The sequence below is a fragment of the Zea mays genome, unplaced genomic scaffold (assembly GCF_902167145.1).
Source record: "Zea mays cultivar B73 unplaced genomic scaffold, Zm-B73-REFERENCE-NAM-5.0 scaffold_155, whole genome shotgun sequence".
NCBI lineage: Eukaryota > Viridiplantae > Streptophyta > Magnoliopsida > Poales > Poaceae > Zea > Zea mays.
The window spans coordinates 1-55,000 of NW_023366772.1; the positions used below are offsets into that span (position 1 = coordinate 1).

The 55,000-nt window shown below is 43.5% G+C and overlaps 4 protein-coding genes and 1 non-coding gene across 5 annotated transcripts in view; all 5 read right to left on the reverse strand.

Moving 5' to 3' along the window:
• Positions 1–14,948: 14,948 nt before the first annotated feature.
• On the reverse strand, positions 14,949–22,866 carry LOC118473869 (putative ATP synthase protein YMF19). The gene has a single exon (XM_035963644.1). It carries the CDS (start codon positions 22,844–22,846, stop codon positions 22,385–22,387), a length of 462 nt encoding a protein of 153 aa, XP_035819537.1. The 5' UTR covers positions 22,847–22,866; the 3' UTR covers positions 14,949–22,384.
• On the reverse strand, positions 14,950–33,240 carry LOC118473870 (NADH dehydrogenase [ubiquinone] iron-sulfur protein 2). Its single transcript, XM_035963645.1, has 5 exons — positions 33,078–33,240; positions 32,172–32,240; positions 30,409–30,874; positions 29,177–29,420; positions 14,950–27,485 (listed from the first exon to the last, which is right to left on the reverse strand). Exons 1-5 carry the CDS (start codon positions 33,218–33,220, stop codon positions 27,223–27,225), a joined length of 1,185 nt encoding a protein of 394 aa, XP_035819538.1. The 5' UTR covers positions 33,221–33,240; the 3' UTR covers positions 14,950–27,222.
• Positions 33,241–48,929: 15,689 nt separating this feature from the next.
• TRNAC-GCA (transfer RNA cysteine (anticodon GCA)) lies at positions 48,930–49,000 on the reverse strand. The gene has a single exon. It is a non-coding gene; the product is annotated as a tRNA-Cys (tRNA).
• Positions 49,001–50,588: 1,588 nt separating this feature from the next.
• The window catches only part of LOC118473867 (uncharacterized), an 8,818-nt gene continuing 4,406 nt past the window's right edge, over positions 50,589–55,000 (reverse strand). Inside the window, exon 1 of the mRNA XM_035963642.1 lies at positions 50,589–55,000. This exon is cut by the window's right edge and continues 4,406 nt beyond it. The gene's annotated coding sequence lies outside the window, so the exon portion shown is untranslated.
• Positions 52,010–55,000, reverse strand: part of LOC118473868 (probable cytochrome c biosynthesis protein) — a 23,682-nt gene continuing 20,691 nt past the window's right edge. Inside the window, exon 1 of the mRNA XM_035963643.1 lies at positions 52,010–55,000. This exon is cut by the window's right edge and continues 20,691 nt beyond it. The gene's annotated coding sequence lies outside the window, so the exon portion shown is untranslated.

Genomic DNA, 55,000 nt, shown 5'->3' on the forward strand with positions numbered 1-55,000 from the left:
GTTGAAATAGAAGCAGAGTTTTCTTTTCTTTGGACTTTGTGCTTTTGCCTTTGAAAGGAAGATGTGGTGCCTGCAGAGATAAGCTGTTGGATGCATCATGAAAAACCAGAAATGCCTTTGTTGAGAAGCTTGTTCATTATCCTTTTCAGGGTTTGTTCAGTGTACGCGTCCTGAGATGTGAATCCTTTAATGGAGGAGAAGTATCATCTTCTAAGGTAATGAGAAATTCTCTGGTCTTCAATTGAGGGCAAATGGCTATGTTTATAGAGCCAATCATGACATCGTATTCTTTCAAGTCCAGGACTCTAAGGTTGTTGTTGAAGGCATGTTTCTGAATAGAGAATGCAGTGTCTGCTATGATTGCCCCAGATGTAAGTTGGCCCCCCCACCACAGCTATTTTAGCCGAATTTTTTGGATATGGCAGTGTTTTAACTGCGAAAGACAAATCAATGAATGTACTTGAACTGCCGGTATCAATAAGGGCAATGCCCTGTTTGTCCCCAACAGTGACCTTGACTTAAAATGTGCCAGCAGTGACCAGGCCCTGAAACTGCATGAGCCGAATATGCATAGATACTCATTTGGAGGGGGTCCTGATCCTGTGGGATTTCATTTCTTCTTCTTCTTGTACTGCAATCTCTTCTGTGGCATCATTTGTGTGTAAGTTTCCTGCATGACATTTGCATTGATAGTAGGGATTAACTTGCATTTGTGACCGGGGACCCATTTCTCACCACATCTCCACAGCATTCACCATCTTTTCTAGCTCTCTGTTGTTGCACTTGGGGAGCCGCACCGCGCGCATGTTGTTCTTTAGTTTTGTCTGGTGTGGTGGTACAGGTTCTGCACAAAAGGAAAGGAGAGTTTCGTATGGAGCAATAGCAGTGATTTGTCTCTGATATGAAGAAAACTGTTTCTTAGGTTGAGTGCAACTGCGTTTCCATGTCTTTTGGCCTCCAGTAACGCATCAGTCAGGGACTCTGGATGGAGAGGCCTGAGTTGGTGTTTTGATGTCATGACGAAGGCCGTTGGACAAAGCATTTTACAAACCACTCTTCGGTTAAGCTCTGGTGTATCCTTGTTTCAAACATAGTCATAAATCTTCAACTTATCAATATAAGCATTGACTGCATGTTGTCTTGTTTCAGTGCATTGAAAGTTTCAGCACTTCATATGGAACTGTATCAGAGAACGATGAGTAATCATGCGACGAAATCTGAACCAAGAGGAATCTTGCCCATGGTCTAATATGAATAAAGAAATGTCAGACTATAAACAAAGATTTTTCTCAATCGCTCGCTTGAAGGTAGGTCCTTGTCACTAGAACGAAATGCAAGGGTTGGTGGATCGTTGATTTCTGATAATACAAGCAGAGGACAACACCTCTGGGCTGTAATCTTGTGAGCCAGCCCTTACCGAAGGCATGATGGAGTGAAGATCGGCTCTTTGGCTATCAAAAGAGCGAGCAGCCGAAGTAAATTCGACAAGAAAGCTATCCGATGTATATTCGTTTGGATATGATATGAGCGAAAATGGTGGAAGGTTTCACTCCAGCAGGGGCCAGCCGTTCCGGACCCAACCCAACAGAGGCAGGGGTAATTCTTTGCAGTCTAATGAGGCTGGGACAAGCTTTGGCTTTTGTGTACTGGTTTTTGTTGAACTGAGGATTTTGGTATAGCAAGAACCGTCACCATCCCAATCAGAGGGCTCCAGGAACACTCTAAAGGGGATGCATGTGGTCACCACCAAGAATCTAGCAGTGGGCCTAGCTTCGTACCATGATCAATTCACTCTCTTGCGAATCTTCAGCATCCTTGCGCTTCTTTCCTTGTGTTTGACCGAAAAAAGCTCGGTATGATTCAATACATTCTAGGAACCTTGGGGCAGTGAATCGATGAATTGGAGGACAGACCGCTTTCTAGTTATTCACTTGCAGGGGTCTTGGAGCAATCAGACACAGCCAGTGACTCAATGAGGAGGAGGAGTGGGATAGCTACAAGCGATCCAGGGAGTCTTCCCCGTAAGACAAGATCGACTTCCTTTTGCACCTGTTCCATTTGTTGAATGAAATACCCCCTTCCTACGGTGAGTGTTGGGGTGAGGGAAGGGATATTTTGATGAAGAGCTCGCTTTGTCGAAATCCCTATAATGAATAGCATTTGCTGCTCTGCCGAATAAACCAACTTTAAGATGGGATAAGATGCTCAATAAGGCATGAGGGTCAGTATCATAACGGTTTCCCCCTCCTAGTAAGGCCACTCATCAAGAACTCTTTTTTTTCTATCCAACCAGTCAAGACAGCTCACATTGAGCGTAGGTCCTCACCCCTTACCTTTCGCCATGCGCTGAATTCCAATTCCAATCAGTTGACACTTTGCACAAGAACTAGCAAGAAATGAAATGATAAGAAAAACCATATCACCTTGCGACGTCTACTTTCATTTGAATAGGAACATAGGCATCCCGCGTGGGGGAAAACCCTATCCCCCATCTTTCACTTCCCCTTTAGATGAGAAGCCGAAGGTGGCTATCAATATGGCACCTCGAAGAGCATAAAAAGCAATGAGTCCCGAAGCCTGAAACCTGAAACCCATAGATTGAACACTCAAAGAGGGATCAACCCTAGTCAATAGATTGAGACACAACCTGCTTACTCACCTAGGGTCGGTCCGGCTCCGCCTACTACTCCTATCCTACGTTATCCTTTTTTTTAAGCTAGAAACAGAGCAATAGCCATCAATGGAGAGCATAACCTAAAGGAAAGGGGTGGGTCGAGGGATAACTAAAGGTGACAAGTCGATCTATTTTTGAGAGAAGAGCTAGAGCAGTTGACAGCTCACTAAGGAGTCTGTCTCGTCTAGTAGAGCTAGTATCCAATGGGTCACCAACAGAGTAAGATGACCTTTTAACCATAGCATGCTGACTGTATAAAATGGCAAGGTGTTTGTTAGTGCTTCCCTTCTTTATCTAGCAAGATATCAATAAGGCTGATGGCTAACCAGAGAATCATTGCCATAGGGTTCTCGAGAGTCCACCCTGTCTGGCCTACAAGCTTTTGGAGTTAGAGAATGTACACTCTATGAGGTGTAAACTGATGTAGAGGATCCAGACAAACAATACCCTTGAAGAGTTTTATGAGCATAGTCATCGAACTTCACTATACTATTAGGTTTGTCATGACATCTTCCCTCTTCAAAGACTATTTTTAAGAATGAATCAGGGTTTTTGCGCTCCTTGGAATCAGGCCTATACGTAGTGTATGTAAGCCGCCTGCTGCTGCTAAAGCAAGGTATGAGGGTTAAAGTAAGCGATGCACATCTTGATATACTCAATTAAGTAAGACTATCTTATCTAGTTCTGTTTATGCGTCTAGTGAGCATTGAACTCCTTTGACAAAGCGCAATGCTTCTTTATCGATCAGTTAGACGCTTTATACCAGGTTAAAGCTGAAGTGACGATACCAGTGCCTGCCGAACTTCCAAGCCCTCAAATATCGAGGATATGGTGTGCCCCGTTACCTTATTTCTAGGTGTAATAAAGGCTCTCCCCCGACTAGAAGGATCCAGGGACAACGGCTATTTCCTCCTAAAATATTGGCAGTAGCCGAAACGACTGGAAACCCAGGTAGCGGTCCGGAAAGGGCAAAAGGGCAAGGTGAGTAGTGAAAGCAAGAACGTTCTTTCGCATATAGAGCGACTGCCCAAGCCCTGATTCAGGGTTACTGGTCCACACCAACTGATCAGGTATCGGATAATAGGGAATATTTGTTTCAGCCGTGGTCCAGTCCAGCAGCCTCTTTTCGATCCAAGAGTCGCATGAGAAGAAAGCTTCCGGTTAGCTTCAGTTAGTGTTAGTTAAATAGAAACGGGAACCTCGTAACTATGCCAAGCCAAGCCCGATCTTGGTTCCAATGCTGCAGAGAAAAGGTTATGGGTAAAAAGAAGGTCTTTATCCTGGTGCTGCGGAGACCGGTGTTGCTGATCGAACTCATTTTCTTTCGAGGAGATCGAAAATCTCTGAATTTCTGCGAAACGAATTGACATATTTATTGCGAGTTGAAAAGCGAAAGGATGAAGACAGATTTAGATCCTCTGAAAGCGCAGGAAGTATGCCTTTTGAGCTTTTTCTCCACCCACCTCTGAGCATCCTGTTGGAATGGTCCTAGGAAAGACTACGTACGAGAAATCATTCTCACAGCCAACTTTCCTTCTTCTGAGCAAATAAATGTAGTATTTAGTCCAAACCAATCATTGGTGAATCTCTTGTATGTCTTTCGTGAAAAGTGGAGTATTTGTGCCCAAGATCTTTCTATCCCCTTTAGTAGGTGCACACATCTCGTATGGTAAATATACCATTGTGCCCTATAAGGTAAGATTGATTGACGGAGTCAAGAGATGGGGATCTTGGTTTAGCAGCGGCTGCCTGTCCTTTTCTTTCGTGAAAGGTATGATCTAGAGTGTGATTCTGATCCCGTGATTGGGTGCTTGGCGTAGAATGAGTGGAGCATACTAGGAATGCACGAATGCTCGCTCAGTGAGGGAGCTCTGTTGGAGAAGAGTGGGACTAGAAAGATGGAATACCCATGTAAGGCCAATAGTTGAGGTACCTGGATCCAGACAAAACTCCCTTTCATTGAAACGAGTACTCCACATCTTAGGGTCCCAGCCAGCCTATGAGCAAAGCTAGGAAAGCATTCTTCTTCTTTCCTCAGGATGAAATAATTCGGTGAAACTATTATTCTAATAAGGCCAGCCCTATCTAGATCCCGTAGCTTTCTTTTCTAGAGAACTTCATCTTTAAGCTTGGCTCCTGGAGTGTTCGACGTCAAACTAGCTACTCTGCTGTTCGGAACTCACTATTCGTTTGGGCTATGGCTCTCAGCTTGAAAAGAAGAATGAAATTAGGGCAGGCGGGGCTCTCTATTAATTGGGAACACTTCATTCTGCTGGCTACCTTGCATCAAAGAAAACTTCCTTGCTGGCTGCACTCCGCGCACTTCAAGGAGTAAGTAATATAACGCTGCCTTCGGTCGAAGCGAATAAGGTCTGTTTCACTGTTGGACTCGAAGTATCATGGGCTCTTTCCCATCTAACATATTGTGCTCCGGACAAACACTTGTTTTCATCGTTGATCTCCTAATCCTACTGGGAACTCTTAGTAGGTGGTAGCTCATCTAATCCTTTAGCTTCGCAGGCTTTCGTTTCTCTCTTTCGGTAAAACCTATTCCAATTCTCGTAAATAGTATGTATTCGCTGATATCGAAATCAGGGTTTTTCCGCGTTGGATCGCTGCGCTGGGTGGAGAAGAGGAATCAACGATAAATCCAGGAAAGAGCTGCGAAAGAAAAGCGTGACGAGCAAAAGTCAAGTCTGCCTTTCTATTTCTTCTTTATCCGCTTTGAGATATAGTTGCACTTCCTTGGCAAGGGATTTTTCACCCAGTCACTGTAGTTAGGAAAAAGAAGCTAGTGAACGTGGAACTCCATCCTCTTTTCCAGGCGGGACAGAGAAGAGTGGATTGGCTTTTCTCTCCCATCCCAAATAAAGAAGACTTTGAGGAAGGTTCACCTTGTATCAAAAGCAAGTCAGAATAGTTTCTATTCCTAGTCAAGATTCACTCTTTCTTTGCATGAAGGCTTTGAATATAAACAGCACCTCTGTCACGATTCGTGGGATTTGAACTATTAGAAAAGTCCGTCCGTGTGCCAAACCCAGATCAAGTACTGTACATCAGGATCCCCCCAGCATAAACACTAGAGAACGACTGTGGTTATCCTCACAAGGGGAACAAGCAACGGGTCGATTGCACATCTAATGAAAATCTATGATATTCCTATCTTTTGTCATTTGAAATGAAATTCAATGATTTCGATCAACTTATCTGGGAATCTGTCATTCCATTTGTTCCACTTTCGTTTTACTGAAATAACTCACTTGAGTTGAAGTAGTCAACACCTTTCAGTTGAGCACTGTCTTTAGAGAGGGAATAACCAGCGTTTTAGCGATAATCTAACAAAATCATCAGTGAAAAGAGAATCAAGCCGACTTCGAACAGCTAAAATCCAATCCCCACGGATCGTAATCGCTTTCCCATGCTTTTTTACTTGTTGCCCAAGCTAGCTTAGCTTACTACAGCTACTGATACGGCAACTCAAGCTACTAATCTAATATATGTACTTTGATTCTTGTCTTTCATGCTTCGCCGCTGGGATTCATACCACGGAAGCGACTACTACTTATAGCTAGAAAAGGGAATTCAAGGTGGTAATTAATACTCCTAAAAAAGGCTACTCACTACTACTGGGCCCACTAGCTTTATTCACTTACCTGACTAGGCTAATCTGAGGGATACGGCATGGCAAGCAAGCAAACTTATAGGCAAGCCGGTAAACTACTAGGAAATCGGAAAATCTTTCTTTTACTACTTTTCTGATAACACTATCTCGAAAGCGAGCAAGCACTACTTGCAACCTGATATCTATCTTTCAATCTTATTACCTGCCTGAAAGTCTTATAGCAAGCAACTTATCTTATTACTGTCTTTCCTAATACTCTAGGTATATAGCAACTCAGATTCGCTTCCTCTATTCTTCTATCTCTAATCTGTATAAGAGAGAACCCCTTGGTAAAAGTATAGAAACTGCATATCAGCTTACGACTAGAATTCTTATTTGTTACCGCGCTCCAAGCTACTGAACATAAAAGCTATAAGCATGAAATCAATCTGCTAAGCAAGCTTACTACTTATTAACTTGAAACCGGATAGCTGACCTTTATTCCCTATCAATCGAGTGGAGTTCTTCTATCTGACTCCAAACCGGGTACGCCAAGCTCCATACAGTAGATACGAGCGGTAAACTACAATCTGGTATTCTTAACTCCGACTTTGAAACTGCTAGCTGGTAAAAAGAATGAAGGACCATAATTAATGCTATCGAGGCCCCAAGTCAAGCAACAAAGCTTCTAGCCGATAGAAAGAATGGGTACGAGCCTATCTTGCTAAGACAAGGGAAACTCTAGCTGCACTTACTCCTTGGTCAGTATAAACTACATGGCTTACGAGAAGCTGCTCTTCAAACTCACAGCCAACTTGGAGTCAGATTTCCAGCCGCTTATAAACGGCATAGAGAAGTAGGAGCCTCGCATACAACCTGAACTCTGGTATCAAGCCTGCCAACTCAATTCTATCTGGGTAAAAGGGCAATATACGAAAGGAAGGATCGATAACTGATTTATGGCTTTCAACCTGCTAAACTTAGCATCTTATTTCTCTTTCTCCCAATCTGGTATCGACTAATAAAGCGCGCCTTCTAACTCATATCTGTCTTGCTATCTTCCATCTAATACCAGTGAAAACGACAACTCCTGATAGACCTTCTGATACGACAACTGCGACTTGCAGTTTGATATCCGGCTTGAACTGTTCTATCTGGCTTTTCTATCTCATATCCGCAATTAAGAATTCAAAGCAGTAATTAAAGTATGGATACGATGGCTTTGCCTTGCGTTCTTCAATCATGGCTTTCAAGTCTGATAACCGCAATTAGGAATTCAAAGCACTCTCGAGGCGAGCACAAGCAATCTGATAGAGGAGCTACTAATACTATAGATAGGTAAACGCCTAAGCAAGTATGATACGAGAAAGCAATTCTATCTTTGACTGGTTTTTCAAACTGATAACTGCAATTCAACTCCCGGCAACTACAAACCACTAATCTTATTCCTTACTTCAATTCTTGTACCAAGCCTACTTAATTTCCAATCTCACTACTTCCTTTTCAACTTCTAACTTATATGATTGATACGAAAAGCGGACTTGAAAACTTAAATTAACAAGGCACGACAACTACAGCTTACAAACTCGAATGCAAAAGCCGATACTACTACTCAATTCACTCAGCTTACGACTCTTATTCATGGCTTTAAATCGTATAAGCAACTAAGTCAAACTAGGGAAAACTTGCAAGCTTAACTTGAACTGCTAAAACTGAATAGGCCCGATACGAGAACTCAATACACTATCGAAACTAACACTGCTGGGTAAAACAATAGAAACTACTGCTCGGGCTACTCCCTAATACCAGAGAAATGGCATCACGGCTTGCAGCTCTTCTTGCTAAAACAGATGAAACTACTACTCCGGAAACGAATACTCAATCTTCAACCAAAGCTTCAAATCTGATAACTGCATTCAACTATCTGACTCGCATTCGTACTCTCACGGATAAAAGTATGTAGACGACAAGAAGGAACTAGCCTTATTTGCCACTTTCAACCAGCCTCGCGTTCTTCAATTAATACCACGTAACCGAGCAATCAAGCCTACAATTCAAACTAGAAAACAACAGCTCGAATACGAAGATTTATAAGCGAAAGCGAGAGTTAACATCTTCCTTGAGCTATGGAAACAACTGCCTAACGAAAAACCTTATTCACTGACTTTATATCTGCTAAACAGCGATTACTACTACCGCTCTCGAAGCGAATACTCAACTGCCAATCTCATTTATGCCTCTTAATAAACTAGCTGGTATTCTGATAATCGACTTTCAGTCTTCCTTGCAGGCAGGCTTTGTAAAGCACTACGGATACGCCCTTATTAATACAATTGATAGGACTTATTTACTTGTTTTGTATGGTTATTTGTCCCTTCTTTCTATTGCTAAAGGTTAGTTTTGATTCCTCTCTCTATCGTACTCTTATTCCTCTAATCCACTTACAATCTGATAGTTGCTATGGAGCCTGAGCTCAGACGTAGATAGGGCATCACGGCTAGAATTCTTCTTTATGAGTCCAATTCTTACTTCTTCCTTTCGAGTCTTATATCGTACTGCAATTATGATAGCTGCTCTACTAATACGAGAGGTAGGCATTTATAATAGTATTTATACGAAAAAGAGGCTTTGCAGAAAGAACTATAACTAGAGAAGGTCAAACTGCAAACTAAAAATAAAACTGTAGAAACGACAGAGCGGCTGTCAAACCTTATTTGCTTACTCGTCTGCTTACTACAAGCAAACTGATTTATGAGTTGCAACCTTACTTATGACTTGTATTCTTCTTGCTGAGAAAGAGAGTTCAAAGCTTGCAAGATTGCTCATGCCTCTAAGCCCATCCTTTTTTAGGCTTCTTTGGGAATCCCCTTTCCAATCAAGATAGATTTCGAGATAGATTCACTCCAGTGTGGTGTCCCGGCTCTGATACGCTTCCTTTATACGATCTCAGAGTAGCTTTAACCTTTAATAGAGGAGTGAACCCACATGGGAGAAGAGAGGAGTAGTATGGGAGAGAGTCGTTAGTCAGAATAATCCCTGTATCATAACAATATTTCTGTATCGAGTGAGTAGCTTGGATTGAATTCCTCTAGTAGAGTTTCCATTCCTATAGGTGGGCCTAAGGTTGGGTAGTTTGTATCCTCTCCCGCATTGAGAGAGATTCCAACTCCTATAGAGAAATACTCAATAAAGTACTTGGCAAATAGTAAAGTCCTTCGGAGGATGCGTGTCAATAGAATTCGGAAATGCAGCAATAATAGGACCAACCTGGACCAGAAAGTCAGATATACTGTTGCAAACTACTGATCTAGTCAGGATTTAGAAAGGGTCGATGAATGGAACCTTGTAGAACTATACTCCCCAGAAAAAAGGAAACTATTTACGGGTTTCAACCCTCATGACAAAACAAAAAATTGAAACATCAACACCACCAACCCCATCTAACGCTTGATCGAAGTAGGCATTGGCTGACTGACCTGACTTCGATTCTGTAATGAACTTACTCAAACAGGAATCGCTGCTTACGATCTTCATTCGGCACTTCCTTTCTATGTTGCTAATACTACTTAAACTACAAGCAGATTCGCTGACTTGCATTCTGATGTCCGACTGGAAAGCTTATACCTGATAAATAGAATGATACGTATTCAGCGGCAACTCCACTTTCAATCTGGTATCCGGCTTGAATTCTGGTATTCTCCTTGGATTCCTCTAAAGGGCATACAAACTTCTAAGTAGAACGGAACCTGATAGCTGACCTACATTCTTCACTTCGTACTTGAAAGCTTGCCACAGCTATTAATACTATCGAGACGCCAAGTCAAGCTTAAATACTACTTTCAGTTCTGTATAACTTAGTGGCTAAAACAAGGGAAACTACTGCTTAATACAAGAGTTAATACCCCTACTACTAATGGCTTGTCTTGAAACCTTATTTGCTTACTCGTCTGCTTACTAAAAGACAGAGAGCCGAGGAAGCTTAATCACAGCTTTTATTCTTCTTACTGGACTTGAGTTCTTCTATTCTATCTTGATAAAACTATGTAAACGATAAGTAAGCTTACGGCATAACTTCTTGTATTCCGATAGCTGGCTTACTTACTTATATGGGAGCAGCTAATACAATATAAACAACAAGAAATATCACGGCTACAAATCGAAATTCCTACTTTCAATCTGCTTGCAAGAATTGTAGCTGCTTCGGATACGACTAATGCTTGCTAATACTCTTGAAAACTAGAATCACGACTAGAATTCCTATTTGTTACTCTAAATCTGTAATTCACTGCTAAGACTGCTGATACGACAGCTCCATACTCAGTGGACAGACGCCTAATCTAATACTGATAAGTGAGTTTCAATCTTATATCCGGTAAGCGAGTAGCAAGCTGAACTCTTCCTGCTAAAACTACTGCAACTACTTAGCAATGATGGAATTCAGAGAAACTAGCTGTAATTCTGCTTTCTTCCTGTCAGTCTTATAGCAAGAAAGCAATCTGCTAACTTCAATTAACACTGTTTAAAACGACAAGTCAGCTCTATCTTGTAAGCCTCTGTATACGAGAAGCAAGCAACTAAATTCTGCTAACAACTGCGGAAACTCATTTTCGAAAGGGGAATTTCCTTATTTACTTTATTTCATTTATTTCATTTAATAGAAGAGCTGCTTCTTGAAGTGAATGATCGGAATTCAGAGACCATAGAGAATAATCAAATAGCGAAGGCCAAATAGAGAGTAAGGAAAACAATGTGCTAACAGAAGCACAGGGAAAAGCATTCACAGATAGCCCAGAACATAGGCATTGAGTCTAGTAAATAAAGTAGTGGAAACGGGCTAGCCAAAAGAAGGTACTAGTAAAGATCAGTCACACGGGATTCGTTTTTCATAGACGAATAGGCTTTCGAGAGCAAAGGCCTTCCTTGGGCAAACTAGTTTCTCAATCAATGCTTATTCGCTTATTTGTCACAATAACATACAACACGTTAACCGAGTACTAATAACGTAATTCCGTATCCTTGTTGTTCAAGGAATAAAAGGAAGAAGATCTTAAACAAAATCCACAACTAAAGATAGTACTACTAGGCAGACAGGGACCCGCCTGACTATTTCGTTTTCTTCACAGAAAAGATGGGATAAGCTTTTGAATTCAAGCGCAGGGAGAACTACCAACAAGCACTTCAGAAACTCCAACTTACTCGGCATCTACTGAACATCACTTCTATATCTACTGAACATCACTTCTATGCTGATCTTTCCTCTCTACCTATACAACTGAAGTTTCCAGCTTTCCAGCAAGGTATTGGGATAGTTCACTCAGATTTTGAGATGGTTTTTGGGCAAGTGTTTAAAGACGGAACCTGGCCCAGTGTGACTTCAGGTAAAGTATGGCTGCCTTGTAGGACAGGAGTTTACTTAGCTGCATGCATTCATTGCAGACCTGGCTGCAAGCATCCATAGATAGCTGCCGAAAGGTACTTGTCTTATCACTCTTTGGCAATCGAATTGACAGTGCATGTGTGGAAAAGAGAGCTAGTGGATTCCTTCTCGTTGTTTAGTCTGGAAATACACCAATAGCAACACAGAATGCTATTACGATACCTAAACTAACCCCTACTCTCCATTTTCTGTCTATATTATCCATAGGTATTTGTATTGCTGGTTCCTCTGGTGGTATGACCTCTTTCAACATAGCCATATTGTTAAAACTATTCCTCATCAAAGGTTAAAAGGAGTATCTCCCCGGATTGACATCACTATATCTGATATATCTTGAGTTTCCTGCAGTGTTATCTTAGTATACCCTTGTACAATAGCACTCTCATTGAGAAAGTAATCCCACGACATATAAAGCAGTTGATCTGGTTGAATATCTATATTACAAGGTATAACTTGTACCAAACTGTAGTGTAAAAAACCAACTCTGACAAGTGCGAAAATACTACCATATACAGTATTGATTCCTCCATCCATAGATGATTGATATAGTTGTCATTTTATCAAACAATTGGTTAAATTATTGGATATGAAAAAATATTTCTTTGATAATGCACTTTTATAGGCTGGCCATAACACTGTTTCTAACCACTTATTACCATCATCTATCCCGGGTGTAAATTGTTTTAAAGATAGCAAATCTTTCCAAGAATCAAACTTCCATTTATTTAATGTTGCGTTAAACTGACAATAGGAGATGTCCAAAGATAATTTGCACCCAGGAATCATAAACTTCATATGATATTTGATGAATGAAATCTTATTAGTTAATGAATCCATATATAACTTACTATGATATGCTAGTTGATCATTTAACGATTTGAATATATACGGGCCATTAGAGAAAATCTCATTAGAGATAATATCATTTGATCTATTAGAAATACTATTATTAGATAATAACTTCTTATATAAACCCACTACTTTCCACAATAATGTTCTATTACAGATTCCACTGATGTACTACATTCAATATCCGGTACTTGGAATATATTAGATACACCTCTCTTGTCAAATACAAACTTTTCGAACTTACAATACAAATCCCTCATACGGTTGAAATCGTTGTCATGATTGCTATACTTTATTAAATTAATATTTGAAGGTTGGTGGGGATTTCCATTTTTAGAGTTGAAAACTCCTACCCTAGTGCTCAATACTGTAGTGGTAGAGAGCTATTTTATCCCTAGTATACTTTGTACGTACGGCTAGAGATTGAAGGGAATCAACTTAGTAAGCATATGCCTACTTTCTATGTGAGTTAATCACGTGAACAGATAGTATCAACAGAGAAGTCACATAAGCACCTTCCAATCGAACTTCTTTTGCTAATTAACAAGAGACCAGACAATACAATAGCTCTTTTCATTTCCTATAATATAATACTGTACTTTATACGCTCCTATAATACTTATATGCAGAGAAACCCTATACGCAGAGAAACCCTTTCTTACTTATGCAGAGAAACCCTATACGCAGAGAAACCTTCTCTTACTCGAAACCCTCTCTTCCCGAAGACAGTCTTCCTCGCCAACCCATAGATAGGCGCTTTCCTATATTATATATATGGATTCGTTCCCGGAGCCAGAGCGGATTCCATGAATTGACGTATATGCTATGAGCGTAGTTATCAATCAGGTACGCCGGTAGCAAGATTCCATCCCATCCCTGAGGATAGTGATTTCTGGTATAGAGTATTTATAGAAAACTCGTATCAAAAATATCATACCAAAAAGAAAGAAGAGATAAATGAGCCTTGTTTCCCGAGAGAGACCGCCATCTCTCAGGACTGCAGTCTTATAGTCGACAGCTCTATGTGGAGTTTTACAAGCCACCACTCTGGACCGTGGTCTTAGCTCTCACACCGAGAAAGCCTGCCTTCCCCCCAGAAGAAAGTCTTTCTCTCCCTCGTTTCGTTGTTAAAGAGAAAACAATTGGATGCTAGTTTGAGGTGAGACTAGTATCTCAAGTAACTCAAAATATCTCTGCTCAGTAACGTAACGATCTTCCTCATCTAATAAACATCCTTAAGGTGTGCTCTACCAGCTGATTGGCTAAGGCAAATCTTCCCCTCGAATATATTACCATCAACGTATAAATGGGATGAAAGGATTATCCCGATATTTATCAATATCATTCCGGAAATATAGATCACCTTCTAAAAATTTAGCGCACACATGATGCATATATGTGACGCTAAGTGCAAATAGTACTTTCTTTCCCAAGTCAGCATTATCCATCACTGACTGATTTTTATATGGTTGACGAAACCGTCAAAGATGGGAAATTCAAAACGTATTGAAGCCTGACGTCCTTGCTAATTATATTATACATTACATCTACTATATTGGTATGAAATAGGTTGGCATGAAAGAACTCCAGAATAAAAGGCCAATCAGAATTATTTTTATTTCTCGCTCGAACGAACTCTCTGAATTCTTGTGTATAAACACAAGGATCATTCATTTCACAAAATGTTTTATAGTTCTCTATAACTGTCCAAATACTATCATTCTCTTTGCTCCCATTAAGCCACCATAGTTCACACATTTTTCCATCAATGATTTTGAAGATAGCTCTTACTTTTCTATTATCTTCATGAAAATCGACACCATCAGCGATAATATCAATATAGGTTCGATTGGTTGGGTGAGAATCAATCAAAGGGGTTTTCATTCCATCACCGTATAAACCTGCCCAAACTAAATTCTCCCACATGAGAGAACAATCATCTTCGTCTCCGAAGTAGGGATCAGCACTGATTGTGTTACCGCAGCCTATTAAAACATGAGGGATTTCGCTGTATTGTTCGATATCTTCTATACCCCCGACGGAGTTTACATGATAAACGTTTACCGCATAATGGAAGGCTACTTGTTTATTTATCATTTCCCTCCGTCGATCTATATTTTCAGTTACTATTTTCATTTGTTTGGCTAGCTCAACAAAATCAACATTAGGTGATACCGTGCTAAACCTTCTATCCCCTGGATCCATCCCTCCAGGGGGTCAGCGCATCTGTTTTGGGTACAGAGGGCCATAGGTTCGAATCCTGTCACCTTGATGTGGTATTCACAGGGGCCGAAGTGCAAAGCCCCGTAGCCTATCCGTGGTCGGGAAGGCAGGCGAAAAGCACGCACCAAAAAAAAAGAAAGCTATAATTTTCTTTTTTTCTTTTCTTCTTTGTAGTACACGAGTGAAATTGGTTACGGTGGTACACCTGTGAAATATATAAATGTTATGGTTGTACACGAGTTCCTTATATTATAGGTGTTTAAGACCGATTACGTCGGTTACACGAGCGGTAGTACAGCGAAAATGTTTTTCAATTTCACTTAGCTTGGTTACAAGCCTGGTAGGTACTACAGCGGAAATACAGTTGGTTTCACGTTAATTAGGTTATCTTGGTGGCAAACAAGTGCCTGGTAGGTTAGGTACTACGACTGAAATGGTTTATGATGGCACATACAGTACATTTAAGCTGTAGTACGTGGGCCTACTGTGGTATTGGATGTATTGGTTGTTGCCGAGTCTATGCTCGACCGCGCTCCCTCTCAGAATAGAGATCACGTTTCCCTTTACCCACCCAGAATCTGAAGTGAGTGTGGAATCTATTCTGCCTATTGGCAGATGGCTCTCTATTATCTTTCTCTGGGTCCCCATTATATTAATAAATATGAGTGTCAGGCTTGCTGTACTGAATCTCTTTATAGTCTACCTGTCAAGCCCAAGATAAGGGCAAGGGCAAAGCTCCAATAGAGCACTCGGGTCCTGCCCCCTGAAATAGTTCTTGACGGCTCAGACTATTTTCTAGATCCGCCACTTAGCCCTGAGGAGGGTGCCTACTCGACCCAGTCAGGTACTACTCCACCGCCGGCCCCGAGTCACTCCGCAGGGGGCGGGGCTGCACCTTCTTCAATTTCTCCTGCAGATGAGGGGGAACCAGGGAGTCCACCACGTCCTTTCGGGTCTCTGACTCTGAGTAGCAGGGATCTCATATTTCATAATTTGAGTTTGCAGTATCTGGAAAGGACCAGGAGCCCAGAGGAACTTCTCAAATTAACTAATAAAATCTATGAAGGGAAGCAATCCGTACTTTCAGAGCTTAGGCGTTTAGCTGGCCCTTTCCATGGCCAAATCAATCCTGTTCCAGGATATGGATAGTGCGGGCAATGCAATACGAAACCCCCAAACCAATTGTGAGTATAATCCTAAAATGTTTCAAAGGATCCTTCTTGACTTGCAGCTGGAAGGGATCCAGAGTAAATATTATAGCCAATTCGTAAATCAAAGGGTGGATAGCATCCCAAAAGAATCCTGGAATAATTTAAGGATTGATGAATTACCTTTAAACCAATTCAATCAAGAAAAGTTCCTGCTTTTGGGCTGCTTTGTGAGTTGGTTCCACTGGCGTAACTACCCCCGGAGGGCGATGCGGGGCGAGGCTGGGGGCAGCCGACTCAATCCTTCCAAATCACTAGAAGGCAAGTTCATTCCTCTTGTGTGCGCATGCATTATCTAATGCTAAGGACTCTACAAGAATCGGTTAAGCTTTTCGTTTTAGTTTGATCGGAGTTCGGTACCGGTAGCTAAGGCAATCCCCTCTCCTGTCCTGTCCTGTGCAAGAATGAGGAATATCTTAGCTTAGTATAGACACGTGAGTAGCTAACAGAACTGAGTAACCGACTGACAGACAGAGTAGGATGAGGGATTGATGTCTGTCTTTGATTAGCAAAAGCAGAACTCTTATAGGAAGTTGACTGAGCACTCTCATAAAACTGGTAGGGAGATTTTTTGTGGTGTTCTAGGAAAATGAGCCATGATCATGAAGTGAAAAGCACGTGGTAACAAAATCGAATGAAAAGTACAGCCTATCTCGATTAACTGATCGAAACCTAGCGCATCATGTTTTCGAGTCGCCAGGTGTTTATTCTCTTGGAAGCAAGCCAACTCTGCCCACCCAATTCTATATATCTATCTTTCTTCTTACTAGTTAGATCGGAGCCGACACAAGGAATTGAATTGGTCGACGAAGCCAACAAGCAAGGTCCACAGCGCATTAGAAACAGGGCAAGCTAATAAGTAGGTAGGGTGGGACTTGAAAACGGAGCTAACTATGCATTCCACGGATGCAATAGCCAGAATGAACTGGGGGCTGGCTTTTCTGTAACTAGTCTTTCCTGCTGCCCAACATTCTACTATTCGTTCCAACTCTTCGTTCCACGGAGCTAGGAAGAAGTCCTGCAAAAAGAAGAGATGCACTTCCGCTGCCTGATAGAGTGAACGATTTGGTACGTGGTAACGCTGTAAAGTCGATATCTCACCCATGAATAGAGGGCTGGCTAGCATCTCACCTCAAAAAAGAGAAAGTTGTCTCACCATATCATATGCTCGTTTTCTAAATCCAGTGTTATGCTCTCTTCTTTGCTTACACCTGTTACGCACCTCTTGTGCAGTGACAACACTACCCGGGAGTTTATCTTAGCTGTCTGGGACTTACTCTCCTATCCACCACTGGTACTAGTCTGTTGGCCAACACTTTAGTAATGATCTTGGACAATAAGGAAGGCTGATTGGTCTATACTTTTATTCTGTTAATGGAGTACTGTAGAAGAGTTCTCCCAACCCAAGTATCTTCGGTTTCAGTTCTCTCTCTCTTTTTGACCTGCTACTCTGCTGTTGTTTTGGCCCTTCAAGGGAGGGTTGTTGAATTTCTGAATTAAGAATTAAGTAAGTAGAGCAGTTAGGTTATGAGCCTTGCGAGCTGTATGGGGGAGAACATAGCCTTTTGGCTTGGAATAATAAGTACAAAAAAGGAAAAAATCTCAATATGACAATCTGAATTACTTGATGCAGTAACATCAGGTTGTTCTGTCGTTCGACTTATCGTTCATCTCGCTGTACTTCTCTATCGAAAGATAAGGGTTCATCGAAGAAAGGGAAGGGAACTATCCGCTCTTGTCCTTCAATGAAAGCAAGCCGGATCCGATGAAATCTTCACTCGGTAATAGTATAGAGTAGAGTGCTCCATTGATAGTGGTGGATTGGACTTCTTGAAATAGATATATATATGTGAAAGAAAGAGATGGTTTCTTGCTCGGTGAAAGGAATATCACTATCCCTCGTCCTAGGGTTTTCCTGCTTGATTCTCTTTTCAGTGAGGGATGCCCACTTAATCTTAATAAAGTAAGTAAAGAATGATCGATTCGATAGGAAGCACTGGTTCAAGGAATAACCCTTGGATGCTGATCTCTGGTTAAAGGATTAACCGTCGGATAGCGAGCTGGAATCGAACCAGCAATTGAATCTTGTCGCTACTTTGGCGGAGTAGACCGAGGGGGAATGTAGAGTATAGTTTACGACAAAAGGTGTTCTAGGACCAAAGGATCGAAGAGTGCGGCCTACTGTACTTGAGGATTAGGAATATGGAAGATAGGGTTCTCCTAAGACCTAAGAATAGTAGAGAAGCAAGGGTTAATAGAAGCACCGCTGATGTTGGTCCAATCTAGCTGGGCTGGATAAGAATCGGGAAGACTCGGGCAAACTGGCAAACATCGGATGAGATTGCACCTTACAACATAGAAGGAAGAACTAACATAACAATCATCTCAAAAATCCAGATGAAGGAGAGAAGGCAGCATACAAATAATAAATAGAATATCTAGGGTGGTAACACCTGCAACTCGGCAAGGAGAAGGAATCCCTGTAGTAGCGAGCAGTGTGATTAGATAAACCGTACCCCCTGAGGGGCCTGGCGATACGAACCGGTTGAATAGAAGAGCTTCCTTGGTTGGAACAGAAGATAGAAGCTGATTAGAAAACAGATGAGAGGCGGGCAGCATTGAGAAAAGTACTATACTTAACTTAGTTTTAGTTAGGGTCGGTTTGACTAAAATAAGTGAGTGGGACTCGCGAACTGGACAGTAAAGTGACAATAGGGTGGTCACTCGGAATACTTTTGTTAGGGAAAGCCTAGTAAAGTGGTCAACTAATAAATATTGTCAATAAAGAAAGGACTGGATCAGAGAAGTATGATGTAGTCCCCTTCCCTGGGTATCACGAACGGGGCATCACAACCATCATATCATTCGAGGAATGTTTCCATTCCGATACTGGCATCCGGAGTCCTCCCTACTGATCCTTCGGAGCCGGGGTGCAAAGGAAGCAAGAGCACTGGGAGTACGAATATCCTTAGTCCGAGGAAGGGTGCTATATCGGTGGTGCAGTTCTTACACATCATTATATCCATATTGGAAATCAAATAATCACCTGGCCCACCCCGATTCTCGAGAATCGAAGAGCTGACTTGCATTCGAGGGTAGTGTTAAGCAACTTCCGGATATGATCGATAGGTTTCACCGTCAAGCAAAGCAAATAGGAGAAAGAAGAGAAGTAGCACCCGCTGGGCAGGATAAGTATCTATCAGTTGGCCATCTCCGCCTAGGCCGGCGGAGACTATCCATAGGTTAAGTTGGTTCTGGTTGGAGGATTAACCCTCTGATTGTGATGCTTGGCTTTTGGGCCTCGGAAAGGAATAAAACTAGGCAAGCAAGGAGGGGATAAAGGACCACGGAACGAGGTAAAGGGCAACCCCTTGACCGAGTGAAGGCGAGCCCGGATTCAAAGTAAGATGGATTGAAAAAAGACTCCTAAAACTGCCCCCGCTGGGGTAGATAAAAAACCTTTGTCCATGGCCTTACCTTGTAGGAAAGGATCGCTCGCTACTGGTAACCGTTAATTCGTAAAACGTATGTTTCGTAGGAAGCGGAATCCCGTGGAAGAATCAGTTTTCTCGCTGCGCTGGCTTATGTGATGTGGTTGGTCAAGCCTGCCTTTAAACGCAAGAAATCAAGCTAGGATTCTGGAAACCGGAAGGGTATTCCCAAGCTCACATTCCACTTCTGCAGCAGAGCTAATAGAGATTTGCAGAAAGGGATATGCAGACTAGATGCACGCTAAAAGTGCCAGGTTCCAGTCAAGAAGCAAGGCAAGAGATCCGCGGAAGAGATCCTGATTGTAGGTCCCGTTCCCTCAGATAGACTGGCCTATTTTGCCCCAGCTTCCGAGACCGGACTCGAGGAAGCTGCCCCTCCTGACAGGGATTGGACGCGAAGGATGGAGCATCCGAACATTGAATTCGAGCTAAGATTCTAACGAACAGCTGGAATAAAGAACCTATCCTTTCAGGAATAAGGAATGAGAAATGGAACAGAGAGTGGTTGGATGGAGTATAAAATCTAAAGGTTATATTATATATAGTAGTGGGAAGAAAAAAAGACAAGAAAACGATTGAATGTCAGGCAAAACAGTTCTGTAAGTCGCGGATCAAAGCCTGAAGTGAAGTGCCTGGTTGTCTTAGTATTATAAGTAAAGCATTTCATTCTCCGGTTTTGATTTCATTCTCTTTTGTGACGGTCTACTTGCTTGTGCTAAGGCTGCTGGAATGAGCCTTCTAAGAGTAGGTTTTGAGACAAGATCTTGATTGATCACTTAGTCTACCTTTTACTCATTTCTTCGAACCTCTATAAGTGTAAGAAAAGAGTGCATGTACTTTTAGTGGACTTTACTTTTTTCTATAGTGTGAGAGTACTTTCTGTTCAATCCAGTCGCTCCAGATCTGCCTGAGACAAAGCCTATAAGATCGTTATTAAGTAATGAATTTGCAAATAGAGAACTAAACTATAGGAATCAATCCAATTCTCGTTCTACAACAAGAAGAAGATCCATGAACTGGAACGGATGGAAGATAGCACTAGAAGTAAAAGAAATATTGAAAGGTGCGAAGCAATCACATCGCAACAAATAGGTATGTATTACTTTGAGTTTCTCGCTGAACTCCACTGGACACCGACCTCCTAAAACTGACCTCTCTGCTAATTCGAATCGAGGCTTACTGCCGCTTGGTACTATACTTCTTCCTGCCAGACTCTTTCAATACCCAGCCCTCTTAAGTGTTTTCAAACTTGGCTAGTTTCTTCGAGAATGGAAGCTTTGTCCTACGGCCTGCAAATTCTTCTGCTCCTAAAGGAAGTTTCTGACCCAGCTTTAGATGATAGAGGATTTGACAAAGAGACCTCTTCCTGCCATACTGATCGACTATTCTCTTGAAATGCCATCTCATCCTTCGGCCTAGCTTTTTCATTTCTTCCTTATTGGATTCAAACTGTTTCAAAAGTTTGGTACTTGGTACAAAGTATATACCAACTTTCCTGGCTTCCCTAGAGGTTGTATTAAAGCCGGCTTGCCTAACAGCCTGCTCTTCTTTCCCAGACGAGCGAGACGGATTGTGGATTGAGTTTGAGTTCTTTTGCCGCTTGCGATTGATTAAGTTACATTACCTGCTGCACCGAGCATTGATTTGAACGAATTAATTACCAGACTTATTGGGGAGTGTGTACGACTTAGTGGAGTGTTTCCTTTTTAATAGAATCAGAGCAGAGGATTGAATCGCATGAATGGGTTGAGCATTTTAATAGATATACCCTTTTTCTTAGGCATCGATTCTAGGATTGAAGAAAGGGGAGATTTCCCACACTTTGAAAGATTCACCTATTGGGTGGGGCGTGTTTGAATTACCTACCCGGGATTTTTCATATTAACTGTAGCTAGGGAATTGACTGACTCTGATTAATATCTTTGTCTAGCATTTCCAAATTGCCTCAAGACTGATACAGATTTTACGGAGTTAATTACCACAGGGCGGCTTGCCCTAAGAGTATAGTTAAGTGGGTCAATTCCCAGAACAGACAGGGTTTAGTCAGTTCATTGACTAGTAAATGACTTGATCCACTCATTAGCATTGAGTGTTGTCTGTAATTTACTATATTATATTATATTATATATAGTAGTAATGATGAGCACTTTTACCAGAAAGAGTTGACTGAGTTAATGGAATGGATTCGCTTGTTGGCTAATCTGAATCGACTTACTTAAGTGTGGTGTTACCAGGCTTGGAAAGAAAACTTCTTTATGTGTTTGATTTCCCTAATTTACTGGTACTCAAATACCTGCCAAGCATTCCCAATCTCAGTTTTTGTCACACAATAAGATCCAATTTGTTTAGACTCGTTAGGTTTGGTCACCCATTACCTTGAGTGAGGCCAAAGGTGTACACCTATTGTCATGAAGATGTGATCATATCCACCGAAAGGTCTTGTTCTAAGCCCAATCCTCTCGTCTTAGGTCCATAAACCAACAATAACGGGAGCTTCTCCTTTTTGGTTGACAACCTATGTTGGTCTGACTAAGCCCACTATCCTAATGGGAGGGTCCCACCTTGTGTCGGGGTAAGGCTCCACCTCATCTTGGGTTAAGGGCGAAGCTTGAAGCCAATTTCTTCACTTTCCGTCTAGGGCTTTGCTTGGCATTGGGCTTCGATATAGCTGGTGCTTTCCTGGTCTTGGATTAAACCTCAGCTCTCCTAATTCCGTCTATAGGTGGTTCAATCTTATAAGTTTAGCTTAGGTACATCGATTCAATCCTGCCCCAGGCGTACCTGAGACAACCCTTTCCTCACCCGAGAATTGCATTTCCGCTTCAGCTTCCGGCGCATCCAACTTTTTCTGGATCTAGGCAAGGATCCTCAGTCCTATAGAAAGAAAAGAATCTAAGTTCATTAGATTATGCTTCCTTGCCCGTGTGGAACATGTGTGAGCATTATGTTTTTCCAACAAGTGATCCGACTGGAAGAAGTGTTATATGAGGACTTCGAGATCAAATAGAGAATCTGTCTCTCCATTCCTCGTGAGCCACTTATTTCTCCGAAATCTGAGATCAGAGTGATTTTCCTCCTTTTTCCCAAATAGTCGACGGTCCATTGGGATACTTCGGATAAACTGGAGTACATATATGAGAGACCGGTGCTAAAACCTTTTCTCGAGATATCTTCCAAATTATTAGGGTCCTTGCTCCGGATCTTGTTCCCCCGGTGCGAAAGCAGTTGGTTCCGTAGTTTGAGAATTCTGCTAATTCCAAGTATTCCATTATTATTATTATAAAAGAGAATATAAAAAGTAAAGAGGAGAAGGCATAACCAGAAGAATTGTGAGAAATAAGTCAATTTATCAAGTTGAGGCATTTCGATTTCCAATCAAACCAACCCTCAAGACAGAAAAAGACTCCCTCCCAAAATAACCAAAAATACTAGTTGCCTTCTAACGCATAGACTAGAGCGTTTGTCCCATCCTTATCTAGTGGGCCAATGACATTACTATTCTACGCGTTTTCTGAGGAGCAACATGAGAGATAGACTTGACACCGACCCACGAAAACGAAACTTTTTAGTCTAGAAAGATTCCCAACCCGATATTGAGATCTGATGACTGAACACTCGTTTGAATAGCTCGAGGTGTCGACGGAGCTAACTTGTGAGACGGAGCTCACTTCTGAGATAGAGCTGTCTTCTTTCTCTTGGTTTCCATCCTTCCGTTACGAGATATCGTTTCGTACAATACTACTCTATGCAATATGCAATTTCGAGAAGAGAGCAGAGCTAGCCCACCGCATCCATCCAGCCTGAAAGGATTCACTCAACTGGACTCGCGGCTCTAGGTGATCCCAATGGATCCGTACAGGGTGATTTGAACTGCTCCTCTCGAGAAGATCGACGGATCGGGCGAGCAAGCAGGGAGAGTGCAGTATTGTGCTTGCGCCCTTAAATCAGAGAAATCGACAGGACAGATTTCGAGCCCGAAAAGAGAAAGTATCTCCTCTCCAATGAGAAAGTATCTCTCCAGCGAAAGAATCTCCATCTCCTTCCTTCGGGAAACAAACCTTCCTTCCAGGTAGATAGCATTTCCACAGGAAAGAGAATCCGTATTGATTGACGTATTGAAACAATCAAGTCCGTCAAGATTGACAGGCAAGTGCAAGTCCGTTGACATGACAGGATCAAGTCCGTAGACAGGATCTAGTCCCGATAGGGTTGGTTCAGATCATATAGCTTAGGCTCAAGTAGCAAAGCAAGTCCAGTAGGTTGTTTAGGTTCCGGTCATATACATATAGGTTGAGGTTCCGTTCCGGTCATATAGATGTTTAGGTGGTTCCGGTCATATAGGTCATTCCAGCTATAAGCTATAGAAGCTATAGATAGGAGATGGGGGGGAAAGCCACATTCATTATAGGCTATGCTATGGGAACGAGATCCTTCCTTCTGGGAGCACATGGATCAGTGAGTTCTGGCATGATTGCTAGAACGAACGGAATCTACTCTACTGGCGTGGCGCTGCTGTAATTGTAATCACTGAGATTCCTTCTACCTATGATTTATTTGCTAGTAATAGTTCGAGATGAGATTGGCACTGTCTCAAATCCCAGCACGAATGCTTGGCACTGTAATCCCAAATGCATGGCACTACAGTAATCACTTACTTTCATTCTACCTACGATTTATTTGGTGGGGTGGCATCTATATCAGCTGCTTTCTACTCTCAAGACTCTATGGAATTCCCTATCTTCTTCTCTGGCCAAGGGTGAATCAATCGATTCAATCAAAGCAACCCAAGCATTCAAAAGTATCCGTTTTTAGTTCTTACTTTTGCCTGATCCGGAACCCTAACCCGCCCCAAAGATCACCCATACCCATCAAGAAAAAAGGCGCAACGAAGTGGGTTGTTATCGCGAGAGAGCCCAGCACTGGTTATTATGGTAAGTAGTCGACTTGGGTTGTACCATCGAAAGCAGAAAGCCCCCTAAGCAACGCACCAATCACCATTTCTTTTGCAATTGCATTTCTTTGAGTGCCAGCGAGTAAACGAGTTGGTATGACAAGAGATTCTTCATCATAGATGAGATGGCAGCCCGGCACCGGCACAAATAGACCTGATGGAGCTTGGAAAGATATATCTATGGATTGAGGGCCGGACTAAATCGGAAGGGCTCTCTGTTCTATTTATATTAGTAGTGGTAGACAGACAAATAGGCCCATTTTTGACCTCTTAAACATCCTTACATTGCTGCTTCAGTTGCTACCACTTTCCTAAACAATATTGGGAAGTTGCATGGAGTGCCAGCCACTATTGTATCTGACAGGGACAGGGTGTTCACTAGCTCCTTTTGGAGGGGCAAGCTATTGGACACTAAGTTGCAGTTGAGCTCTGCCTATCACCCTCAGACTGAGGGGCAGACTGAAAGAGTGAATGAATCAGTGTCTTGAGATGTATCTCAGGTGCTCAGTAAGTTCTACTCCAAAACAGTGGGTTAAGTGGTTGCCATTGGCTTGGTACAATTCGGCTCATCACTTCTGCAATCCTCTCCAGTTAAAGCACTCTATGGTATGGCCATGAACCCTCCACTGGAGCAGTGCCTCTCTTGGTTCACTCCACTCATTCAGATGTTCCGGATTTCCAAGTGCCAGGAAAGCACATGCTATTGAGCTGGAGCGGGAAGAGAACTGATTTCTTTCACTACCGACGGACGAGATCTGAAGTACTGAAGTAGTGATGGAATAGAATGGACGGATCGAAGTCGCGAAGGAGCCTGCCCATCTCAGCACCAAGGAAGAGATTGTTCGTTTTTGAATTTGAGCATGCATTTCTTTCAGTCTGTATCAAATCAAATCAAAAGTAGTGCAGATTCACTTTGAGACGGAATAGTCTCGGTAAAGGAAAGAGGCTATTGCTGAGCATCTCTATATTGATCTTCGCTTTTACGGACAACCTTTCTTTCTGTAGGTTTAGCCACCGATCCCGGAACTTTGAAATGTAGCAGCGGTGTTATGATTGCCCATGCAGTTTCGTTTGAGCTGCCGCAAGCAAGTAATTTTGGACGATAGGTTAGGACTTCTCTTATCAAGTTTTGAAGTTTGGACTTCTGTACGAGCTAAACCTGACTCGCTTTCAATCGTAATTTTTCTTACACATCTAAATACCGATGATAGTTCACAGAGAGTGTGGTGAACAATGAATTTACAACGTTGCTACTCTCTTCTTACAGAAAGGAAGCGCACCTTGCCTAGCCTAGCTTGATGGGAAAGAGAAGATATGTTTTAAGCTTTCACTATCTTAAACATGGGAAAAATGTTGACTCATAATCAATGCTATGTTGTCTTCCTAAGCCACCGAAGAGTACAAAGTATAACTCACCAAGTAGCTACCCTGGTTGTTTGTCCAGGAAATGGGGAATCGAATCAATAAATAGGGAACTTAAATTGTCAGGTTAAGGGCGCTAAGCCTTCCAAGCCGTACCCGAGTATAACTGCCCGGAAGGTCGTTGAATTCGACTCTCAAACAGAAGACGATTTTTATGTACGTCTTACTCTTTAGAGTCTTTTTGATTATTGATAATACTTGATGTATGTAATAGTCTTGTTCTGATAGAAAACTCCACTTCTCTTGTTGTTTTTGTTGCAGGAAGCAGGAGAGGAGGCCCCTCTTTAAACATATGCCAGTTACGACGAGGATTGTGAAGAAAGCAATCTAGATGACAACGACAATTATGGTGATGATGAGATCGAATCACTTGTCAGAATACGCGCAATAAGCTGGTAAAAGTAAGATAATTTGGCTCTGCAGGTCGAAGTTGAGGATATGTACGAACCTTGAAAGAAGCCCACTTACCCACTCTTCTTTCCCCACCAAACCAACAAGTATACGGTTGGTGGGCCTCGGTTTCCTATGCCTACACCAGGAAATATTACCGATCGGAAAATGAATCGAAGAACTGAGGACGTTTCCCATACTCAAAAAACAGCTGCATAAATAAAAACAATATTGTTTTCAATTGGAATTTTCGTAAGGTTCCTTACATCGAAAACAATATTGTTGTATGTCCCGGACATAGTCAAATTCCCCACAACCAAAACAGTATTTTATAGAATATTTTGGCTGCCAGAATAATAATGAAAACGGGCATATCGAACCCCAGGAGCCGGCAAATTGTAAGCACCCCCTGCCGTACGAAACTTCCCTTGACTGCCTCCAGAATATGGGGATCGATAGGAAGAGACCCCTGGGACCCAAACCACATTACTAGAACTAGAAAAATGGGTAAGGCGGCCACCACGAGACGCATGGAGATCAGACAAAGTCTTACCGAAATTGGATTTCCTTTTCGCGTTGTTGAACTAAAAGTTCTTGAAGACGCCTGGCTTGCTTGGTCAAGCCCAAAGTGAAAGATACGGTGATTCCACATAGCACATATTTCCATCTTTTTCAGCTCTGCTCCCAAAAGAGAAAGGGAGACTTGGATTTTGGTCGGCGTTGGTTTTTCCAAGGTCTTTTGAGAACGTAAACATGAACGGAAGTAGCGTAGGACACCCACACTCGAAGAAATGGATCGATAAGAACAAACCGAACCTACACAGACAGAGAGATATTTACTTTTTTCACATCTGTAACTAAAACTAAAGGGCTGCATTTTCACATTTCTTTAAATGTAAAAAAAGATGTAGAACTGAATAGCGCAGCTGTTTTGGCTCGCAATAAAGCAAGGGTCCTGATCGAGCAAGACTACGTCCTATCTATCTACCTCTCCAAACACAATATCTTGAGTACCTATGATGGTGACTACATCTGCTGGCATGTGATGTTTGGACATAGAATCGAGTCCTTGTGAATGGGCAAAGCCAGGTGCTCTTATTTTACAACGGTAGGGACGATTACTCCCATTACTGACAAGAAAGACACCAAATTCACCTTTAGGTGCTTCAACTGCGGTATAGGTAGAAGGAGCTGGTACGGAAAAACCTTCTGTATAAAGTTCGAAATGGTGAATTGAGGTAGAGTAGACCGATGATCCGGTAGTCATTTGGCCGGCTATGGAAAGAAAAAGCTTGCATCTGCTCCCCCTAAACTATAACAGGTCCCATCTCTCTCCAAACCTAACGTGGTAGTTTCCCATCATAAGGCTTTCCATCTATAGATTGATTGAGCCATTACCCACTAAGGATCCCATTCGTTCAGAACTCAGTTGACTGCTTCTATAGATAAGGCGGAACGTCCTTAGTTCAGCATTATAGCACATAGTCTCCGACGCTACTACAGCGCTTCGCTAACTCGAAGCGCCTCGCTATGATATGAGAATGACGCTTCGCTAACGCTCGGCTAAGTCGTCGAACCCTCGCGCTGACCATTCGCTTTCTCAGTAGCGAAAGCGCTTCTCTTTGCCCCTTAACTTAATCTTAATAAAGTAAGTATTTGGAAAAGAAAGAGATTCTTGGTTTTATTGCTCCCGCTTCCTCATCTGCGCTCGTCAAGCCAACTTTGCTTTTTGGGAGGTGAAAGAGGAAGCGGACATTTCGAAATGACAGCATCGAAGATATCTATATACACAGGAACGCTTATTCCGGACTGCGTTCCGGAAAAAGTAGCCTACTTGACAGAAAGGGCGGGCACTCTCGGCTCGGGGGTAGGCACTCTCGTCTTTCAACCCCACCGTCACTTTGAATTTAGTGGGGCACTGTTTACTTTACTTACAGCCTCTACGAGTTGCAAGTGAATGGGGCCGGTGCGTGTGAACGGAAGGGTTCATCAAGCCATTTTAACCCCTAAACAAAATAGGAAGAGGGGTACTTGACTAATAGGGGGCAATTGCATCGCACCTGACTGTGAGGGACCTCTTGATACCTTATGTTCACTTCCTAACTAGTAGCCGGTTTCCTGTCGCGGAAGCCTTTTCCCAGTGCGCGGAGCCGAAGGTGTTAGTGCTTTCTCATGGGGTCAATAATGCTAATCCCTCTTTTTGTGCCGGGAAGAAGATAAGACCTTCTCTTGGTTTCCCAACCTGTTGCTTCTAAAGGCTGCCCTCTCTCGGCTGGATTTTGGTCCAGCCTACTACGAGGATCCCGTATCCCGTACATCGTCTTTCTCCCTCCTGGGTTCCCGTGGTTCCTATGCCGCCGCGTTTCCCGGTCCTTTTCTTTTTTTAGTGCTTCGACCCGAAGCGATAGCTTGACGCGTTTTCCGTGGATAAGATGGCAGCGCTCCAGCTCACTAAAGAATGGGACGGCAGTGGTCCGCCGGCAAGCTCGTTCTGATCTTGGACGCAGTACATTGGAATCCTGAAGCACCACCACGAACGCTACCGCGCGTGCGCCTGCGGTGCGGTAAGGCACCACCCTGTTGTGCCAGCAGCCAACTCCGGCGTGTCAGCTTAGTTATCCTCATCAAGCCACAACCTTGATGTCTAGCTTCCCAACTGGTAGACGGTTCCCTTTCCCCCGGATCAATGAAGAAGGGAGAAGTCAGTTGATTCTTCCGAAGAACCGGAAGCGAAGCGCTATGCCGGGGCGAGGGGACGGGAAAAGAAACTGCTCCGAAGAAAGATATTGGGGTTCCCAATGCTTCTCCACGCCCAACGAGATGCGCCAACCTCGGGATGCTTTACTCCTAACCCCACGACGGTTCCGAGACGGAGCTTAACCTGAGTCTCGGTTAAGAACGGCGATGATCTACGTTTCACACGGCGCACGATTCCATGGATAGTTTCATTCGAGATCGTGATGGAGGACATAGCTTACGATCATCGGCTTTGATCATGCCACTAGGCATTCGATTAGGACATTGCACAATGATCCGAACACTTTGTCGCATCTCTTCGATACGAATACAGTAACGATCATAGCGATCTCCTCTGGTACCTACTGGTACGTCAAGATCCGATTGGTCATGAACATCGTAAGGTGCTGCTCTTCGCGAATCCCAGCATACCCCAGGTTGGGATGGGTAGGCCCACCACTTCACTTTTTCACTTTCACTTAGGCCCGGGCCAAGTCAGTGGGGGGACCCTGTCGGGCTCCTTCCCCCCCAAAACAAACTGTACGTGGGAGTTTCCCTTCATACGGCTCGAATCATTCTCAGATGCCCCGAGAGGCATCTTTCCTTATGATCTGGTGGTTCACACGCGCGCAAACGAGCACCGGCCGCAACAGCAAGGAACTATGACCAATAGAGTCAGACACAGAGCGTCATACTTCTTTATCTTGTGATGGTTGAGGAGTTTCTTTCTCAGAGGGTGCGGGACGCTTGCGGAGTCCGTACCACCACAGGTCGTTCTTGGGCAGATCCCGCTCCTAAACATAAGGGAGGGATAGGGGGAAAGGGGCCGGGCCTATCATATAAATAGGGTTGTAGAAAGACCACGTATTTTCATTCGACGTTCCGGGGCGCCCGATTCGATCAACGAATTTGGCGAGCTGATCTGCTTTGATCCAGGAGAAAGCCCAGTCAGCCACCTTTTCGGTGCAGGTCACGTGACCTACAGCTCGGCCTTCGCTTTTTGAGACTTCCTCTACCCACATCTCTATGTGCCCGCAGCACTTTCATATGGAGAAAGATGGGCTTACCATGTTCCATCAATAGCACCTAACCTATGCCGATTTTGGCGGACCGTGCTCCACCCCGGTGAACTCATGCGGTTCCGACGTGCCCAGAGGCCAGAGGCGAATCCGTTCACGGTCCGTAGGACCAACACCATTCGAAGGTTGATGGCCCGCCTAGAATAGGAATCTTTGACTGGGCTTACACACATTCGCTCACTTACGCTGTCCCCCCTCAGCTCACCCTAGCCCCGGGTACGTCGTCTCCAAGGCTTCACACAAAATCTTCACTGACAACATATGCATGCTTTTGTAGGGTCGGGCAGAACCGTTGTTGCCTGATGGGAACTTCCCCCATATTGCTATCAATGTCTTCATGTCGCACGACCTCTTAACATTACACCACTGAATCCCCAATCCTTTGCTTGCTGTGCAGTGACAGTACCAATATCCACTAATCGTTGTTTCCAGATACGGTTGCCGGTTGACATCTCTTCTAATTCGTCGATACGAGAAGCAAATTGTTGTGTGGAGGAATCAATATCTCGACATAAGCCAAGAGGCAGATCTTGTGCCACTCCACCAGGTCGTATGAAACTGGCATGCATCCTGGCTCCCGGGACTCTTTCATAGAATTCCAACAATTTCTCCCGCTCCTCAAAAGCCCAAAGGAACGGAGTTGATGCTCCCACATCCATAGCATGAGTAGTTGAAGCAAGTGAATGATTTGAAATTCGAGTTATTTCACAGAATAACACTCGTATATATTGAGCTCGTAATGGTACCTCACAATTCAAAAGTCTCTCTACGGCTGAAGAATGAGCGTGTTCTTGGGCCATCGTAGAAACATAGATAGGGTCAACGACGGAACGAACAACGAAACTTTACGACAGCTTTTTCGTACACGTTCACTTGCATCACATACACAAGTGCTCTCTGAACCGTGCAATAAGGTCACCCATAACACGGCTCTCCCACTGGAGTTACCTTAGCCCCGGGCCATGCTATTCCATGATATTGGAATAATGGCAGCCTAACTACTTATTATCATCGTCTTGAAAGCTGGGCGCCTTTTGAATATGAGTGGGGCTCCTAGTCTAGGCGGCGCCTTCGTGGAGCCAAACCGAAGGAAGAGCAAAAGGGCGAGGCCACACCCGGCTTCGAATAGGAGGGGGGCTTAGCTCTGGATCCCGCCTGCTTGCAGAAATGAATGGATCAGAAAGGGGGCTGGGTTCTATTTCCGGGCCGGGCAGGAGGTGAAGGCCAGAAGAAGAAGAGAAGTGCGCCTTCCCGGTAAGGAAGAGGATAAAAAGGTGCTGTCATCTATCTCGACCTGTTTCCCGAGGCGTTGGAAATGAAGACCGGCTCAGAGAATCACTGGCGTGCTTTCTCTCCCCCATCGTTTCGCCAACAAAGAAGTCATCCTTGACTTGACGATTGACCATTCCATCCCTACCGAGCCGCCTCTTCGAAGTATTTACCTCTGCCTTTCTTTTTTCTCCAAATATAAAAGAAAAAATAAAGAACCTCGTCTGTGATTTAATCGGCCCTAAGGGAGTTTACTCGACCCATTCTCCAGTCTCCCGCACTGCTCAAGTGTGCGACTCCGTATGAGGACCTCCTTCCCTTTTGCTCTGCCCACTCTCCGTTCACACGGTTATCAAAGCGGAGGAAGGGTGGGCAGCAGGTACCACGAGCCCTCTGTCCCACACATCTATCAAGAAGCAAGTGTAGTTCACCGGTTCCACCGAATGCTCCTATCTCTCGGCAAAGATCGTGTGAGTGTGCAGTTATGCTTCGGATGCTTCGCCATGGAATAGATCGACTCTGTTCCCCTTCTTTTCCGGTGCACTCGCTTTATATCTCCGACACACAAGGAAGGACGTGGTGGGAAGAAAGCAGCCCTAGCCTCTGTCCGGTCGATCATTCCGCTGGCATCTTGCATTCACGCCTCCGTTTGACTGCCGCTCGGGAATGTAGTTGTAGATACGTGAGTCTTAGTGGGTCGTTGGCTCCACCTCTTATCTCCTTCTACGACATGCTGTAGTCGTCGCCATATTCAATATGTCACTTAGTCATATCTGCCTCGCAGCGGGTCAGCACCCCCGAAAGAAAGGGAGGACTTCATTCAGTGACTCCGCGATCGCCCTCTGAACGATCAAAATAAGGTAAAGCTTGAAGATAAGTTTTGTACTCGATTAATTTCTCAGTCCCTCTAGTCGGGTGGGCGCCGGCCGGATCCCCCTGAAAACCGTACGTGCGGGTCTCCCCGCATGCGGCTCACGCCATTTGAGGTGGCCCAGCATTCATTCGCAAATCCTGTAGTGAAATTGAGACCGCTCGACCAGCAAGAGGATGCGCCTAGCGCTAGTTGCTCAATCCCTTGCTTGTTCGGAAGCTAATTCGCGTGTAGGCAGCGCTGTCTGTCTACCGTTGACTGTATCTATTCATTGATACATTGGCCCGCTCCCCCCCTCTTTTTCCAAGAATGAATGAGCTGCTCGGACCTTCCATTTCCGTCAAATGACCCGGCTTCCCCTGGCTCTTCCACCGTCCGGGCTCCCTTTCCTCCCTATGCTCCCCCGGCGCAGGCCCACCACGCTTCGCGCCTGCGGCGTTTTCGCCAGACGGTCTTTGCCAGTAGTGCCATCCTCCCCGCAGGCTGTCTGTATGGGTGGGTTGTCCCTTGCTGCTACGTTCTGTTAGGCGCTATGAATTACAGGAAATTAAGTGGTTGACTTGGACAGCAGGCGGGTTACACGTTCCACTGTGCCGAGATGTGAGGTGCAGGTGGTGATGATCACCCCGGGGTATGCGCTAGCGCCCTTGACGGGCACTCCAGGACCCGCCTACGCTCGCCCAGGTCGGTCCTCCGACCAGATGTGTGGATAACGAGGCCACCTTCACAACCTTCTCCCTTCTATCTTTATCCAAAGTCAGGTAGAGCGGTTCGCTTGAGTTGCTCAACCGTCCCTTTGCCCGGTGCTCATGACGCGCTACTCCACCGTGCTAGCGGCATAGGAGCCTACTCAGCGTCAGCGGCTTCGTGCCGCACTGGAGTGATCCAATATGTGGTTCCGCACGTTCCACCACTTCTCCGTTCATTTCCAATACTGATCGTGAAACACCATGAGCAGCAGGATGTTGAGGTCCGGAATTCGAAGTGAAATTCTTGATTTGCCCGTTCCTAGTCGTCATGGGAAAGAAATAAGAAAGAAATAAGAAAGAGATTATTCCCCTAGAGCTTGTCCCACCTGTACTAAAAATGCATCTCCGCGCGTCTACCTGGCGCTTTTATTAGCCGCCTTGCATGCAAGCGAAGCGCTATTGGCGGCAATTAATAGCTCACTGAGCGATGATTGATGCAGTCAGTCAGTGCCCTCGATTATTCCTGATAGAAGGATCATGGCGCCCCGGAAGCATTCCATCCAGCAGCAGCATCTCCTTCACAACCACGCGAGGACAAAACTGATGTTAGCTACATTCGAGCGTTCACCGCACAGAGGCGATCTCGAACACTACCTATGATAATAAATCCAAAGGAAAGGTCGATAAAATGATTCAATCTGACTTTATCGGTATTCTGGATTGAGTAAAAAAGGGATATATGAAGTTCAAGGCCTTGCCAAAACCGTCATGGCCCTATTATGTATAGGCCGTACTAAGCCAATAGCGAATAACAAACTCTTTCCTGCTCCCTCGACCTTAATTTAATTCACTCCCATCCTGCCAAGCCTCAGCTGCCAGCGCATTGTATCTAAGCACACTGTGGCAAATTGATACAAGTAGCTAAAGATCTCGCATCCGAGGCCGAACGGTTAGGCAACACTAGGGCGCCTGGGTAAAAATTCCGTTTACCAAACAAGATGTCGAGAGGCGAACTCTGTAATTCCCCTCCTGCAAAAGTGATAGCGGCTGTAGCATCCGTGTGGAAGAGGGTAAGCTTTCGGCAACACCTTTTTCAGATTGGAAAGGATGAATACTTGTGTTGGGTCCTGCAGACCAGGATAGCCTCAGATCAAAACCGAAATGTGCCAGGGGTTGATCATAGAAGCCAGGGCAATAAGTATTCTGGAATTTGAGCGCTTATGTAGCTAATAACTCTGCCACCTGAATACTTGATTCATTAAGGTCGTCACCCTATACCCATCATATGAGGAGCTTTGGACCAAATGGTGCCTAGCCTTTCGAAAGGAAGCCTGTCTGTCTGTACACACCTTATGACTCGAGTGTACCAAAAGAGATCGGATCCCGATTCAATACTTCCTAGATTTACGGGTTGTTCTTCGCTGAGAGCTTCTTCACTCAATTACCAAGATTCAATCGACTTTCTTTTCCGCTCGCTGCCCGATGCGTTCTTTATTAAAGCCCAGCTATACGTGGAAGGATAGGTGGAAGGCACATGCTTCTCTTTACGACGTAAAGGAAAGACCTCTTTTATAATTCTATACTAGTTCCTATGGCGTAAAGGAAAAGAGTTTCATTTCGGCTATTACATCTATGGGTCAACGAGTTTCTGGAGTCTCTTAAAGAGGGGATCGAAGCAAGGTCCAATCCCATTATTCTAAATTATTCTAATACGAGTATCTCACAGATGAAGAAGTGAGCAAGCCTTTCTCCAATGGATTCTAACAGCGCAGACTAGGCATCTTTATCAGATTTCCATTTCTATATTAGTTTAGTTTAGTAAAGCCCCTTTTTTAAATCCTTTCACGCTTTCCCTTTGCCGAAGGCCGGCCTCTTTAGTTCCTACGTTTTCGGAAAAGAAGGTGAGACGCTAGCTAGCAACGGGAAAAAACGAGTAGTTAAAGATGTGAATGTAAGACTACTCGAAAGTACTTCCATTTTTATTATATTATATAGTTTCTAATAGAGAGTACAGTTGTATCTATGTGCGAAACGACGAAAGAAAGATGGAAGGCCCAAAGAGCTCTACAGTAGTGCCCCGGAATGGGGTCGTAGAGCCGGTAACCCACTCTGTTTAGTATTTTGATTTCGTTCAAGGTGTTGCTCTGTCAAATAGAGATTGTGTGGGTGTTCAGTCTACCACTCATGTTCACGTTCTACAAATCTAAGGGAGTGCTCCTAGACTGGACGACTTCCCGTAAATAACCTAGTTCATGTTCCTTTGAAAGAAATAAAATGAAAGCTTTTGAAGCGAAGATGTCAACGCGGTGCTAGGTTTGCGCCGGCCACGATTATTTATAAGTATATTGGAAAGAAGAGTGACTAGGCTACGGTCTAACTTTTTCTTCCTAGCGGAGTTCAATACGAAAATAAAGGCGCTCCGCGTTGGGAATGGCGTACGTAGTACGGGTGGTATTTCCGGTATAACTGATCAGGGTTGTTCTGAAAGCAAGTCAATTGGTGCTTTGGAAAGTGAGTGCCAGAGGCTAGTCACTGCTTGGTTTACAGAAGGGAAGGAAGAAAGAGATACCGAAGCAGATTCAGTATAGAAAAGAAGAAATTGATACCATTCATTCCAGCTTATTTGATACCCACTTAAAGTTTCTATCAAACCATGTCTTTTTCTTCGAACGTCAATCTCGTAGGAATTTAGATTGGAAGTGTGGTATTGAAGGGCGAAGCCTTTACTCTTTTACTTGTTTCTTTGAATATAATATAACATAGTATTGACTACGCACTTCGAAAGATAATGGTGTATTCCGAGGATCAGTCCGTTTTTTATTGAATTCGCAAATTGATAGATCTGGATGATTAAAAGAATGATTCTTCCCTGGGTATTTCCCCGCTACCATTATGGAAATTGGAGCTTTTCAATTCCATTTTGGAGATGCTCGTAACGATTTTTTTCTTTTGGGTGGGCAAGAAAAGGATTTGACTCTTGAAGATATCAACTCATACGCCTGCTCCATACATTAAAAAACATTTTGGGTACTTTCTATTAGAATGGATAAATAGAAATGGGTACATTCCTCTTTCTCTTTCCTGGCCAAACTACCAAAAAAAAAGAAGAGAGAGAGCTGTAAGAGCGGTAAAAGCAAGCTCGGTGGCCCGGTTCACTACAGGTTGATGTATCCTTTTGAAAGAAAAGTCAATCTCTCTAAAAAATAAGCACTTCAACAAGTCAGGGCCCTTTTTTATACAACTCCTATGCGTAATTGATAGCTTTTTGGTATTCTCCATATATACTACTAGGTACGAAATAACAGGAAAGATAGAAATAGTGACTTTGGCTTCAAATAGAGAGCAGCTTAAAGGGAAGGAGGACAGCTCTGAAAAAATAACTGAACACTGGCTAGGAACTGGGCTGCACTAAGCCCGGCACTTTTTGGGCTTCTTCATGAATCTCGTTTTCAGGTAAGGTCAGACTTATTGAATATATATCTGAAAGAAAGCAAAGGAATGAATCGTTTTTCCAATTACCTTCTCTCGAAAACCATAGATCTTCTGGTTACCATTGACTATCCGGCACTTTCGTCTGTAGAGCGAAGCAAGAAATTGCATGGAAGGGCTTGCCCTGCTAATATCAGCCTTGTTTGGAACAATAGATGCAATCCATTTCAGTGTATGTCACTGAGTTCACCATTGCAGTTGAGACGTCAGGCAATTGAGCGTTCCCTAGAGTTTGGTTCAAAGGCTAAGGACTCCCCGCCGCCTTCATAAGGGCACTAAGGCGGAGCACGGAAAAGAAAATGGGGCACCCATGTTTTACCAGTCCCGGATCTCAGGGCCGTTTTGCACATGAACGAAATCGAATTTCATTGCGGGAAATTTGGATTTCATGAGGGAGGAAAAGGCAAGGCGGAGGGTGGAGAGTCGTACAATGCATTGGTGGGATGAAGGTGCTAGCTTGGCTGAGATAGGAAGTTTCGATGTGTATGTAGATTTGGTTCTAGTGCCCCCACCCTTTTCGAGATCTGTCAGGATTTAAAAGATGTTATAGTGTAAACTATAGAGAAATGGAATGAATGAAATGTATCTAAGAAGAAAGGAAGCCATGCTCCATCCTGTTTATAAAAAGAACATCACCTCCCTTCCCTTTTTGGTTAGATACCGCTCCGTTAGGTACTAATGCTTCTACCTATCACCCTCCGGGTGAGTTTGAGAGCTGTGTTTTTTCCAACGTTAATAGCATTCCGCGAGAAAAGAGAAAAGTCATCTACTGATGTTGTCAGCGGAGTCCCTCGTCCATCCATGTATGAATAGCGGTATCCCCCATTTTGGACAGTGATGAGGTAGTCGACGCAATTTGCATGTGTATTTGCGTTCGGCTTTGCTACTTTCCTTCTAGACTATAAAAGAATGTCCGCGGAAGGGAATAGTCTACGTGGCCCGGGCCCGGGGTAGTCTTTCAATTCCTTTATCGGGTGGGAGAGTTTAGAACCTGTTAAGCCAATAGCTGCAGCTTTAGTCACACTAGCTACATCAGTGGATCATGGATTTAGCATACCACCTCAGAATAGTCTACGTGGCCCCTACTTTTATTTTACTACTTTTTTTTCCAGTAATGCAGACAGCCCTTTTTAAAGCGCTAGGCCGGGCAGTTGGTACGAAAACAGAACCATTAGTGGAGTAAGATCCCGATCAAAGCAGAGCGGTCTAATCGAAATAATCATATCTAAGAGCAGGCAGGCACACGACTGGATATCAAAGGTGGGGCTCCCCTCCTCTACTCTACTCTACTCTACTAAATGAAATGAAATAGTATTTGTATTTGGGTCGTCTTTGTGTTCGATTCGAATAGAAGCGCCATTGTCATCCGCTGCAGTTCTTCATAGTCCGTCCTAGTAAGCTGGTAGGTTGGTGGATGTGAACATAAACTCCTCATATTTCCTACTGTTGCTTCCTGTATAAAGGAAGAGTTGTCAGACAATGATACTCTTTCCAAATCTGCAATCTTCGTCGTTGTAATGCCTCAGTCATCAATAGTAGATAGTTGCTCAACTATGCAATAAGGATTTTCCTCTCCTCACAGATTGGAGGACTTTCACTTGACTCACTAGTGGGTTTTGCCTCGGGAAACAAGAATATGGATTTGAGCAAGTCTGTTTTCCCATGGGCCTACTACCTGCTATTTTCAAAGCGTAGAGGACCCGCCTTTCTGATCAAAGTATGCTTCCCTTATGGGCGAAACCACTGAATCGGACGGATCCTTTTTTCTTGGATTGACCAGGCCAGCTTCTCCACCCAATTCTTTTCTTACGAGACGAGATAGGCACAGTGTCAGGGTCATGTGATGTGAATGGTTTGTTTGATCTGTTTCTTGTCCCTATGGGTTCGATTGGCAATCAGGATATCGGTCGCTTGGCACTAGTCGAATAGGCGATTCAGTCGTGATAGTGCCATCCCTTGCCCCTTGGAGTGAGTTGAAAGCACTCTTCCAGCTCTTGATTCGCGGAATTCATTACGAAGCAAGATTTCATTTCATTTCCATTTACGTCATTAGCAAAACAAGCAAGATTCACCTCAGGATACGACGAATTCTGGAACACTTCCTTGATTGATATATGCATTTTCTAGAGCAGGCACCATTGACTGCTTCTTCAACGTCTATACTATACGAGACGAGACGAGTTATTGTACGAGTCAAGCTTGCTCCAGACCAAGCTCACTTTACACGGGCTTAGAACTCAACCTGACCCAACAAGAAAACGGATAGACGCAGCGCAACGGCTTGATAGCCTGACTCAGCAAGAGGCGAGGATGCACGTGACTAACTAAAACAGCTTTCGCGCTATCAACTTCTTTGATCGAACCTGGCCTGGCGATTGAAGCATTCGAGATATAGAAGAAACTGCCCAAGTCAACCGGATATTCCAAAGCAAGGGTTATGAATCAAAAGAGAAGTGCCAGCTGGATCTCTGGTTCAAAGTTCAGGGCATGGAATTGATTCGTATGCTCGTTCTCTCGCTGAGCAGAACCATCTCTGTCTGAGAAGACCCAGTCTCCCAGTGTTTCTAGAAAAGGAAATCCCATTCGTCAACCTAAATGGAAGGGCAGGTAAGGGAAGGCCAGCAGGAAATTCAGTAAGTAAGGTATCTCAGTGCCAGTGCTCTCCGGTTTCAAGTTGATGCGGGCAGTCGTGGGGACAGGCAAAGCTGGGATGCCTTACTAGCAGGAATGAAAAGGTATGTATGAACCAACAAAGGTCAAGTAGACGAACACATATCCACTCCACTAGAGAAAGCGTCGAACCAGGGAAGAATGAATGGTTAGAACCAGTCAAGGGTGCCGTACTCATGCCTACGGGGAAAGAGACTGATCCGTATCTGATACGCCTTCACTTCTTTCGAGCTTCTTATTCGATTTCTTAAATGACTTCTTCGGGCCTTACCCTAGACTACCTTCACTTAACTTAATGCAGAAGCCAGAGTTCGAGGAAAGCGGTAGTTGGTTATTTCGGGATGAATTTCTATTTCTAAAATGTGGATGAACATAAATGGACGGAAACGAGAAAAATGCATAATTCATATAAGTTCATTCGAAAGAATGAGGATTCATGATGTCTCTTCCCAACCATTCTTCCTGAGGAAGGCACCTCCGATCGAGTCCTTAGCGCCATGGATATTCTTCGCAGTGCCTTTGGATGCTTCTCAGAAACCGCCTCTTTCCACTGGCTATATGAAATTCCAAATGAGACTTCCCTGCGTCGCCAAAGGAATGGGAAACTTCTTGGTTCGAAACCTTTGATCCTATGCCGCCTGTCTGAAAATAAATATAAGCAAGGCACCTATGACTACGAATCCGAAGGCCAAGCATGCGGATTTGACATGGTTTCCCACTTTTCTCAGAGTCACTGGGCAATAGAAAAGTATACAAGCACATTTCCAATCTACATAAAGATACCAACCAGGTATCTACTTCAAAGACAGGGCGTCGGCGATCCTCTACTATTAAGAGACAGATAACAATGGTGCCGACAGAGATGGACAGAACTGCAGAGAATACCTCTCCGGAGAAGTCCTTACATGTCTCAAACTAAATAAATCCAACCTGCAAGAAGACACACAAAAAAGAAAAATATGAACTATCCTCCACTGACAGCAAAAAAATTGGCCGAAGTGAAAAGACTCTTGAAAAAGAGTCAGATTCCTGAATTGGAATATAGAGAATACGAGTATGAGGTTAGATATGAGAAAGAAATGCGTGAATTAGAATTGCAGAAAGATAAAATTAAGAGCGATTTCTTTAACTGTAATTATAACCCGATCAGGGAGTCAGTTAGGGTATCAACGGATAGAGACCCTGATTTAGAGGATGAAAAAAGAGAGCAGCTAGGAGAGTCTATGCAGGCTGAATGGGAGAGACTAAGGCGGGGTGTAGAAGTCGGTACTTCAGAAGATATCAATGTTGACACAGTCAAACGTTGGGGTTTGCAAAATAATAAGTACAACGCTGAACACTGGATCCCTCCAGGGGGTCAGCGCACAGCTGAGGATATGGGAAAACTCTACCAATTCTGGGATGAATTCATTGAAACATATGAAAATGAGGTTATGATGAATTCGGGGTACAGGGAACCCTTAAATAAAGATAAAGTGTTTAATACACTACTAGATCATTCTAATAATAAGACCAATCAGACGGCTGAGGAATTAAAAGGCATTCAAACTAAAATAGAACGTATGACTATGTATTTTTATGAGGCCAATGTCTATGAATCATTAGGTCAGTTGAAGAATAAGTTCATCAATATAGATGAGCAAACAGCAAAGGATTACCTTCTTGATAAGTTAGAGAAACCAGACGATCTAGATATCGTTAGAGCTATGGGCACCTATACACTGGAATGTATAGTTGTATTTGTCTTAAGCAAGCAGTTTAATGTGTTTGCTTTGGAGAAGGCTAGTGTTCAAGTTGCTACATTGGTGAGTGAACTAGATTCCGCAGCTAAGATTGAGTATAATCGTATAATCGCTGAGGGTAGAAAGCGCAAAAAAGCTAAGCGGGGTGATAAGCAGATAAATGAAGATGAAAACATCTTATTGCAAGATAAAGGTGTGGATACCTTTAATGGTGATGTACATTCCGAGCTGGATAGAAAGAAAAAGAGCATATCAAAACAAACGAATCGAAAAAGAGTTCGAATCAGTAAACATAAGGAGCCCGGTATAGGGGAAGCCCTGTTTGGCTGGCTGGCTAGCAGGAAATTGATAGAAGTCAAAAAACCTGTTTTTCTCTTTGATAAGAAGAATAAGAAGCCAAAAAATGTAATATACCCGGGCTATGTAGATTGTCTATTTGACATTAAAGATCTACCCTTCTGTTCAACCTTACCTATGGTATACCCTCCAGCCGATTGGGAATTACGGCCCACCGCAACCGCGGAAGTCTCGGATCCATATATAACGAATCTGACCCCTCTATCGAGTTATAGAGGTGGTTACCTCACAACCCTACAAAGGGAGAGTGGAGATAGTCCGACTCTCTTAAGTGAAAAAGATTATGGTGTATTTGACATACATATCGATCGCGAGAGATCTCAACCAGTGTTGAGTGCTGTGAAGAAGCTTCAGCGGCAGCCCTATCGAATTAATAAATTAGTCTATGATTTTATACAAAAACATTGGAGTGTATTAGTGTCCGTGGGGCTTCTCAGGCCGAAGAATCTAGCTTTATTTAAACGAAAGGAGGCGCTCAGGCTACTATCTAGCCTTTTGTTTAAACACGAGGAGCTTTCAACGATTTATCGATATAGTGAGTTGAAATCTGTATTGTTAAAAAATATACACGCGTCAACCTTCGAACTATATACTATGAAAATAGCTGAGGCTTATCTAGATTATAAAATCTATTTTCCAATCTTTCTGGACTTCAGGGGGCGAAATTACCGCCATGGACCCTTCCATTTCCACGAACGTGATTTAGTGAGATCACTCATCATATTTGATGAAAGTGATGACTCAGCAGCACATACTATAAATAGTGATGATGAGGATAGAATCCTCCATAATTTCCTTATATCAGCGGCATACCATAAATCTAAATTTGGTGTATACCAAGACGCTATGGAGTTTATCTCTAAAATAATACCAGATATGGTAAGTAAACCTACATTCTTTGAAAAAGATATCTTTATGGATACACTGTGCTGCAGGCACCCATTTCAGTATATATCATCATGTATAAGTTTGAAGACGTACGCGGATACAGGAGACTTGTCTGTGCTGCGATACACACCAGTATCCCAAGATGCCTCAGCAAGTGCTTATCAGATGATGAGTTACTTTTTGTTGGATATTGATTATGGGATACATACAAATCTTTTAAAAACCCCAAATACGGATGGCAGATATATCAGGGATATATATGAATTCATGCGGGATTGTTTAATAAACTATCTCATCGCTGAAGAAAAGATAGAACTAGTAATTAAACTACTTACACGTAATGAAAAAGATCAAGAAAGTGTATTAGCTAAGATTGTTAGTATATTTGATCGCAATGTGGTAAAGAAAATGTTTATGCCCATGATGTATGGGAAAACCGATTATACCTTAAAAAAGGATGTTGAAGATCTATTAAAGGGTAAGTCGGATTCCGAGGGAATAAACCTAATTTCAAAACATATTTCTACATATTGGAAAGAGAATTTTGGAAAAATGAAAGATCTTATGGATCTTATCAATTATGTTAGCTGGTTTGGAGCAGGACAGGATAAACCGGTGGTATATAGTACGCCGTACTGGGTAACGCTGCAAACATATAAGCGGCGTAAACGCGTAAAAATGAAAATACAGTATGAAACAACCAAAAATAACGAAAAGGAGGTTAAAACAACATCGGCTAAAATGCTTGTACCGTTAAACGATAACGATATTAGAAAGAGCTCAACCTCAACCTTTGCCAACTTCATCCATCAAAAGGATGCATTTACTGCTATCCAGCTTGTTGAGTTTATCAATAAACTCGAGAATGCTTCCTCAATTCCTATATACGCAGTACATGATAATTTTATAACTATGCCTGAATATGCTTGGATTTTGCCGACCCTTTATAGGGAATCAATCTTTCGTATGGGGCACCCACTCATCATAATAAACAAATTTTTATTTGATCATATACTTCTACCTGCAATACAAAACGAACATCCTAAAGATAAACACTTCTTCTCCGTGGAAGAGCGCTCTATGTTATATCGTATGATGATTGATTTACAGAATCCATTGATTCCCGATTTTGGAAGTGTTGATATTACTAAGGATAGAATCAAATCTATAGTGATTCCGAAAGATCTTCTTCTTAAGTGCTTTTCATGTTTATGGATGAGTAAAACTAAAAAAATATCTTTAGTTAGATGGGAATCTTGTCGTGATAAAATCATCAAGGTATACATGAGGTATACTGATGATATCTCTTCAGATGAAGGGGTTAGTAGATGGTTGGAATACAAGAAGAATCTTGACTTAGCTAGTGATCCTGTATGGAGTTGTGATAATACTAATGGTACTCAGGCGGATTCGCTTGATAAAGGCGAGGATGACTACTGCATCCATTATTAAATGTTGTTTTACTCAACTGATTCCCTGCAGCTTTCTCAGCATAAAACATATTTTATATCCCGGTTTAGTAGGTATATACAAATACCGAGGCCACCACTACCAACTACTTGGTAGCCGTGTGGGAAAGAAGTGTGGGAAAGTGGGCTTCTTTCGCTGTGAATACAGATGTTTCTCCCCCCTTGAGACAGGGAAAACATTCAAGAGCTTATTTCATTATTTCCATTTCTATTTAGTGATGTATAAAGCGTATAGCGTAGATTTAGCGTTTGATTATTTCAAGTTGAAATGATATTTGTCATGATCAATACATATCACTAAAGATTGAGTTTTTATTAACCTTTCGTTATAACCCTATATTTCCGGGTGTAAGTTCAGGAAGAGAAGAGCTAATCTACTAGCTGGAGATGAGTAGCGAGTTGAAAAAAGATCGATCAGTCCTCTAAGAGCCGAGTAGCATCATGGTAGATATCTTCTGCGAGGTAGGCTTTCCTATCTGCCGAGTAGACCTATCTAGCTTTACCTTCGCGGGTATTCTTACAATAGGGATACCATGATCAAATGTCTTCTGAATTCCACACCTCAAGGCAGCCATCCTCATGAAGGATAAGAGCTTTGTCATTGTTGTCGGCCAGTAATAACCCATCGGACGACCACTTAATATCTACACTATATAGATCTAGTACTTCTAATATGTTATCTATGTCACAATCGTCGATTGTGAATTCGTCAGTTTGTTTACAAAGAATAAATAGTTCATGACCGTATCGACTATAGGTGATCCCCGGATACCGAGACTCGAGCAAGGAATCTACAGTATTCTGATAGAAATTATGCAATATAACGTGTGTTATTTCACCTATAGGTGTTAACCCCGTGGAGGGGAAAAAGCAGTGATTATGAAAGTCATAGATAGGGAGATCTATAATCCGTTCAACCAGATTGAAATATACTCCATATTGGTTTGTAAATTTCTGGGATGTTAATATACGCGAAGTAGGTATATAATTCATACAATCACTCAAATCAATACTAACGACTTTAACGACATTTTCTTGTCGATTCAAGAATGCGTAATGCATGGCTTTCAGATCTTTGAATTTAGAAATGTTAGGCTGAGCTTTAATAACTGTTGTTAAAATAACATTAGATAACCCCTTCAATACAAGTAGGTCCATAGGAACTCTACACTTATACACTCCTATAAGACTATGAGTATCCAGATTCCTTTCATCCAACCATAAATAGCCCTTCGATGCTTCCATACGAATCACATCATAGATTAAAGGCGGAATCTCCTTAATATTTATTTGATAATAAACAACGGGACCAAAACGGTATTTACCTGTTAAGTTCAATTGATTTATGAAATCATTAATCATGAAAGGCAGCACACCTCGAACCCTCCAAGAATCGTTATAGATAGATCGTACTTCCTGTATTGGAAGGGTTATTGGATTGAACAATGAGGAAAACCCGGAATATGCTTTCGGCTGGGTAGGATTGGAAAGTGCAGTAACGGGTTGGAAAGTCAAGGCAAGTCAAGGTAGTTGTTCCATCCTTGAGGGGTCTGTCTTCCGGCACTTTTGGGCTTATGGCGCAGGGCCAACCAGGGCAACTAGAACAAGTCTTTATTCCTCGCTTAGGTTGCAACACAAGTACAGGTACAAGTGAAAGAGAGGTCTAGTACGGGTTGCCCATTGCAGTATTGGAACCATCCTCGAAGGGAAGTGGAGTAATTATTCGTATCTTTTAAAGATTAGTATAGCTTTCTCACGTATTCCCCCGAGTGCCTGCATTTCGACAAAGTAATAAGTAAAAAGTAGTTGGCAGGTGAGGTTCCATCGTATCTTGTTTATGCTCGATGCCTTGAAGTGCTCTCCGAATTCCGGCACTTTTCTAGCGGACAAGACTGGTTGAGGTAGCTTGTAGAAGTCTAGTAAATCAGGAAGTTTCCTGTAGCGGTATAGGTTCATAGGCAGGCCTTGAATGGAAAAAGTCTCATTAATCAGCTCTTTGGTTTCCAGTAGTGGATATCGTTCGTTTAGGCCATGAATTTACTCGGGTAAGCGCGAGGTTGCTCGGTTTCCTCAAACAACTCTAACCACAGCCCAACAAAAAAAACCACTGTTTTTCCTTTGAAAGCAACTTACCGAATAACTCCTTTTCTCAATATCCGCTTAAGGGTCTACCCCCCATGCAGAGAAGTAAAGTGAAGTAAATGCGGTTGTAATGTGGCACTTTTGGTTGGAGGAGAGCGAAAGACAAGATCTCTATTCGTTGAGGTATCGGTATCGGTAGTAGTAGGCTTATGGGAAGACTGTTTAATCCTATAACGTAGCCATCCCTACCCTGCTGTAGATACGGTAACGGGTCCTCGTCATCGATATCCATCCCAAGAACGGAAAACGGATCCTTTCTATCGGAAGGGACGAGCAAATACGCAATATACTCGGCATCCGATGGAGGCTCTACAAGAGTTGAACTTACACACCTTTATGATACTAGCCTTTAGGCCACAGCAAGCTTCCACTCCTCAACCTCCCTAAACTCTACTTACTACTTACTCTAATAGGAGTTGACTTGCTTTTGGAGTTCTTACTGGATATGAATAGAAGTTAGGGCATGGCATTGACAGTGGTACTAGGGAATTGGTATAGATAGCTACAGTAGCAGTTGTAAAGACTAGGGCTTGCTTTTGTAGGTAGTAGTCTTGGGACACGCCGGCAATGGGTATTTTGAGCTGCAGCAATTGGATGTCAAGACGACCATAGAGATTTGAGCTGTAAACACAAGAAGTAACCGACACATTTTGAGTTGGGTTGAGTAAGCTCTAGCTCGCAGTTCCTCAATAATAGACTTGCACCTGGGAGAAAGGGATAAAATGGATCAGGTTGAATGCATGGAATTGGCACTCAACAGGAAAGCGAAACTAACCTTTCACTCCCCACTCTTTCCTATCCTCGTAGAAAGTCCTTTACACGCCGGGCAACCGGACCAAAAGGGCCGCTTTCCCGTTGCTGTTTGCGCTAAACTTGGTTTTGATCCTTGGTTTTTGTTAGCTCCCGAGCCTTTACTTGTCAAAGCCTTCGCTCTTTGTTCAAAAGCGCGGATGGATCTATGAGGCTATGTGTGGACTATCGCTCTCTCAATGAAGTGACAATCAAGAATAAGTAGCCATTGCCCAGGATCGATGATTTGTTTGACCAATATCAGGGTGCGTATCAGCTATTCCATGGACTTCAGGTCTGGGTATTCTCAAATGAAGATTCGGCCGTGTGATATTCATCAGATATCTTTCGTGACGAGATGCGGGCTCTACTTAAGTTAAGTGAAGTTCGGGTCATTCCAATACCAGTTTTAGGGCTGGCCTTCCCCGCAACAAGGATGTGAACTCAGACAAGCAAGAAATCTCAGAGGATGCGCTAACGCTATACGGCTTTCATGCTAGAAATCTATCTATATAATGATAATGCGAGCCGAGCATTTCACCCTATCTACTCACGGCAGTGCAACCTATCAACCGGGAAAGGTCACCGTAGACTAAGCTGGCGCACCTTACAAGAATGACAAGACAAACTCTTTACCAGCATTCCTGATACCGGCACTGCCCACTAATCTCGATCTTGAGAATCACTACCCTCTCTCTCTAGCTAGCTATCCCTCTCTCTCTAAGTCTCGGCTTTTATAGCCATAGCCCGATTACAGCAGCTGCAATTCTGTAAACGAAATGTAAAGCAAGAGAGGAAGCGTAAACTGAAAACGTAAACTGGTGGTAAAGTAAATGGAATCATGGCCGTTGGATGCTCTTCATCGACGGTCCTCGATTCTTCTCATGACAGGCCAGGCCTCCCCTCTTGAAGCAATCCTTGTCCTCATCCTCAACTCAAGGATATCGTTCTGGGAACCAAGCCTTCAGCGTTGCATAGCATAGTCGAACTGTGGAAAAGAGCTTTGAATGAAACTGCAATCTTCCCAAGTTGAGTCTTCTGCCGCCAGATTAATTTGATCCTCCATTGAGATTTCACCACCATACCGTCAGAAACAGAACGAGTGCTCAACACTGCAAATGGTTCCGTTTTGATCATCTGAGGTGACCATAGGAAGTGGGAACAGCTTTAGGCCCAAGATGCTTCTGAAATTGGCTCACATGGAAGACTGGGTGAATCTGTGCAGTGTGAGGCGCAAGGCTGCTGGACCAATTTTCTGAAGAATAAGAAAGATAGAACTTTCTAGCTAGCTTCGTTCCTGACCCCAGAATTTTCCTGTATGGCTGTAGCTTAAGGTAGACCATATCACCGCAAAGATCTCTCACTTCTGTGTTGATCTGCAAATTTCCCGGGCTTGAGCTCAATTTTCCTTCCGCGCCGCAATCATTTGCTGTTTCTCAGCCAAGAATTCAGCAGCAGGAGATTCTGGCCCTGGGACCATCACTTCACTGATTAAGGGTTCCGCCATACATTGAAAGGGGGTACATTTCTGTGAGGTATGATAGTCTTATACCACCGCTCTGCCAGAGGCAACCATGCATTCCATTTCCTCGGTTCATAGGAAAGAAAGCCCTTCTCGTTAGTCTTCTCGTTAGTACAGCAGAAGAGAAGAGAGCCGTATCACAACAACATTCGCTTCATCCAAGCCAACCTTATTAGAAAGCCGTCTAGCGCATCTGGCACTTGTAAGTATCTGCATCCGAGTCACTCTCCTCATTGGCGGATCTGAATCTGATCAAAGTATGATTCTCTAGGGTCAACGTATAGGGTCAAAAGTCCTACCTGCTCTCAATCCGGATGTTCTTCCTCTGCTTCTCCCTTTCTTTCCCTTCGCTGTTGTCCGAGAAATCAATCCTCTCTTCCCCGAAGAGAGTCTTCCTCTACAGGAAAGCAGTGCTTTTCTTTTCTATCCGTGACTTATCTTTGACCTACCTTGCTTCTGCTTCTACTTGACCGGTGCTTGCTTATTAGATCCTATCCACGCTAAAGAAACAGGAATCAGGAAGTTGTTTCTTTCATTTATACCTATGATATCCACGCTAAAGATGAGTGCCTTCTTTTCTTTGACAGTTCATATCAGCTATCCCATCTCTTTCTTGCTCGGTGAAAGGAATATCACTATCCCATATATATATCTATTTCAAGAAATATCACTATCCCATCTCTTCTATTAGTTCTAGTTACTGACCCTCGAATACTGTGCTTTCTTACCTAGCTATTATGCATAAACCAGTGCTGCTAAAACACCTAGTCCTTACTTCTATTGAGACTCTACCCTTGCATGAAAAACACTGTCTTGAAAAAACGACTTGCTTTTTGAAACTATACATCAGACTTTAAGGCATTCAGAAAAATCCAGTATCGACAGGCCTAGTTCTTTTCCTTTGCTTATGCAGGGCAAGAATTTGTAGAGTTCAATCAGTACAATAAGAAATAAAAAGTATTTTGTGGGTCAGGCGACACCCAGATTTGAACTGGGGATAAAGGATTTGCAGTCCCCTGCCTTACCGCTTGGCCATGCCGCCAAAAGAAAGAAGAGAAAGAACTGGGAGTTGGCGCCTACATAACAGGTAGCTTGCTTACCAAGCCGTCCTGGCAAGCTCCTACAGTTCTCTTATTATTCTTGACTTGACTTATTAATAATAAAACTACTCACTAACAAAATGAAAGACGATCTAGAATCTACCCAAGAAGATAGAGAGTCCCACATACGAGAAAAGGTCACAAATGGAGTTGAACCAAGTAACATTGCAAAGGCATAATGATAGTAGGGTCGGGATATCCCCGCCCTCCGAACCGGACGTGAGGGTCTCCCCTCATCCGGCTCTCCGCAGGGGAATCTCCACTCACTGCTTCCCCTAATATCCTCCCTCCCTTTACCACATCATGGGGGTTTACAGGAGATCCCAGAGACTCGCTCGGAAAGGCTGCTATACCAAACATTATTACTTAACTACAAAGAAAGAAAAGACTATAGTAGTCACTAGACTGACTATAGTAGTCCGTCCGGCTGCTCTTGCTTAAATCATTACTCTTCATTCTCCCGTGCTCTAGCAATTGCGCTCCCTAGACCACTACCATTTAGTTAGGTAGGGACAATCAATCAATCCAATCCAATCCAATCCATAGTTACGGGAATAACGGAATGCATGGGGATCCAAAAAAAGAGAAAAATGAATATTTTCTATGAAATCCTTTCTTTCCATAGATGTATCTGGTCTGAGACGGTACAGTACTCTATGAGAGGAATGCAATGGGATGGATGGTAGAGGGCTGCCTGCGCCCAAAAGCGATGATTCACTTGTCCCCTTGTCTATAGGGACCTTGTGGCATACAACCGCCACGACTCCTGCGTTATAGCCGCCCCTTTCTCTCTTTCTTTTGACTGCCTCGTGGACGGACGAAAGAAGGGAAGTTACAGAAGGGGGCAGTGAAGGCTCGCCAAGTAGACAGCAAGCCCCCACCCCGTCAGTCCTGTGTTGCCGTAGCGTGCCCTACTTCAATAAGGTATTACCTCGCCGATTTGAAAGGGGATTGGATTCATTCACTTGCATTCCTGCTAGCACTACAAAAAGCTCCGGTCTTAACGACCCTACGGAAGCTGTGCAGCCTTTCCTCGGGTTCGTAGAGTCGGGTTTCCCGTTTACCCACAACGGAGGAGCCGCCCCCACCAACCAAAGCAGGTAGGCGGCCACGGTTCATAACGCACTCTTCGCACAACAGATCCACTTTGAAGTTGACTTATTCGCTCGGCCAATCGTCGGAATGTGTACGAGATACCATAAGGGCCCAATATCTCAATAGCACCCTTGTCTAAAGCTTCGAATGAGACTGAATATCCGAAACGCAGGAACGATCTGACTAGAAAGTCATTCAAAACTTGATCGAAGAACCAGCGTTTATTGAAGAAGCTATAGAGTCGATTACAAAAAGTACTAGTTTGAAAGGCTCGTTGGAATTGATCCGCTACGAGATTTACATTATACGCTAGAGAAGCACCTGAAGTACTAAACAGAATAGGTATTAGTTTTGTAATGGTTGGAGCAGCAAACTCGGATTCGGCAAGAATCTCATTTTTTGGTAGTACGAAGGGGGAATTGGCCCAAAAATTGGATAGGGGTAAAGACGCAGCCGGGTGCCGGCGGCTTATTCAAGTGCCCCCCGAACCGCGCGAAATGGTCGCCTATTACACGGCTCACAAACTCTGCCTGGGGTGGGGCTACCTATTATTCGTAGGCGGTACGTACGGCGCACGCAGGGCCTCGGTTTGCTGCGTGGACTGTCTATGCATTTCCTACAGAGTGTAATGGAACCCAGCTCAGCTCCGCCGAGCCAAAAGGAAAGAACAGCCGGAGGCGAAGAGTAGAGTATAGCCAAGGGGCTGGCTTTCGTCGTCCGTAAAGGACCTAACGGAAGACCGTGCTCCGAAGTGCACTGAGAGTTTTGTTTTAAGAACACTTGGCCTTACCCCTTCGTTTTGAGCCATGTCTAGGTGGCAGAGTGTTGATCCTCACCCGCCCGTAAGCGGACTCTTTCGACAGAAGGTTGCAGATGGAAAATTCCCGCTCTGTAGGTCGTCAAGCATTTGATGCAACCTAGCCAAGTGTTCTTCACCAGTGGCCGTACGGGGGTTGTCCAGGGCCCGCGCCCCCCGTCCCATCCAATCGCCACTTGGATGCAGGCCCGCCATCTTCCGGATTATGTCAACCTTGACCTCAAATAGGTCTTCGGCTTGAATCCGGGCCATTCTTATGTCATGGGCTGAAGGATTCCAATTAGTCCCCAACAGCCGCCTCTGAATGGATTCTACGCTATCCCCTCCTATTATTTCATTTAGTTGATGGGGGTAGGGGACGTAGGGCGGAGCCCGATTAGCTGCTTCCTGCATAACAGGAAGAGCGGGAGGCGTAGCTTGTTCCCCCTGAAGCGGTTGATTGACCGACGAGGTGGTACTTCTACTACGCCCGGAACTGGCCGAATCCTCTACCAAATAGGAATCGGAAGTATAAGTAAATAAGGCCGAATTGGAGGATTCGGCTGCTCCGTGCATCATGTAATTTGCCATGGATAGCCCCCCTCCGGTAGCGAGGAAGAAGGCCCGTAGAGCGAATCCAACGGCCATGATGAGAGTCACGGAGGAGCAGCCATTCCGAAGTAAGAGCCTGACTAAGGCTTCCTTGCTCAGTGAGTAAGCAAGTCGTAAGACCAGTGCGTCCCCCCCAGTAAGACAAAAATAGAAGAGATGATAAAAAAGATAAAGAAGGAAAAGAGCATTTTTCTTTTCTTCATATCCATTCCACTAAATCTCATCTCATAGTTACTCTAAACTTTGAAGCTCAGCTCTGCTCCCAAAAGAGAAAGGAGACTGAGATAGGGGTTGTCCTTGGTTTTTCCAAGGAAAGGAAATTCTTTTGAGAACCTGATCATAGAGGAGCCATATGAAGCTAAGGTTTTTGGAATAGCGGTGGGCTGGTAACGTAATAAGGGAAAGGAAGCTAGCTGCTTCCATATCGCCCCCCCAAAATAACCAATAAGTTCCAGAGGCATCTTCCATTCATTTAGATTTTGGTCTTTCTGCGCCATATTTAGATCTTCCCTTTCTACGATCCGGAATTCCCAGCAAATCCTTTACTCCTCGAATACGATGGGATTTCACACCTGGCGAATCTTTCACTCTACCCCCTCTGACTAAGACTATAGAATGTTCCTGCGAATTATGACCTTCGCCTGGAATGTGAGCAAATATATCATGTCGATTGCTCAACCGTACTTTTGCTATCTTACGTAGAGCTGAATTAGGTTTTTTCGGTGTTCTCGTCGAAACACGCAGGCATACTCCTTGCTTCTGGGGACATTGATCCGAAGCTCGAGTACGGTCCGTGCGCCGTTTTTCTTCTCTACCATGACGAATCAATTGATTTTTTGTAGGCATCCCTCTTTCCTATGTCCTTCCCCCCTTAGCCCTTTCACTAGTGGTTACTCCCGATCCGAAGCACCCCTTTTCCATTCATAGAGAGATCCAATCGTCAAAATCAATAAAAAGGCCATCATGGACCAAGATCCAAACAGATCAATCTTGTTAGGAGGTACTGCCCAAGGAAAAGAAAAGGTGACTTCCGGGTCAGGGATAATAAATAAAATAGGAACCGGATAAAATCGTATATCGAAACGACTTCTGGCATCACCGGAGGGATCGGAACCACATTCGTAGGCCGACAATTTTTCTGGATAGGTCGAACTATTGGAAGCAAATGGAAAAGGAACACCGAGTGGAATCAAAGAAACTAGCGGACTGATCACTAAATAGATACAAATAGGTGCAAATTCCGACATCACCAAAGCCCACTTCGTTCTCTCGCTCTCCTCGCGGCGCTCCTTGCTCGCGGAGCGGCATACCGAAAAAAAAAGACGCTCAGATGTGGATTCGAACCACTGAAGGATTTCAAGGGCAATGCCCCTTGCTCTTCCCACTGAAACAAGCAAAAAAGGATTTTAAGTCCTTTGCTCTAACCAGCTGAGCTACCAGAACCACTTGCCTAAAGTCTCTTTTCTTCATCTATGAGCATCCTACCCGCAGTGGAGGAGCTTGCTCAAGAACCGAGAGCCGCCCAGGGACTGGACGGCCCTCGTTCGGGAAGGTCTTCTTCGCTATAGACGCCACCAAGAACAAGAAAGGGGCGCTCCGCTCCTAGTCACTAAGTAGTGCTATTCTGTCCGACGGCGGACTCCATCAATCTGAGGTTCTTTCTCTCACGTAATTTCGCCCGCCCGTTCAACCGGAGGAAATGGGATTCGAACCCATGATACAATCTTCTTGTATGTCGATTTAGCAAACCAATGCCTTAAGCCACTCAGCCATACCTCCATCCAAGTTGTTGATCGGAATTGGATGTGCCGGTTGCCCGAAGATCCACTGCGTAAGCCGTAGCGCGCGTACTCTTCTTTACTGAGCGAGAAAGACTCTATCCAGATCTCCCCAGCGTCCAAGCGAGACGAGACCCCATCCAAACCAAATCCGCCACTCGTTGCGTTGGGCGAGGCCTTGCTTTCTATGAACACCTCACCACTGAATGATAAACTTAGCCTCCGACCCAGAGAAGACAGGGTCAAGCCGACGCCGCCCTTCCTCACCTGCCTGAATGGAATGAATATCTCCTTCGTCTAGTCGAGAAGGGAAAAAGCCCGGCGGGGAACTGGACCGTGACTCTTCTAAACCATTACATGACGGAGAAGTCCATTCTCGTCATGATCGATCCACGTCCTACCATAGTGCCCGGAGAACCAGGCTTGCTTAGCTTACCAAGCTAGCTTACTAAGCTAAGCGCGAAGGAATTTTTCTAAGATGGCAGAGCTAGCCAGAAGGTAGCCTAGCTTGCTTCCAGAAGATTCTATAGTGATCCACAGGAATCGGTCTCGGGCCTCCCTAGTCGTCGAAAGATTTCATCCCTCGGTCGTTAAGGAGCAAGAGGATGCGCCTAGCGCTAGTTGCTCAATCCGTTGCTTGTTTGGTTCGAGGTTGAGCTCACCCGCCGCCCTACGTCAGTAGTCTTCCTAACTTCTATTCCCTTTTTTTGCTCTACTCTAAGGTAAGGTCCTTCAAGAACAGCATTGCGGTCGCAACGGGGCTCTGGGTGAATATTGTCCGCCCGTATGAGCCGGGCTGTGAATATTTATAGGTCGGGGTCTTTACTGAAAAACCACAATACTACACTACACTACAACAATTTTAAGAAATCCGCAAGTGACTATAATTTGAATTCACTAGTCGTGTTGAGTTGAGGCTTATTTCAATATAACAAATCTGCCAATCCCGATATTCCCACATTTCATTCTGGTCCAGTGTCCATTCCTGAATGAAAGAAATGAGCTTTTTTGCCCCTTCACTCACTTCTGAATGACTCCTTTAGCACTCCCTTTTTTATATAAAAAAATAGATACAGTTTACCTTTACCATACCTTCCAACCAAGCAAGAGTGTTTTTTGCAAGCTTTTTATAGCCGCTCTTCCTAGGGCAGGGCAGCAAGTCTCTTATCCATATTGAAAGCAGAAGTTTGAATATGAGCTAAAGTTCAGTAAGAACTAAGCTATTGGTGGAAAAGAAAATGGCACGTATCACTATGGGGAGGGGATAGGAAGTAAGAAGCGAGAGTTCGTTTTTGACAAAAATAACAAATGGGTAGGAACAAAACCTCTTCATATAGGAGAAGGGGATGTGAAAAGTTTGAATCCTACTTCCTATACTAATACTAGTACTAGTACTAGAAGTTAATTAAAAGCTTATTAGAGCAAAATGAAGATCTCCAAAGAGAATTGGCTAATTCTGATCAGATGAATTCTGATTCACAGAATATCAAAGATTCTAAGAAGGAGAAAGCTTCTAAGAAGAAGAAGTCAGATATGCCTGAGAAGAAAGCAGATAATCAGAATAAATAGATAGATGAGATCATCCGTAAGATCAAGAAATACCTGTAATAAAAGTGGTAGATCTATCGATCTATGAGGGACCCCTTCCAAGGGTACCACCC

Excerpts from the sequence above, each read along its gene's own strand:
- LOC118473869 (XM_035963644.1), bottom strand. The coding sequence starts at position 22,846 with ATGCCTCAACTTGATAAATTGACTTATTTCTCACAATTCTTCTGGTTA.
- LOC118473870 (XM_035963645.1), bottom strand. The coding sequence starts at position 33,220 with ATGACGACTAGGAACGGGCAAATCAAGAATTTCACTTCGAATTCCGGA. Across the intron at positions 32,241-33,077 it reads CCACATATTGGATCACTCCA|TAGAGGGACTGAGAAATTAA; the intron begins GTGCGGCACGAA and ends CGCCCACCCGAC. Across the intron at positions 29,421-30,408 it reads GTGGTGTAATGTTAAGAGGT|CCTGGGGTATGCTGGGATTC; the intron begins CGTGCGACATGA and ends TACCCATCCCAA.